This window comes from Cupressus sempervirens, chromosome 11 (genome assembly GCF_028749045.1).
Source record: "Cupressus sempervirens isolate cs-2001-9-10 chromosome 11, ASM2874904v1, whole genome shotgun sequence".
Classification (NCBI taxonomy): Eukaryota; Viridiplantae; Streptophyta; class Pinopsida; order Cupressales; family Cupressaceae; genus Cupressus; species Cupressus sempervirens.
Genome location: NC_143128.1, coordinates 540824292 through 540896380, shown reverse-complemented (window position 1 = coordinate 540896380; position 72089 = coordinate 540824292). Strand labels below are relative to the sequence as shown.

Here is a 72089-nt window from a genome sequence, read left to right as displayed (position 1 = left end):
AGTTAAATTAAACTTTAATACCAATAGCCGCTCACCAAAAAAAATTACTTTTACAACAAATGGATCAATCAACAACTAAGAAAGCTAAAAGCTATTAGTATATGTGTGATCCGCTATTAATACACTGTTATCATTTTTGGAAGCTTTTTAAAAGTGGTAATTAAAAATATCTATCACGAAACCCTCCAACCAAGCTTGGAATTTGATGGTCGTATTGGCCGTTTTTGCACTTTTTAATCGTACGTGACAGGCTATAAAATTATATGACTGTATGAATTGATAGGCTAAAATTTTAGAGAACTGTCACTATGACAAATAAAATTATTAGTAAACCGTCAATACTTGTTATAGGCAACTTAGTATTTTATTTAGTAATATACAAAAATGTGATTTTATAATATTTATAATAGATATCCATGATAAATATGTATTATTTTATTTTATAAATATTTCTATTTTTTGTTTGTTTCTATTTAGATATGTTTCTATTTTGATGATTATATATTTATATTAATTCAAAATCTTTGTTGAAATAAGAATATAATTAATTTTAAAAACTTATTTTTATGTATTTTAATATTACTAATTTAGAAACTTCTTCTTTTATTTGAGATTTTTGTATATATATTACTAATTTATAATTTCAAGTTATTCATTAAAAATTTTGCACATATTATTAATTAGCATTTATTATTGTTATTTATAAAATATTTAAATTTAAAATGATCTCTTAAATTATATCTTAAAACTAAAAAATTGACAATCAATTTTTTTGATAAAACGTAAAATGAAAGACAAGAAAACAATTTAGCCATCATTGAAAAGTCATATGACAGACAGACGGCCGTCAAATTCCAAGCCTGCCTCCAACCCATTGAACCCCTTGACGACTATTAGGTCTCTTCTCCTTTTCCTTTCCCTATTCAATAGACTTTAGTCATTTAAACCACGAGCGAAAAGGGTTGGATAGTAAATCATGGAAAGTTCGAAAGCTTAGAAAACAACGTTTTACTTTGGACATGACCTGCAGCTTTCAATTCCTCCTCAAGAACACGATGATCTCGTGTATAAATTTGGATTGACAAATTTGCAGAAGTTCTACCGAGTCAGAGATACATTGAACTAAGAGAAAACTGGGCGTCTGAGCGGCAGCTAAATATCAGCTATCAAATATGCCTCCATTCAATGTTTGCTTCTTTTTCTTGGTACATTGAAATGGTGTGAATGCAGGGGAAGACTTCGAAACATCAAACAGTTGACAGATTGTGAACACTACACCAAATTCACACTAAAAGAACATGCTTGCTGTTTCTTTCTAGGGTTTGAGTAGTTAAATCTGTCACATTTGCCTGTAGATGATGTAGAATTGCTAATGATGATGGCTGCTGTTTAGGTTAAGATTAATACGTGTTTAGGTTAATGGCGGCTGTTTTGTTTGGTTTTATTTAAGCAGATTGCTGTTCTGTGAGGAAAAGGCAACCTGCTGGCCTCATTTCACACAAAATTGTTGGCGAAATGACTTGTATGGATCTGCAAGTTCAAGGCTCTGCAAAGCGAATTCGTTACAGAGGAGTACGGCAACGGCCATGGGGTCGATTTGCAGCGGAAATTAGGGATCCGATGAAGAAACGGCGCGTCTGGCTTGGAACTTTTGATACGGAGGTGGAGGCGGCCCTTGCTTACGACAGAGCCGCTACATTTCTCAGAGGCGCCAAGGCTAAAACGAATTTTCCCGCTCTCTGCAATGGAAGAGAAAGCCAAGGCTCAAACTTGTTTGCTAGATCGATCGCCCGTGTTTGTCAGAGTAACAGGGCAAAGCTTCAGCCGAAACCGCCGCAATCGGCCGTTGCCGCAGGTAATGGTAGCGGTAACGAAGTTGAAACCCTAGAAACCGTAAAAACACTAGCTAGTAATTACGGTTCTTCTGTGTCATCTGTGCCTCGTAGGGTCGGCCTGGACCTGAATCTTCCTCCAGAGGACGATGAAGAAGAAAATTGTCATCTTGAAGCTCATCGCTCTCGCTCTACGCTCTGGCTTCTGCACTCCATTTGATTTCACGGCTTCAGTTTATATCTCATGCCGCGTCTTCTTCTGCTTGAATTTTTCTAATCTAGATTTTAGCTTTGGATTTTTTGATCGTATGCTGTGAAATGCAGATTGTATATTTTTTCCCGCTATTGATCCCAGTGCTCAACTCGCTTTTGATTCGATCGCTCAACTGTAACATTTTTAGATTTTAATGGAATTAAAAAAAATCATGTGAACAAATTAATAGTATTTTTGTTGTTTTGAGTGTTTGGGACAGGCTAATTTTCATCCAAAAAAGTACCAAAGACAAAACAAAATCTTCTCTTTTTTTTCCAGATTCAGGAGTAATTTTTTCCTAAATTTTGTGTTGTTTTTTACTACAAACTATGCAAATCAGGAAGAACAAACGCTGAAATTTTAAAAAAAAATCATAATGTTTTTGATCTTTTGAAAATTGGTTCAAGTGTATTCGATAGAGGATAGCTGCATCCTATGAATAATGCATGGATTGTGTTTCTAAAAGTTGAAAAAAAATAAATATTCTCAATCTATATCAGAAAGCAAATCTTAGGTAAGTAGTGAGAGTTTTTGAATTTATTCTTCAATCGTCCCTTGGTGTGTAATAAGTATGCCAAAGATATTCTGATGATAAATAAAAACTAAATTTGATCTACTTATGTATATATTTGTATAGTATGTGATAGCTTGAATTCAATTATGCATCCGCTTGAAAGGATCTAAGTGTTTCTTAAAACAAACCTCTACATAGAGAAGATAAGAATTAAGATCTTAACTCCATTAGAAATAGGTTCATGTTTGAGATCTCTCTCTCTCTCTCTCTCCCACTTCTTGTATTTCAACTTCCCTCTTCTCTTTTTATTTCTCTTTCTCCCCCTCCCTTCCTTTACTCACATACATACATCACTTACATATATGGCTCATTCATCTCTCCCTCTCTCAACCTACTCCCTCTTACCTCTATGTATCTCTCCCTCCCTCTTGTGTGTTTGTGCATGTGCATGCTCTCTCTCTCTCTCTCTCTCTCTCACACACACACACACACACACACACACACACACACACACACAACCTACCCCACTCTTCTCTGCCCGCGCTATGTATCTATCGCTCTTTCTATCAATAAATAATGAATTTATCAAGTTAAAGAATAATTCAACAAAAAGTGCAAATAAATTTTTACATGAAAATTAAGACATTTAAAGATAGGTTAACAAGAAGAATGAAAAATGATGATTGAGAAAAAAGTAAATATTTGAAATTGAGGAATTTTGGCCACAAATTTGACACTTAATTTGTTAAAAAGAAGGTTGTGTGTATAAATGTCTACCAAATTTTCAGACTTATCCATTCATTCAATCACACTTTAGCACATCTAATGTTCAAACCACTTTGGACGTTTTAAAATATTTGCATCACCATTGAGATCTTACATCATTCCCCATTAAAACAAGTTCCAACCTTGATCCATTCATTATAAATCATTAAAAACCATTAAATATCTAGATCGAATATAACTAAATATCAATGAATTGCACAATCTTTTCTTAAATAATTAAATATCAAAAGCTTGTTCACTTTTCTTTCAAAATGTTATGCACAGATAGACCTTACATCATTTCCCATTGAAACAAGTTCCAACCCTGGTCCATTCAATTTAATTATAAATCATTAACAACCATTAAATATCTATATCAAATATAACTAAATATCAATGAATTGTACAATCTTTTCTTAAATAATTAAATATCAAAAGCTTGTTCATTTTTTTTCAAAATGTTAAATTATTGTTAAAGGAAACTCTAATTTTAAAAAAAGATTCTAACAAAATAAATAGAAGCTTTTAAAATTATTTTAAGAAAGTATGGAACATATACTTCAATTTTTTCTTTGAGGGGGAAACTTCACTTTTTCCTTTGAGGTGGACATTCAATTTTTTTGAAAGTTTGCAATACCAACCAAAAAATTAAAGAAAGTTTTCACTTATAATAAATTTAGAGTGATTAGTCTTAAATGTTTTCACATTCTTATACATGTTATTGGTTGTACTTATAGGCTTCTCCAAGATCAGTTGCAGTATCAGAAAAATTCTATTTTGGATTACCCACTGATCGATGTCTAATAGGATATGCACACAATGGTTCTATTAAAAAAAGCCATAGAAATGAGAGTCATGAACCATGGCAATGATCTGTGCTTGAATTGAGAAAATCCACGGTGATGTGCACCATATCCATCTTTAGACTGGTAAGAATGATTTTTTTTCAATTTGGGTCTTGGCATGGCCATGTTCAGTCTAGGTAAACATACTCATGCAATTACGCTCGACCATACATTATTTGTATACAAATCCTATGTTTGTGTAACCTTTCTTGATTGGGTATGGCTCTACAACCCAAAATCATAGCATGTGGAAACTCAGTTGCAACATTTGCGATAATCATGAGGTTTAAGTGGGCCAGCTATAATGGCACTAGCATCCCTCACTATTGGACTGAATGGTGTGCTTCTCTAAGTATCCATAGTATAGGTACAAATTACAATTCCTTTCTATATCTCCTTATCTATCTATCAATCTATATCGTCATCTATATCTACTTTTATCTCTCCCTCTATATTCATCTCTATCTTTATTTTCTTCTTACCACTCCATCTCTAGACACATCTCCCACTCTCTTCTCTCTATCTTCCTCTCACCTCTCCATCTCTAGACACATCACTCTCTCTCAATCTCTCCCTTTCGTTATTTCCTTATGTCTCCTATGTGTGTGTGTGTGTGTGTGTGTACATATATGCATACATATACATATGTATGTACACACACACACTCACACTCACACACCATTCCTATCTACTTGTCGCTCTTTATCTGTCCATTTTCTTCTTTACTTATCCCTCTCCTCCATCTCCATCTTCGTCTTCATCTTTGTCTTCCTCTATATATATATATATATATATATATATATATATATGATCGGTTCAACATGTCCTTAGAAGAGCAAGATCAATCAAAGAAAAGTCAACATGCTTGTGTGTCTTCCATCTCCATCTTTGTTTTCATCTCTCTCTCTCTCTCTCTCTCTCTCTCTCTCTATATATATATATATATATATATATATATATATATATAGGCACACACACACACGCACACACACACACAAAAACACACCATTCCTATCTACCCGTCTCTCTTTATCTATCCATTTTCTTCTTTACTTATCCCTCTCCATCTCCATCTTCATTTTCATCCTTGTATTCCTCTATATTGTTGTTTGATTACCTCTTTGTCTCTCACTCTTCCCCCTTCTATATGTGCCTCTTTCTATTGTTAGATCTCCCCGTAGATCTCTCCCTTAGTCCATATTTGAAACATAACATGACCTTGTTGATAAATAGCTTGAAAAACAAATCACAAAATTATATAAATCAAAAAGTTATTTATGTAAAACTAAATTACTCATTCTTCATAAATAATAAGACATTTTAAAAAATATATAAGAAATTAAATTAATATTAGATTAATCTTACCTAAACAAATCATAACTTAGACAATTTTATTTGAGCCAAATTTAATCTTAAGCAAAATAAATAGAAAACCCCTTGTTAAATAATAATAAAATTATTAAAGATAATCTAAATTTACTCTTTAGAAATAATCCTATCTAAATATTTAAATTTTAGTTTTGGAAATTATTTAATAATCTTGTTCAAGATATTAACCATGACTAACTTTTGAAAAAACCTAATAAGAGTACTTAAGAAATCATTTCCTTATTCTAAGAACTATTAAGAATTAACTAATTAGTAGAATTAAATTCTTACGTATGAGAAGGAGCTTGAAAGTAAAGTCAAAGTAACAAGGAAGTAAAAGAAACAAATTAGGCAAATCTTCCTAATTGCTTTTACCAATTTACATGTCTAATGATAACATTTTTTAATTAAAAAAATGCGTAAGAGAAAAAAGTTCAAAATGTAATGTGAGAAGAGTGGGCCAAGATGCTTTGAATGGTTGTCTAAACCTTTTTAGATCTTTTGAACCACTGATGGCAATAATCAGCTGGCCCACTTCATATAGGGGAATGCCTTTAGCCTAATTATCTTTCTTTTATCTTTCTTGAAATCTTGTTTTCTTATTTATCAACAATTATGAATTAGGAGAAGAGGCTATTCAATGATTTGTCATAGATTTTTTGATTATTGCTTTAAAAAAGTTTCAAAAAATGATAACACATATATTAATATTTGATAACACATGTACTAATAGCTGATCACACATTTAATAATAGTTGATCATTTTCTAACTTTTTTGGTTGATGATTGGTCCATTTGCATACATAATACTTTGTTTTAGGTGAGCAACTATTGGGGGTGAACATGACGAGTCCAGGCAAAGATTTTAAAATGACATTTTCCAACCACTTCACGCTATGACTTCTACATAGAGCTCCGTAAATGTGAAAATGCTCAAATCTTAGTTTTAAGCTCTTCAATCACCTACTAAGGTTCATCAAAAAAATTGACAAATGTTGACATACAAATTAAGAGTTCTAGACGTGTGAAATTAGCCTGAGCAACCTCCACTATATTAAATTAATATTTTTAAATGTTTTGAGTTTTAAGTTCCTATTATTATATTCTTGAGATAAGTTTTAGAATATGATTTTAAATGATTATTTGACTTTACATGGCTTCTAATTAAAAAATAGTTTTGCCTTTTATTCTAGTGTATTAAATTGGATGAAATATAAAATACAACCCTACTCCAACACCTTTACTATGATGTTTATATTTATATGTAAATGAGCTAATAATCATGAAGAAGAGTTTCCATTCTTTAGAAACAAGGAGTCATTCAAGGACATTAAAATAAAGGAGATCATATAAATGAATATAAAAAATTGATTAATAAGAGTGGAAAATTACGATATTGTCATTGTGTGAGTACTTGAGAAGACATTAAGGAGATATAAGGTGATCTTAAGGAGTCAAGATATCAACATGAAACAAATCCATGATTCTAGTAAAAAAAAATGATTAATAAAAAATATTTATCATCATGTTCATTATTAATATTGTCTATTATTATTTATAAGTATTTTAAATTAATTAATTAAATATAACAATAATTACAATAACTAGTATCATATTTAATTATATTTATAATGATTGATCTATATTATAACAGGAGACATAATGCCTCATAATTCCTACCTAAACAAGGGACGCGATGCATCACAGTTCCTGCCATATGCTATAAAGCTAATGAACTAAAGAAATAGATATCATGGAAAATATTAGAAGTTAGTTGTTGTTACAAGAACAATTCAATTCAGAAATTTCGCAAAAGGTTTTTTAAAAATTAAGTAATTAATTTAGAGCCTTTTTATAAAGTGGCTCTTTCATGAAATGTTGTGTCTTCTGACCTATCACAAATAAATACCAAAAGCTAAATTCAATAGCTTTTAAGTACTAAGAAACAATTATAATAATACAACTCATTATCATTTATTAATGGAGCATATTTAATAACCCACAAAAAAATAGTCAAAAACTACAATACATTAACATTTCAAATATTTAAGATTTTAAACTTAGCCAAAACAAGTTTCATGTATTATAGCAAGAGAAACATGACATAACACAAACTGTATTTCTAAAATTGCCCAACATTCTCACAAAATCTTGTTTTTTAAAATTACATACATTGGTGTAACGCATGTTCCTTTTTGTGAACCAGGATTAGACTTATTGATTGTGTTGAAAGAGATATCAACTTTAGATTTGCAGAGCTCAACAGAAGAAATTAGAATAATCAAAAATATATATGTAGCTTATTATTGCATTCTCTACCTAGTGGTGCCATGGCACTTCGGCATTCTCTACTTAGAAGTGCCATCAGCCATGGCACTCTGGCTTGTATTTACAAAATTAGTAATGATTTCAAGCAATAAAGAGTTTGTGCATTATGACTTAACATGAATACATTTCAATACAAAGGCAAAAGCATTCATTTAGGTCAATGCCAGGATGAAGATAATTTGGCTTATAAAGGCCATCATTGTAGAAGCTTAAAAGGGGATTATAAATGCATGCAAAAGTAAAACCTCTGTGGCACACAACTTCAAGCTAGTATCATATTTATAAAACATACCCACACTATGCAGAGTCGAATAACAAAGTTGCTAGAAACAATAAATTTATTCATGCAATAAAAAGCCCATAACGGTCAAAAATTGTATTTCATTACTGTAACCAATCCACGGGTCATTCTTTAAAATCTTAACCAAACTGATGAGTGTGTGAGTCATTTATTTATATTTTTGATTGTCTGTCAAAACGTATGGGTTATATATTTTTGATTGTCTATCAAAACGTATGGGTTATTAGGCATCCATTGGTTGCAATGAGTCTAAAATTGGGGGATTGGCACCAGGACGGAGGAATCCAAGGGCTTGTAGATGAACGTAGCTGGCTAGGCTGAAAGCACCAAATTTTCAAGTCAACATTGGGAATTTGGTGGCCAAAATACTATTGAAAGAGGGTAAGAAGTGAGTAATTTGGAGCCACGGAGAGTCGAACACTCCACCATGGAAAACATAGAGGTTAAGACGTAAGAAAAGGATACAGAGACAGAAGGCTTGCCGAAAATTGTTTTTGTCTAGCAATGAGCTCCTCCAGGATAAAAGGAACCATACAAGAGATGGAAGCCCCAACAGAGCACAAAACGAAAAATTTCAAAACTATGTCTGAAATAACTTTAAACAAAACCCTTCATAAGTCCTTTAAATTATGATTGAATTTTCAAACCCCAAGTTTCAAAAAATTGGAAGCACTTGAAAAACCCAATAGAGAGTAAATATAATCAAAGCACACACCTCTTCTCTATGGCAGTCGTCCTCAAACAAAGAAACTATAAAAGCAATAGAAGCCCCAGCAGAGTGCAGAGAGAAAGCAATAGATGAAATACCATGAATAGAACTAGACAATGACCTAGTACCAACTTTTGAATGCCTATGCATAAAGTCTTAGATAAGCATCACATTAATGAACATTTATTGCATATAGATATATCCGAAAACCTTTTCAACCATCAAGCTTTTTCGCACAATCTTAGCTTTTAATTTTAACCTAATTTTGCTTGGGGACAAATATTTTTTCCCTTGGCTAAATTGCTGAGAGCCAATGATAGGGTAAAGAAATTGTATTTAAATAAATTTTAAATATATTTTAATTGACAAACTTCTAATAGAACTTAGAGTTAGCAAAAAAAATCAAATTTGATTGGTCCAACAAACAGAACTAATAGCATCTAAGTGAATGATTGTAGAAGCACTGCAAGCCACTGTCATATTTATAAAGCATACCCACATTGTGCAGAGTCACATAACAAAGTTGCTAGAAACAATAAATTTATTCATCCAATAAAAAGCCCATGATGGTCAAAAATTGTTTTCATTACTGTAACCAATCCACGGGCCATTCTTTAAAATCTTGACCAAACTGATGAGTGTGTGAGTCATTTATTTATATTTTTGATTGTCTATCAAAACATATGGGTTATATATTTTTGATTGTCTATCAAAACGTATGGGTTATTAGGCATCCACTAGCTGCAATGAGTCTAAAATTGGGGGATAGGCACCAAGACGAAGGAATCCAAGGGCTTGCAGATGAATGCGGCTGGCTGGGTTGAAAGCACCAAATTTTCAAGTTGACACTGGGAATTTGGTGGCCAAAATACTATTGAAAGAGGGTAAGAAGTGAGTAATTTGGAGCCGCGGAGAGTAGAACACTCCACCATGGAAAACACTGAGGTTAAGACACAAGAAAAGGATACAGAGATAAAAGGTTTGCCGAAAATTATTTTCGTCTAGCAGTGAGCGCCTCCAGGATGGAAGGAACCGTAGAAGCGATGGAAGCCCCAACAGAGCACATAATGAAAAATTTCAAAACCACATTTGAAATAACATTAAACAAAACCATTCATAAGTCCTTTAAATTATGATTGAATTTTCAAACCCCAAGTTTCAAAAAAATGGAAGCACTTGAAAAACCCAACAGAGAGTAAATATAATCAAACCACACACCTGTTCTCTATGACAGTCATCCTCAAACAAAGAAACTATAAAAGCAATGGAAGCCCCAACAGAGCATAGAGAGAAAGCAATAGATGAAATACCATGAACAGAACTGGACAATGAAGTAGTACTGCCTTCCGAATGCCTATGCATAAAGTCTTGGATAAGCATCACATTAATGAACATTTATTGCATATAGATATATCTGACAACCTTTTCAACCATCAAGCTTTTTGGCATTGCCTTAGCTTTTAATTTTAACCTAATTTTGCTTGGGGACAAATATTTTTTTCCTTGGCTAAATTGCTGAGAGCCAATGATAGGGTAAAGAAATTGTATTTAAACATGTGTTAACTATATTTTAATTGAAAAACTTCTAATAGAACTTAGAGTTAGCAAAAAATAATCAAAGTTGATTGGTCCAACAAACAAACTCATAACATCTTTAGTGAAAGCATAAATATTCCTGCCTAAAGACAGGAACTAATAATAATTGTATCATTTTGATGGAGTGAAAAAAATATGAAGTGAAAAGTGATATCATTGTCCTCATATAAATAAAATGTATCTTAGATTATAAAATAATAAACATCTACAAATTTAGCTTATTCAGAGTTAATTTTAGAAGAGTTGTAATTACATGAAGGCAACCTCATAAAAATAATGAAAATCTTCTAGTAAATTAAGGTTTAGGAAATACATAATTGTCAAGATTTCTATTAAAAAATATTAGAGAATCCATTTCTTAACTTAATACAACTTACCATGATTTTTCAATGTTATTTATATTATAAACATCATCATTTAATAAGATAAAATATTTTTCTTATCATGAAATTAAAATTAAATATATCCAATTCAAAAAAGATGTTCAATATTTATTAAAGTTTATACAAATATATTGTAATGCTTTTTTCGTTACAAATAAGAATTCTCATAAAAAACTCAAATGCACTAATATAGTTTATTATATTGTAATACTTAATAGTTTGCATCATTAAGGTACGAGACTAGAGTTTTCAGTTGTCATTCTAATATTAGTTCTCCTCAAAATTTGTGCAATATATATATATATAATAAGTCAGCAATATTTCTATTAAATCATTTTTCTACAATTAATTAATTAATTTTTTTGATCGGTAAATGACCGAAGCCTAGATTTATTATTATTATTTGTTGGAATTAATTATTATTATATGTTAATGAAGGTAGATTCAAACCCAAGACTTCCCACATGAGAGGCTCGCAAGTTACCGTTGTGTTGTAGGCTTTTGCCTTTTCTACAATTAATTCTTATTTCTTGACTGGCCATTTCAATTTATTATGGTAGTCTTTTCTATTTTTTGAAGAAAAATTATCTATAATTTTTGACATTCTAATTGTCAATGTGTGTCTTCTAACTGTCAATGTGTCTTTTGCATGCAACAACATAGTTTACAAAGGTAACAACTGACATGAAAGTTGCTTCTATTGATATTAGGATTTTCTCTTTTTCGTTATGCTTAACTTCCATATTCATTTGTAAATGTTCTCTACCCCTACCTCCATTGACGTGGGGCATTCCAAATTTTTTTAACCATCATATTCATGCTATAAGTATTATGCTCCTCCACTTTTTGTTTTTCCATTTTAGCTCTTCATTGATATATTCACTATACTTATGACTAACCATATAAAAATTTGCAGATTATCATCTAATAGTATTGACTGTGATAGATTGGTTGGTGGGTGAAACCTGCTCCTCAATGCTTCCTGCCTTATTTTACAATTTTGTGTTAAATATGGTATTGTATTTTAATGTGAAATGTTTTTTTGTTGGTAGTTTGGAATATTAAGATGGGTGAATGGGAGGTTCTACCATGGTTGAAGGAAATGTCAATGGCACCTGAATTTCATCCTGCAAAGGCTGAATTTGTAGACCACATTTCTTACATTTTGAAAATTGAGGAGGAGGCTTCTTAGTATGGTATTTGTAAAGTCATTCCTCCCATACCAAAATCATCTAAGAATTCTATCATTGCAAATCTAAATCTCTACTTAGGCCAACTGAGCAATAACAACAACAACAACAACAACAACAACAACATAATTGCTATAGGCTTGCACTTTAGGCCCTTTGTTAACAATTTTTTTTTGGTGAGGGAGAATAGTGTTGCAAAACTGTCATCTCAGCAACAAAAAATAGGATGGAGTTTAAAGAGATCTAGGGGAATGGGTCCTGTTCAAACTATTGTATAGAAATTAGTACAAAAAAGTGGGGAGAGATACACTTTGGAGCAATTTGAAGCCAAAGCAAAGCAGTGTTCCTTAATGGTGGAAACATTATTCTGGAATGCAACTAATTATAAACCTGTCACCTTTGTGTATGCAAATGATATCCCTGATATAGCTTTTGGGTATCTTGATAAGAAATCACCACCTCCATCATCACCCCCATGTAGCAAAAGGAGAAGACATAAATACCTTCAATGGAAACTGAAAAAAGAAGAAGAGGGTTCTCATGATGCATGTGACATATCTAAGAGTGCATAGAACAAGAGGATTATTTCTAGGCCATCCCTCGATCATTGCTTCGTTACATGCATGTTAATGTGACTAGTATTACTTCCCCAATGATTTACTTTGTCATATTATTCAACTCATTTTCTTGGCATGTTGAGGATCATGACTTGCACAATTTGAACTATTTGCATATGGGTTCTTTGAAAACTCATTATATTGTGCAAGGAAAAGCACCTTCAACTTTTGAGGAAGTAGTGAGATGAGAAGGATATGGTGCTTAGGTTAATCCACTAAGTATGTTAACCAATCTAGTCCTATTTACTTATACAATGTTTTCTTACTACATTTTTAATGCATGGTATCATCTTGTTCTCAATGCAAACATCATGCTTTAGGCCCTACAAAATTATAGGTGAGATTCTCTATGCTTGTTAATTTTAAGATAATGCCCTGCATTTCAACTATAAGCTTATCTTATGCACCAATGGGTGATGATTAGTGTAGTGGTTTACCTACATTATAAAAATAATATATGATGGAATTATGTTTTATGTTTTTTCACATAAGTGTCACAAGAAGTACTAATAGTTGCATCTGTTCCCTGTTGCAGGTGCTAAGACATTTTAATTTTTACTATTTCTATCTTAACTTAGGGTACTCATTTTGCTATCATTTTTTGTAACTAGGGTTGGACATTTGACTTGCAACAACTCATAGTTCTAAATTAAATGTCCTAAAAATATGTCAAGTGAGTTGTTCTTGTTAAATATTGTGTCTTAATGTAATTCTCAATCTTATCATCATGGTATTACAAATGCAGGGGAGTTTGTTATCACTTTTCCTAGGGCATATCAATTAGGGTTCATCCATTGTAATTTTTTTCTTAAGTATTGTCTTATGTTATTATTTGAATAATATAATTACTAATATAGTCAAATGAGGGTAGTTTGGAAACACATTTGAATTAGTGATAGTCAGATCAAGATTTTACAATTTGAAATTCAAATGATATTTAATCTAACAATATGTAAATTGCTACTATTTATCTTATTTGGAAAACCTATGGTTTGAGATAAGTAGTCTATGAGCTTTGCCCATACTTAATGTTAAGTTCAATAAAGTGTGAGATTGGGAATTAGGGAATGATGGTGTGGCTTTATTGTCATTAATTGATTGTAGAGTTGTTTGCAGAAACCTTTATTGATTTTTTAAAATCAAAGTTGTGGGATCAACTCCATAAAATCTATGGAGTAAGGATAAGGAAGGCAATGGTAGAGATTGCAAACTATCTAGTCCACTTGTTGCTTCAATGGATGGACAATTTGATTCAATTTTTGATTATTTTGTCTATGGAAATCAATTTTTTTTTTTCCCCATTTTTGGGACTTATCTTTGACTATTTTCCTTTATATGCAAGTATTCTTCCATATAAATCCAACCTGTAGTACATATAATTTGAGCACAAAAATAGACCTAGATTGTGAACTGCTTCATGTTTTAGATTGAGTCAATTTAAAACATTTAATACATTTTAATCTTCTAAATCATTCTCTTAGCACTATATTAGAGCAACTGAAATTACCATTTGTAATTTTTTGTCTAGTCCACATACCTAGGAACCATGGGAAGGTGTCTAGCATGTGGTTCCACATTTTTCATCCATGCATGCTAGTCTATGGTGTCATTTCTACTAAAAAATATAGCAAAAGTCTAGGTCCTACAAACTTTACCTCAGTGAAAAAAGAAACCAGGCATGAAATTGTTGGGCCATTATAGGATTTTTTTCCTTGCAATTTTGTTATTAATACATTTATTAAGTGCATCAGTTGTTGTTGCAGCTTCAATAGTTTTTAGATTTCAACCATCTCTCTGGTTATAACAAAATTTTTTGAAAGCGAAGAGAGGTCTATCTCAATATGGGGAAAGTTAGGCAGAAACTACCAATATGATGGAATTTTGTTTGATATTTAGTATTTTATTAAGTGAATCATTTCTCCTTGCAGCTTCAAGAATTTTTAGATTTCATTGTCATTTAGACTATAATATAAAATTAAAAAAGTTAATAAAGTTCTAATGCATTATAGAGAAAATTAAGTACAAGCTCATTGTGAATCATTTCTCTTCTTTCTTTTCAAACATTCATGTCAGGATTTTTCATTCTTTCTTTCTCTACTATAATTGCAGAGCAATGCATTAGCAATCATAAACAATAAGAAAATATGATGAAGAATTTATTTTCACTTCATTTTTTTAAGTTCATACTTTTATTTTGTCACTATAATTGGTAAATCACATTAACGATATTTTCTGCAAGGCAAGGACTCTATCTCTATAGAGCTATTGTTTGCAAATAAAATTTATCATAAAAAATCTCAAAATGACTTATATTATAAATTAAATTATCATTTATTATATTTATTTTTAATGAAATATGATTTGTTGTTTTTCAAAATAAATACCAAAATGTTGTTGTAATTATCAAAGTACAAAATAGTGCAAGGTTGATGTAAAAACTGAGAAAGCATGATTTGAGGATATTAATGTCTTATCTATATATTTCAACTTTATAGAATAAAAAAAATGCAACAAGGAAATCCAAAAAATCAATTTGAGTGTTCTTATTGATTTCAATGTTTGAAGGAATTTTTAATTTAAAAAAATGATAAAATGGCTAAGATTGAATGTTTGAAATTATTTTTAATGCTTGCAATTCTTTTTTTCTGGTTTCACAAGATTTCAAAAATTATGTAGATATTATGAAGTATTGCTACATAGAGGTATGGACAACTTGAAATAAAATTTATAGGAAGTGAGATAAATTATAAGGATAAGAAAGAGAAAAGAATATCGGTGATTTCCATTAACAAAATGGAGATGGTGAATGATAAAATTTCTATTTCCAATGCTTTGGTTCTAGACAACAAGTAACAATTATTGGTGCAAATATACAATATATTTATTGTCTTATTCAAAATAGAGCATCTTCATAGAGCAATATAGGTTAGATGAGGATATTCATTCTTTATCCAACTATCAAAATGAAGCCACTAGACAATTTATGAATAGTGAAGGAACACTTCTATTTTTTTTTTTTTTTAAATGTGGAGAAAGCTTAGTAACAGGAATGTGAAACACTTGGACAATTACAATAGAACTAGTTGTAGGATTGCTACAAACAACATGTAGAGATGAAATAATGATTTATTTTTCCCTTTGTTCAAGTACATGGTAGTTTGTGACAAGCGTCCATCCTAACATGTCAAATACATTTGGGTGTGTTGCTACATTGACAAGAGATGGAAACTTTATGTTTAATTACCAGAAATATATTGTATGCTCCCATTCGATTCATTACTACCATGTTCGACAAAAAGGATTAGAAATCATTTCTCACCAAGTTTTTATTTGAAGTTGTCTCAGCTTAGATTTTTGTCCGCTTCTTCAAAATGAATTTTGATGATGGAGATTGCATTGGTAATCACATAGATGTATAGAAGGTAATGCCACAAAATTTTTTTATGTTCTTCTCTTTTGGTCTAATAACTAGTTGTCACCAAGGTTGGAGGTAGTCAATGCTAGAACTAGACTAATCGGTGAAAGCCTTGAGAAAGTGTGATGTTTGAGAAGAGCATTTGTGAAGGGGAATTCTCCTCCAAATTAACTTCAAGAAATATTAATGTAAAGATAAATCAAAATCAATGATCTCCTACAAGGGTTGAGATCAAGAACAAAATTGAAAAAATTGGGAGATTTGTACAAGTTACTTTGAGGAAAAATCCTAAATGAAGTACCATGGGGAGAAGGAAAAAATTCAAGAAGCATTAACTCTGATCCAAATAAGAACATAATCAACATCACCAATATGCATTCTCTATTGATATAGGCATTTTAGTTGTTTTTTTCTATGCAATATGATGGTAAAAAACTAACAACTTATCTTATGGTAGTTCAAAATATGTTATTTTCTTCTTGAGAGCTAATGATGTCAGCAAGGTTCTAATTCTTTGTGTATTGATGGTTGCATTTTCCATTTTTTAGTTGATTTATGCAAATTTATTCCTAATTATAAATCAACCAAACAACACTAATGGAAACATAATATTAGGTAGATCAAATAGGATGATCTCAAGTGGTAAATCATGTTGTAATCCTAAAGAGACATGTTATGCATAGAAAATAAGGAATGCAAATTGAATGTTAAAATTGGGTGAACTATGAAATCTAATTGTGGGTGTATATACCACAATGAGTTAGATCAAGGAGGCCATTGCAAAAAAAATTCATGTGTAAATTTTAAACATTTGCCAAAATTATCTATAAACTTGTTCAGATATGTAAATTATGCTATGAATTATACTGTAATTTGGGCATTGTGGAAAAAATTGAAAATTGGGCATTATAGAAAATTTGCAATGTATTTTCATGCATTGTTCTTTAAGTAGATTCTCATCTTAGTGTTATGTAGAAGAGGATTCTTCAAGCTTGTGTCTACATGTAAAGTAGCATTGTTAATTTTTCTTCCCAAATAAGATGTGAACACATGAGATTTCCATGCTATTTAAGGATACTCTCTTGATGCTAAATTAGAATGGGGAGAAAATTCTATTTTTGATTTAATTCAAACAATACATAAATTCCTTAGGATGTATAAAGGGTTGAGAGATTAGAAATAATCATTTGTTTGAGGATGCATAAAGGATAATGGAGAGCTACAAATCTTGATGTACATTTGACAAGTGTACACTGAATTAGTTTTTGGATTTTGGGTTGGTGAGAATCAAAGTTCATTCAAATCAAAATCACTACATTTATTGGTATGGGCGAGTTAAAATCTTGAATGAAAAAATAGGGAAAACTCCCTAATTCTAGAGGTTATGTCTATTGAGAATTGTGCCTCAACCTTGCAAGCTTTTCTTGGAAAATTCTAGAATTTGTTTTATGGTAGTTTTCCACATGTTTATGAGTTGGAAAAAGGTGTATGAGTTGTTAAAATTGTGTCTTTTCCCTAGTACAATATAGGTGGGATATTTTTAGAGTATAAACAACTCATCATATGACTTTTATGGGGGTTCTAAACTAGAGGACAAAATTATGGAGGGAAATGCTATTCTTGGAGTTACAAATGACAAGTGGGTAACATGTGGCATGGTTGGTTTGCCCATGGTTTTGGCCCATGGTTTTGTAAGACCACAAATGGTTTCAAATTTGTAAATCACTATAAAAGGAGGGCTTGGGGAGGTGTTTGTATCTTTGAGTTTAGTTCGCAAGAATGGGTGCTACAAGGAGTCTCTCTAAGTCTGAGTCCGAGTTTGAGTTGTGGTGATGCACTCCTGTAAGAACTTGCATTGCAAGTGTATTGTAATCTTCTTGATTTGAGAATACATTGTGTAGGTTTTGGAGGGTGGGGTTTTTCTCCTAGAAGGGTTTCCCCATGGTAAACATTGTGCTATGTGTTTATTATTATCTTGATTATATTATTATGAATTTCTTGAGATCTCTACAGTAGTTAGTTGAATGTGCATAATCATCCTCTCAAGATTAGTGTGGGAAGTGATTCCGTGCACCTTTGCTTCCTTACAAGTGGTATAAGAGCTTGACCAGTTTTGGTTCTATTTGTTGGGTATATGGTTTTTTGAGCTAATCAAGGTTTAAGTGGGAGCTTGTGCAGAGGTTTTCATTTTTATGTTACAAGATTGCAAAGATGGCAAGAATATCAGGGAGGATTGATGTAGAGAGGTTTTCTGGCACAAATTTTTAGATGTGGAAGCTAGAGATGGAAGATGTATTGATTGATTGAGATCTATGGGATGCAATTGATGAGAATAAGCTGTGGCTTGTAGATCTGGCTTTAGCCACATAGTATGATGTGACAGATAGAAAAGCTAAAGGTCTCATTAGATTATGTATTACAGACTCGATTCTGATTAATGTCCATGAAGAACATACTACAAAGAAGCTTTGGAAGAAGCTAAGTGAGATCTATCAAGAAAAATCATTTGTGAACAATATTTTCTCGAGGAAGAAGTTGTATTCTTTGAGAATGGAAGAAGGTGGATGAATTTCTAAGCATCTTGAAATTTTTAATATGTATGTGACTCAGTTGACTTGAGTTAGGTGTCAATGGATGAAGAAGAAAGGTGCCAAATCTTTCTATGTTTGTTTCCAAACTCATGTGATAGCCTTGTCATGGCCATAGGGAGAACTTTAGTTGTCTTAAAGATGGAGGATGTTGTTGGTTCTCTAATTTCTAAGGAGATGAGATGGAAGGTCTCTCTAAATACCAAAGAGGCTTTGAGTGTTGAAGGAAGACCAACGAAAGAGGCAAGAACAAAAAGAAGCATGGTTGTTCTAAGTCCAAGAATAAAGGGAGATCTAAATCTCTTGGTAAGTCCAAGGTGATTTGGTGGAATTGTGGAAAATTTGGACACTTCCAAAAGGACTACAAGGAGGAGAAGAAGAAGCAAAATTCTAATTCTGAGTTCAAGAAAGAAGATGGAGATGTTTTCATCATATCCATGGCCACTCATGCAGGTGACAATGCATGGTTAATAGAATCAGGTGCATCTTTCCACATGACTCCTAATAGAAACTTGTTTAGTAAGAATGAAAGGTTTGATGGTGGTAAGGTGTATTTGGGTGATAACTCGATTCTTGATATTGTTGTTTGTGGAAGTATTCATGTGAAATTTTTTGATGGTAGAATTAAAAGATTTGAAGGTGTCTTGCATATCTTGAGACTAGCAAGGAATTTGTTATCTGTTAGCAAACTAATAGATGTAGGTGTGCATGTACAGTTTTCTAAAGTGGGTGTAAAAGTGGTGAGAGGTTTTATGGTAATAGCAAGAGGAAGAAGATTTGGTACATTGTACCAGCTTGATGCATGCACAATTGGGTGCATAGTACTTCTGATAAGATTGTGAAGAGGACTACTTTGTTAGAGAATGAGAGAGTTTCTCTTTCAATAGATGGTCATGGTTTTTGGGTACCTAAGGGTGCTCTATCTATTGAATCAAAGTTTCCTATAGAGAAGAATATATTATCACACCAGAGACTCATCCACATAGGTGAGAATGGTCTAAAAGCCATAAAAGTTTAAAATTTTGTTGATGGGTTGAATGACTACAATCTTGAGTTTGATTTTTGTGAGCATTGTATCTATGGTAAAAAAAAATGCATTCAATTTTACTCAAGTTCTCATAAGTCCTCATGTATTTTGGATCTAATCCATTCAGATGTATTTGGTCTAGTTGATGTTCCTCCTATTGGTAGATCGGTTTATTATGTTTCTTTCTTTAATTATTTCAGTAGAAGAACATGGGTTTTCAGTCGTTTCAAAGAATTTAAAGCAATGGTTGAGTTGCAGACTGGAAAGAAGATAAAGTGTTTAAGAACTGATAATGATGGTGAATTTTGCTCCAATGATTTCAACACATTTTGTAAAGATTATGGTATTAAGAGAGAGAAGACAATTATGTATTCCCCATAGCAGAATGGAGTTGCAGAAAGAATGAACATGACCTTGATAGAGAAGGCTAGCAGTATGCTAAGTGGAGTTGGACTGGAGAAAAAGTTCTAGGTTGAAGTTGTAGCCACTACCTACTTCTTGATAAATAGGTCTCCTACATTAGCTCTTGTTGATAAGACACCAATGGAAGCATGGTCGGGCCACACAACCTTCACTTAGACATCTAAGAGTTGTTGGTTGTGAGGCATATGCTCATGTGCCGAAGGAGAAGCAAAAAAAATTGGACAACAAAGCTGTCAAATGTGTCTTCATTGGATATAGGTATGGTATGAAAGGGTACAAGCTTTGGAATCCTATTGCACAAAAGCTATTTTATTCTAGAAGTGTTATATTTAGAGAAACTAAGCCTTCAAAACAACCATAATTGATGGAAGAAAAGAAAGATGTGATTCAACTTCTTGCTACATCTGAGAAAGTTGAATCAAGGCCCTTAGAAAGATGAGATGTTGAAGAAAGCTCTATGAGTTCTGAATCACCAGAGGAAGAAGGAGAACCTGATCATGAACTTGAACATGAATGTGAACTAGATCTTATTCGAAGGTCTAGTAGATAGAGGAAAGTACCAAAAAGGTATGGATATTCTCCTAATGATTGGAGGTGTAGATTTTCTTTCAATTCTAATATTGATGAACCAAAATCTATAGAAGAGGCTCTTGGTATGAATGATTTAGAGTCCTGGAAAATAGCCATGGAAGAAGAGATGGAAACTCTTAAGAGGAATGACACATGGGACCTTGTACCATTTCCTAAAGGACGAAAGTGTGTTGGTTGTAAATGGGTGTTCAAAAGGGAGATGGGTTCATATGGAAGCATTGAGAAGTATAAAACACGATTGGCTACAAAAGGTTACTCCTAGGTTGTAGGAATTGATTATGGTCAAGTTTTTTCTCTTGTAGCAAAAATAACATCCATTCAATTTTACTTTTGATTGCAACAACTTATGATCTATAAGTTGAGTTGATGGATGTGAAGATAACTTTCCTTCATGGAGATTTGGAGGAAGAAATTTATATGACACAACCAAAGAACTTTGTGGTGAAAGGTAAAAGTCATTTGGTCTGTAAATTGAAAAATCCTTGTATGGTTTAAAACCAAGTCCTAGGATGAGGTACTAGAAGTTTGATACATATGTATTGAGTTTGGGATTTGTGCGATCCAAATCTAATCACTGCATATATAATACAAGTCTAATGGTGATTATTTCTTGGTTATTTCCTTATATGTTGATGACATGTTTTTTATTGGCAAAGGAAAAGGTTGATTGCAGAATTAAAATCTTAGTTCTCAAGAAAGTTCAAAATGAAAGATCTTGGTGTAGCAAGGAAAATTCTAGGAATGGATATTATAAGAGATAGACAAAACAAAAAGCTTTGGCTAGGTCAGAGTAAGTATGTTGGTACTATTCTAAAAAGGTTCAATATGTAGGATTCCAGACCATTGAGTGTTCTTCTTACTATGGGAAAAAATCTTTCTAGCTCACAGTGCCCTACATCCCCATTGGAGATGGAATAAATGAGTTGAGTACCATATCAAAGTGCTATTGGAAGTTTGATGTATGCTATGGTCTGTACAAGACCGGAGATTTCCCAAGCAATGGGAGTACTTTCCTATTACATGTCTAATCTAGGAAGAGCACATTGGGATGTAGTATAAAGAGTTTTTAGATACTTGCAGGGTACCTCAGAGAACTCTATATGTCTCCATGGAACAAGAGATGAGCATTCCTTGGATACTCAAGGCTATGTGGATTTAGACTAGGTTGGCAATATTGATAAAAGACGATCCACCAATGCATATGTGTTTACATTATTTGGTGGTGCAATCAGTTGGATGAGCAAGCAAAAAGTGGCAATCACTTTTTCCACTATAGAGGTAGAGTATATAGTAGCTACCCATGCTTGCAAGGAAGCTATCTGGCTAAAGAGATTGTGTTTATATATAGAGTTCACATAGGGTGTAGTGACAATTTAGAGTGATAGTCAGAGTGCAATCTTCTTAGCAAAGATGATGTTATTTGATTTAGTAGTATATCTATTGCTTACTATTTTTTAGCATGTGATAGGTGATGTTATCTACCGTAGAACTATCTTATGCATTATCACTAGCATGTTAGATTTCCTTATGCTAATATTGCGCATTCATACTTGTAAAAATAATAATTCTTGGCTTGTATTTCATCCTCATTTCCAAGGATCTCCGGGCGGGGCATTACATCTAGTATCAGAGCCCATGTTCAAACATTGGGATCTCTATGTTTATGTTTCCCTTGTAGTTGTTGCTGCATTGGTTGAGTGCGAGTGTCTTGGTGAGAACTCGTGATCTTTGTTGCTTTGATATCTACTCGTGATGGACTTGCTTGTCCAGTAGATGCAACTAGATCTGTGTGAGGAGAAGGAAGTGAGTCTTCCTTGTTTTGTTGTTAGTGTCAATGTGCCTTGTTGGTTGGTTTCTTGTGTGACCCTTTTTGGATGGAGCCACTGATTGGTGTCCATGTGTTGGCCTTGTGTGCCTCTTCTTGTTTCTCCTCGTGGAGAAAGGTGCATTGTTACCCCTATTTTTTTCTCCTAATTGCAAGTAAATAGATGAATCTTATTTGTGATTCTTTATTTTGTTGATTATAAGAATAAAATGCTTCCTTTCATTGAAAATGAGTGTTTATTGTGAATCATTGCAAAGTAGTAGTTTTGCATTATATCCTTGGGTTAATGACTTAAGTCCCCAATCTGATTGCCTCTTAAGCTTATGTAAAATTGTATTAATTTGATGGATATTTAAATGTTGCATTGCATGGAAAATAATTAAGGAAATTATTGTTGTCTGTATATGCATGAGGTTACTGATGGTATACTACTTGATGTGTGTGAGTGTGTTCTCTAACATTTCTAGGATGATGTATTCCTTAGCATTGTGTGGTGGCTTATCCCTCTTGTGTGACTATACTCAGTCATCACCTGTAATGTGATTTGTTTGATGCCTTATTTCTTATTGGCTGGAGGAACTTTCCTCATGCTATTGGGCTAGCATTGGTTTTCAGTATTTTCCTCTCTTGGAGTAGTCATCAATTTTATCTATTGCTCTCTTTGTGACAGTTGTCACATTTGACTTATTGTTGAAGTGATCTCTTTTTGGTACTTACTGTTGGAATTGATAATTCTCCCATTTGGGCTTTTTGATTATGTTTCTTGATGATTATTCTGGATGTGTTTTACTACTACCCAGTTGTGTGTTGTGACTCTATCATGTTCATTTTAAACCTCTGGTAGTACGTACAAGGGATAATATCATGGAGAACATGCTATTGTGTCTTTGATAGATTCAAAGTTGTTAATGTTATTTTTGAAAGAAATTGAAGGGTATGTACTTGTTTTATGGTAAGTGACTCTTGGACCCTTGCTTGAAAATCTTTCAGTTCATTATGCATTAGTGCTTATGTTATGCTTAATTAACGAAATTATGGGGGATAAGTACTGATGGTTTCAATGTGCGAACTACCTTCCATTCCATGTCTAATGTTGTTTGGGCATGTGTGCTTTTGGGTGGATTTGGATGTTTTGTCCTTTGCTTGTATTGGTGGCCAAGACTATTGTTTTTTCCTTTGTGGTTTTGTTTTAAGTGGTGACTCAGATCGTAGGTCTTAGGTCTCTTTTAGCTCCATCTTATGGTAGCCCTCATCGATATCTTTTCGATGGTTTTCAAATGGATTCAATCCAAGTTTGGACGTGAAAGCTATGGCTTATGGAGTTGCTGATCGATGTTCTATGTACCTTTTCGAGTAGAGGCCAATTCAATCATGACATATCCTATTTATGGCCATTGGAGAAGTTTAACTCTTCATGTTATTCATAATAGAAGAGTTATCTTGTCTTCATAATCTACTAGGTACTTGTTGGAGTTCATGCTGAGGTTTGTGTGTTTCTTGTAGCACAAAACGACCCTTGTGAGGTGTAGTGTGGTTTGTGAGCATTCCTTGCTTAGGGTTGATGTTGCCTTGTTGTTTGGGAGTGACTTAGTTCTTTGATGAGTCTAGATTATCCTTCTTGGATGTTGCCTTGGGTGCATCTCCATATCCTTTTCTCTCTTGTGAGAGTAGGCTAGTGTGGTTATGCCACTAGCTTAGTAGTGTTCTCTTGTGAGTACGTTGATGGTTGGGGAAATTGTGTGTTCCCTAATGCATCTTGGGCTGATTTTGTGAAGATGTTGAGAATTACTCCCTCTCAGTCCTATACTCTATAGTATCCTTCTCCCTAAGCTTATATCTTCATGTGGATTGTCTCAATCAAGTTTTCTCATTAACCATTGACTTGAGGCTAGAGACTGAGTTTAGTGGTAGTTTGGGTGTAGCTTTCCTAGCATGGTGCTAGAGGGACATGGTATCGTTGGACACATGTTACCATCTCGTGAGTTGGTATGCAAACATTACATGATTGTGTCCACTGACGAAAGTCTTTGAACTTTGTGAGAAGGTGATATCTTTTCTAGTTGGGTTGTGTTACCCTAGTTCCTAGTGATAGTTGAGCTTTTGTACCTTGGAGAGGTGTTGTGCTCCTATGCTTGGTGGTGAGTAGTCTTTTAGAGTGTGTCCTTTTGTTGGTAAACTTTCATCTTATTTCTTCTAAGGGTGAGTTTACGTGGATTCCAGAATGATCATGTGTGACATGATAGTATTCTTGGAAATTTTGGGATGGTTTTTCCCCATGATTCCAAATTTTGTTGGAAGTGCTTGTTGTTTTGACCTGGTTTTGTGGTCATGTGGTTGGTGCATGTCTTAGTTGGGCACCTATTGACAAGGTAGAGAGGGTTGTTCCTTACCTTGTATTGTTGGCTTTTGACTAGATGGGTTTTTCCTAGTGCATAAAAGGTTCCTTGTTGGAGGACCTTGTGTCTGTGGGACACCTATTCTCTTGTGGTTAACCTATTTGGGGGTTAACATGATGGTTTGAGTATGTGAGAGTGATTTGGTTTGACTTGTGGAGAGTTTCTTGAGTCATTCCTATTGCTCGCTTTGGATTTTGGTTCTTGTGTGTTTTGGTTTCTATTCTTGGATTGCAGGCTTCTAGGAGTAAGCCTAGTCTTTAGGGGGGATGATGTAGTGCCTCTCCCATTTTACTTTTGTAAGTCATCCTGATAGATGCAAACTTGTTGATCTTTTTTTGTGATGGGATCATGATTTTGACCCTGAGTGGTCTACACTGTCGAGGCGTTTGGATTTATGTTTCTGTATCAATTGCTTTGTTTATGCTTTTGACTGATCTATGAGATTATGTTGTGATTTTTGGTTCATTAAGGTTTGTGCCAGTGGTTTCCAAGATCGATGTGGTATCATGAGGTTGTTTCGTGATTACCCTGAGATGTGTGCAGAGATTGCACTATGTTCTATTACCATGCTACACTGGACTAGGTTCCTATAGTAGTGGTTAGTCATGTTTATGACTATGTTTTATTATGTGTTTTAAGTGTCTTTTTTTTGATTTTTTAATCAATCATTATTAAATGCTTAAGTAATTAGAAATGGATTGTTCATGTGGGATTATTTGGTTATGTGCTGCAGACATTTACCTTGTTATATTTTGATTTGAGAGATATATGTTCTTATGTGATGTTTTATATTTGAGAGGACCTGAGGGTTAGATGTTACACCTTGATTCCAGTACCATAGATTTTAGACTACTATGCTGTTCAATTAGTCATATTGCATGACGATGCCATTTTGAGATGATAGTGTGTTTAATGATGATATCTGATTATCTAGTTTTTGGACATACCTCTGATTATGTTATGTGATGGATTTAATTCTATGGTTATTTACTTCATTCCTGCATTGTTATGCTTTATGAGAACGTGAGTAATGTAAATAGATTATTTTAATATAATTAATTAAATGGTTAAATTAGGTGATTTAATGCATTTATTGCTTCAGCTATGTTATTATATGCAATTGCACTTGATCGTGTTGTTTAGTGTGCAGGATTTATATCCCTGGCAGTGGCACATGGAGTTAGTGATTCAACCATTCATATTTTACCAATGTCATCCTTATATGGTCAACGTATCCTTTATTAAAATGTTTAAATTAAACCTTTCAGTGATTATTAAATCCAAACTCATTTGCATTATGTGATTAGACCAGTAAGCGTGTCTGTGCATTTAGAGGTTCGCATTGTCGCGAAAGTTATTAAGGAGATTTATGTGTTTTTGGGTTTTCAAGCTTATTTTAATTTTTGGTAGCTTTGCCATAGATGAATTCCTATTTATAAGAATAGCCTATTTTCGTTTAGGTCGATTCGGGGTTTAACTAGATTGGCTGGTTAAATGCCCTAATCGATTATTCACCCGAAAAGTGAATAAGTATCCAAAAAAAATTTAATTCCTCACTTCTCAATTTCGAATGGGAAAGTTGGAGAGTAAAACCCAAAATCCTCTTCATGAGGATTTACTGTTTTGTTCGTTGTGGAAGCTACGAGCATGGGATCATTGCGAGGTTGAGCTCGTTGGATCTAGCTCGAGGAAACTTTGGATTGCTGTGATTTTCAGCTACTTCTATGGGATATTTATTTTATGGTTCAGATTCCCGTTTTGCCCTTTTGGCTGTGAGGTAGGGCTTTCTCGTTTTATTGTTTTTGCTCTGTTTCTGCTTCTATTTTTGGTAGCCGTTTGTTTGGAGGCTGAGAACTAGTGTTCCCCTCTGTTTCTGTATGTTAGTTCTACCCAGTTGGGCGGGTACGAACATTTCCATAGTTTTAGGGATTAGGGTTTGGGTTTTTGGGCCATTATGCTGGCCATTTTTTCATACGGTGTCCGATTCCTTTTATTTTTTGATTTTTGGGGTTTTTGAACCCAAAGGCCAAATGGGTTTTAATTTTGGAATTTTTCTAAAATATGGGGTTTTTACCTCATTTTGTGTGCCGCCCTGTTTTCTTGAGTTTTCTTGGCACAATGTGGGTCGTGGACTTGATTGATCCATTTGGATATCAGTTAGATCACTTCTACACTTTTATGTTGCATTAGGATGAGTGTTGCATTCGTACTCCTGACGTGTTCGGTTGAGTGATTTTATACCTATTGTTATGGTTTCTTTTGGACCTTTACTTTATTTCATGGACACTAGGATTCATGTAGAATCCACACTCTCGGATTGAGGCCGGTTGAGTAAGTTCATGAATTTTGGTCTTGTTACATCATTAGAATTTGTGTAGAATCCATACTCTCGAATTGAGGCCGGTTGAGTGATTTTATGATGTATGGTTTTATTGGCTTTGGGATTTGTGTAGAATCTGTCCTCTTGAGTTGCTTTCGATTGGGTGTTTTATTTTGCATTGTGTTCTCATTCTTGTCCTTATGTTGTGATCTTCATGATGGTGGTGCACCACACACGAGTACGTGCATGCACATTTGTTGGATGACTTGCAAGGCCCGATCTTTTGTGGATTTGCTAGAAGTTATGATCATTGGGGTTGGGATGAGAGTATGCATGCCCACGGGCACTTGTTGTAGGATGAGCATGGGTAGGGTAGGGTAGCATTTGGAGAGGGCTTCTATCTCATAGCTCGACATTTATGGCATCAGAGGTTGATGGAGGATAAGAAGTTTTAAGTAAGTGATAACTAAATAAAATGTGTGATTGGTAATAAAACTTAAGATAATAAAATGTGTGAGCACCCGATTAAGTTCGAGGATATAATGTGTGAGCACCTGTTTAAGTTTGAGGACACACGATCTGAGCTGGGGCTTGTTCATGCCAAGTGACTCTCCATGATGTCAGCCCCTACTTAGTAGCCTTTTGAGTGTCTGACCAGGACCTGTACTCCTTGCATTGTCGTAGGTTCTTGCTTCAGCCATCATACTGTTTGGCGTGAGTGTTAGCCATGGATGTTGTTTTTGTGTGTTTGTGGTTGGATCATTATCTCCATCAACATGGCAGGTGTGGACCTATGGGTGCCACATGGTTGGGAGGCATAGCTACCTTCACCACTACTAGGGATTAGTGTACAAAGATGATCTTTTGTCCTAGTGCGACCATTGCTGGATGTTTTCACTTGATACTTCGGGTTTTGGAGTATGCTTTCTTATGATTTATGATTTCATTGGGATGCTTGTATATCATGTTTAGATGATGTTAGTTTATTTGATGCATTCCCTTATCATGACGTTTAGCATATGATTAGATGATGTTATTTGATTTAGTAGTATATCTGTTGCTTACTGTTGTTTAGCATGTGATAGGTGATGTTATCTACTGTAGGACTATCTTATGCATTATCACTAGCATGTTGGATTTCCTTTGCTGATATTGTGCATTCATACTTGTAAAAAAAAAATTCTTGGCTTGTATTTCATCCTTGTTTCCAAGGATCTCCGGGCGAGGCATCATAGTGTGAATTTTGGAGGGTGGGGTTTTTCTCCCGAAAGGGTTTCACATGTAATCATTATGTTATGTGTTCATTGTTATCTTGATTATATTATTATGAATTTCTTGAGATCTCTGCAATAGTTAGTTGAATTTGCATAATCATCCTCTCAAGATTAGTGTAGGAAGCAATTCTATGCACCTTTGTTTCCTTACAATGCTACCGCTCCATTGTTAAATGCAGTGGACATTTTGATTTCCAATTTCCTTATCATTCAATAGACAATCCTATCAAGCTTGCTGGTGTGAAGACAATTTGACTTGCGATTGAGAGGAATTTCGCTTTCACTTATCGGTATAATTTCACTTGCCAGTATAATATCCTGATAGCAATATCACAATTTGATTAGCTGTGGAAATTATCTTCTACTTATCAATAATAAACCATGTCATGCCTCCTACTTCCTTTTGTTTTGTCATGGTCTATTCATCTTTGTATTTTTTGAATTATCAGACGCTTCTAGAAATATTCTAAGGTATTATTATAAATCAGACTACTTTGTCCAAGAGTTTATAATATTTATGAACTTATTTGTGATAAAAATTATTTTTCCTTCTTATATTTTTAGTCTTAACCAATAGAAGTAAAGATAAATAGCTTTTTTAATGTGTTAAAAATATACATTAATCCTATAAACATAGGAGATATCTATATGCTAAAAAAATCTTTGAACTCTTGCAATGTTCCCACTATTTTGGATTAGTTCAGGATACACATAATAATTGTAAATAAATAATAAGATCACAATAATTCTAACTAAATATTTCACATTTTTAATAACTTGACTAAATTGAAATAATTAACATTTATAATGAATATTCTCCAACAAGTTATACTTGGATTGTTCCATGACAATCACAATGAATGCCCTCCACCAAGTTGTACTTGGATCATTCCATGACATATAAAATGAATTCCCTCCACCAAGTTATACTTGGATCATTCTCCAACAAGTGCACTTGGATCACAATACGACATTCATAATGAATGTCCTCTACCAAGTTATAATTGGATCATTTTATGACATTTAAAATGAATGCCCTCTAACAAGATGTGCTTGGATCATATTCTTATTGATTGTATTATTTTATTCTATTATGACTTAAATTCATAAATAATTATTTAGAAAATATATTACTTATACATTCATATACAATCACCATATATTTAGCATTAGATTATATTTCCATATATATGGAGTTTATATATGTAAATTCATTGAGTTAATAATGCTGGAAACCCCCAAATAATACACCATACAAAATGTACACATATAATTCAATAATATCCAAAGAAACTTAACATACCACCCAACTTACCTTGGTGGGATTAAGGACCCACATCTTTAACGAGACAAGCTAATCTCTTGACAAATCATGCATGTTACACATGTATCTACTAGTATAAGACATGTTACCATATTCATACCCATATCATGTGTGATGACACAAGAGACAGAACAGACTTAACAAAAAAAACCTTTTAGCCAGTATTAATTTTTTAAAAAGCTAATCTCTCATCCAAAAATTGAAATAAATTTCCCCCTATATAGTTTTAAATCCTAATTTTTTTGCTCTCATTTGTTCATTTGCACACCATTCCTTCTAGAGCTTTTGAGAGTTCATTTTGAGTTTAGATAATTTTTATGTTTTTGTATATCTGAAGTAATTTATTCATGTTCTTTCTTATACTATATGTTTCATTGGAAAAAATATGATTTTGTCAATGATTTATGAAGGATTATTTTCTAGATATATTCTAAATTTTAAAAATGTTTACAGAAAAGTTAGTAATGGAAGAAGCATTCTGCTAAGTAGTGAAAGCAATCAATAATTGGTATATTTTTTAGTGTGGTTATTGTAGAGGATGTAAAACTAGGCTTAAGAGAGGAAATCACCACATCTTTATATGTGATTCAAATTCATGAAGATGATCAATATTTATGTACTCTTTATTTAGATTTGAGTATAGGTAATAGATGTTGTTTGAATGCTAGAAATCACAAAGGGCTCTTAATGCTCATATTATGAATTTTTGGAGGGCATGGAAGAGAAAATTAACTTTCAAGTAGAAGTTTTAGTAGGTTGATGCAACACATGCCATCATTGGAAAATCTATTGAAGAAATTGTGGTGGGAAAGAAGTGCAGAGACAAAGGAAGAAGGAGAAATACACGTTTCAGATGGAGATGAATTTAGAGTTCCTCTTTATTATCCAAGCTATACAAAGGAAGAGTACAATTCAATGGAGGAGTGGAGGCTTGATTATCTATTTCATTAGTATTTCTTGGATGTCACCAACAATTTGGTATACAAGTGGAACTATGCAATTTTTGCCTTTCTTGGGCTTGATTAAAACCTCTGTAATACATTCTTGGTACAATTTTTAAATCCAATGCTTTTAGTTCATATTTAAGGAAATTGGGATATATAAAATCTAAGGTCTTTGAAATCATTCACTTAATAATAGAAATAAACTGCATCTATTTTGTTATCCTTGAGTTTCAATATGTCTTTCTTAATGTGCAATTTATATAAGTAACCTTTAGATGTATTGTATGTGAAGAGATATTTGTTTAAGTCGTGAAAAATAATTTTACCAATTTTTTCAAAATCAATCAATAATTTATCTTATTCATATTTTGTAACATCACACCAAGAAATAGTTCTCATAAACCTTGTGATGTTACAATAAATACAAAATACACTACAATTTTGGCCTGCGTAACATCACAACATGAAATACCTTCCTACAAAAATGACTTGGGATGTCGCACGAGAATGAAAATACACTGGCGTAACATCACAACATGATTTCCTTTTTCACACAAAAGACCCATAATGTCGAGTTTCAATATATCATTTTTAATGGGTGATTCATATAAGTAATCTCTCCATATACAACACATCTAAAGATTACTTATATAAATTGCCCATTAAAAAAACATATTGAAACTCAACATCACAAGTCTTTTGTGAGAAAAGGGAATCTTGTTGCAATTTTATGCTAGTGTATTTTTATACTTTTCATAATATTGCAAGTCATTACTGAGGAAAATTAAATCATATTGCAATGTTATGCAAGTGCATTTTCTTTCTTTGTGCAACATCGCAAGTCTTTTGTGTAGGAAGGGATTTCATGTTGTGATGTTACATAGGTTGAAACTACAATGTATTTGCATATTTTTTGTAACATTATAAGGTTTGTGATAAAGAAGGGATTTCTTGGCGTGACATCACAAAATCCAAATAATAGAAAAAAATATTGATTGATTCCACAAAAATTGATAAAAATATTCTTCACAACTCATGTTGGAAACTTACAATTGGAAAAATTGTTGTTTTCTCATTGATGTCAAATATTTTGATGAGACATATTTCTACCTAATCTAAATGTCATATCTATTTGATTGATGAAGATGATTTGAGAAGTTGATCATGACTATAACACATAGAGGAAAGGTTGAAGTTATGAAAAGGGAGTTACAATGGACATTTGATTAGATAGACTTTGATAAAGAAAAGTAATTGTTTATATCAAGAAAGCTAAGCCAAGCCGAGAAAGAGATAAAAATACAAAGGAGTGTTGAGTAATGCTAGTGTTAACTGAGCTACAATTAGTGTCGAGAAGATCTAGTGTTGATTGAGCATTAGCATCAACTGAGAAAGTTAGTTGATACTGAGCCAGAAAGCTTTACAACAACCAAATATTTTAGTGATGATTGAGTATAGAATTTAGATATTTCCAAGTGACATTAAGAGAATAAATTCAAAGAAATTGTAAGATCAAGTTGATTCAGTTGATTTCTTGGGAGATGTAAAATGTGTTGAAGATAAAATTGATGAGTTGGATCATTAAATTCAAGGAAAAAATTATGTAAGGATGTAACAAACAAATTGTAGAGAAGTTTCTAGAGTTGAATGATCAAGAAGATGGACAAATACATCAAATCAAGTTGAACTTGATCATAAAACCTAAGATCTATGGTGAATATAGAATATGGTAAAGCACAACTTCCTATTTAAAGAGATACATACTTGAACAATTGGAGCTAGGTGTTGTGTTGGTGTTGTATGTGTATGTGCGAACTTGCATGTGAAGAGAGACATATAGAGTATGGTTAATCAGAAATGCATAGGAGTGTGAGTGAATATGAAGCTAAAGGAGAGAGCTTGCAGATATAATGTTGTTATTGATAAGTGCATTAGGGTAGAAGGGTTAAGTGTTGATGAGAAGAGTGGACTGATTACTTGTCGGGTGTCCAAGAAAATCAAGATTAGAGATGACAATGGAAGGCTTATCATTAAACCAACATAAAGATCAAATAGAGAAATGAACCTACACAAGTGAGTTGTAATGACACAGATCAAAACCAACTATTTTCTTTCTTATCATTGTAAATAGTTTGTATTGAAATCCTTTTAACTAAGGTTGACCTAATAGTCACTTTGAAGACTTTTCAGTCTGTGTAAATCATTTAACAAGGTGACATTCTAAATGGAATGATCAAAGTCCTCTTACATGGCCACTCCTACCAAGGTGATTAAATCCTCTCACCAGGTTACATTTAATAGTGTATTTTATAACCTTTAACAGGGTTGGCTTCTAACAAGGCTCACTTCAAAAGAGTGAAAAAAAGTGACATGTTGCTGGTGGCTTTTCCCAAATTATGTTTCCACGTAAAATCTTAGTGTCAAACTATGATGAATTGTTTATGTATATTTATATTTAATAGTGTTTGCATTATGCAATGCAAGTTATGTTTATGACAGTTTTACAATAATGACCAAGAAACAACAGGATAAGAAAAATAATGAAGTGTTTATTGTTTGATTTTTCATGTGGTACATATTGACCTTGAGTAACTAATTCACCCCCCCTTCTTAGTTATTCTAAACATTCTAACAATTGGTATCAGAGCTGAATTCTTACAAATTTTTTTTTGAATGTACTTAAAGATAGAGATCATGACTAATAAGAGAGATGTACCCAAGCTGAACAAGGAGAACTTTTTTCCTTGGAAAACCTTGATGAAGTTACACATATCCAATATCAGTGAAGTTGCTGTCAATTTTTTGGATAGTGAATATGTAAAGATAACAACTAGTCCTCTAATTGCTAAACAATTGACATAGAAGCTATAACACAACCAAGCAATGTTGGAGATTTCCTTAGCCCTAAGCTATGCCAAGTTTGATGACCTAAAAAATTGTGATAGTATAAAGAAGATGTAGGATAAATTAAAGACCATATATGAAAGTAATGACAATGTTCTAAGAGAAAAATTAGAAAGCTTGAGTGGTAATTTTGATGACATGAGAATATCAAAAGGTGAGAACATAGTACAATACTGCACAAGAGTTAAAGAGGTAGTTAATGCTATTCAAGGTGCAAATGGAGAAATCAAAGATGAAACAATAATAAGTAAGGTATTAAAGACCCTACTCCCCATCTATGCCATAAGAGGTTCTACAATCCAAGAACTCAGATGCACACTTGGTAACAGTTTGAACTTAGAAGGTGCAATTGGTAGACTTAATAATTTTGAGATGTCTAACTTTGATAACTACACATTTTCTACTATTGAATCTACTTTCAAACCACAACTAGTTCTTAGCAAAAAGAAAGGAAAACACATGAAGAGTGAAAGTGATAGTTTTGATGATTAGATTGATGAACTTGAAGCTCTCATTGAAAAAATATTTGGAAGAGGAAGAGGTAAATACAAAGGTAAATTACCTATCATTTATTTTTTATGCAACAAAATTGGTCATATTGCTGCTAGATGTCTTGACAAAGAAGATAAGGATGAAAGGAAGGAAAGAAAGTACAAAGGAAGAAGAGATGAAAATGACTACAAGAGAAGAAAGGATGACAAAGGTAAGACATCTTGTTATATTGCTGAAGAAAGGACTAATAATGAATTTGAGACTAATGATGATGACGTTGTCTATATTTCTATGAAAGAAGACTCTGATGAAGATGAGAAAAATGCATTAATTTCTTATGCCAAAAAAGTTAATAGCTGGATGATTGATAGTGGATGTTCCAATCATATGACTGGTGCTAAAGATAAATTTGAAGATATTGGTCCATATAATGGTGGATGTATTAAATTTGGTAATGATATCCCATGTGCTATAAAAGGTAAAGGTACTATTCAACTAATTGACAAGATAACATGTGACAATGTTTACTGGGTTAAAGGATCTGACTACAAATTTTTGAGTGTTTCACAGTTGAACAAATTAGGTTATTGAGTTGAATTTCATAATAGAAAGGACAAGATACATGATGGTGATGGTAAGCTAATTGGAACTAGTGAGAATACAAGAAGTAACTTAATTTATATAGACTTATCAAGTGAGACATGTTTGTTTGCACACCCAGAAGATGTTTGGTTATGGCACAAAAAATTATGTCAATTGAATTTTGACAATTTGGTAAATATCATTAAGATGAAGAAAGTAAGAGGGTTGCCTAAACTAAAGAAGCTTGAAAATGTTATGTGTAAACAATATCAATTAGGAAAGATGACAAAGTCTAATTTCAAGAGCAAAGCATATACTGCTAGTGATATTTTGGAATTGGTTCATATTGACCTATGTGGACCCGTTGGTGTTAAAATTTAATGTGGAGATCAACTTTTCCTTCTATTTGAGGATGACTACTCTAGAATGATGATTGGGATGTTTATTAAAGCTAAATCTAATGTTTTTAAATTATTTAACTAATATTTAGCCAGAGTTGAAAAAGAAATAAGGAAGAGTCTAAAGTGTTTGAGATTTGATAGAGGTGGTGAATTCATTTCACATGAGTTCAATACAATCTGTAATGAAAGAGGAATCAAAAGACATATGCCAACACGAACCCTCCTCAGAATGGAATATATGAAAGAAAGAAGAAATCAATAATGGAGTGTGCAAGAACATTAATGATAGAGAAGAACGTATCACATAAATATTGGAGAGAAGCAGTTAGTACTATTGTCTATACCCTGAATATAGTACAAATCAAGAAAGGTACAAATGCTACACCTTTTGAACTATGGAATGGCTATTCTCCTAATGTTAAATATTTCAAAATATTTAGTAATAGATTCTATATACGAAAAATGCAGTAGGAGTGGAAAACTTGATGCAAAAATTGTTAGGATTAACCACAAACAGAAATAACAATTACATGCAGATATAACCAATAAAAAAAAAATAGATCACACAGAAGAGAACATAAGACACAAAGATTTAACATGGTTCACCCAATCCTTGGGCTACGTCCACATACAATAGGTCCAATATTATTATTATCTAGTGATTACAATTTGTAATCCCTTACAGCTCAATACCGCCACAAGATGCTACAATATCACCATACATTATGAAATCCCCAACCCTAAGCCATTTTATACAAGCTTTTTTTCCTTAAAAAGTTAGGGCTAGAATAAGTCATCCAATAGAAAAATAGTAGTCAACACCTTTTACAATATAAGGTCATTTTTTGATTTCGGGGCGTTGCCCTCGAAAACCCCCATTAGGGCATTGCCACTCAACCCCACCTTGTACCATCATAGGGAACACACCTTGGACACTGCCCCTTCACCTTGTCTTGAGGGTGATGCCCCCAAACCCTTGTAGAAATAATCTACAAAGAAACTGCACCAAATAAACATCTGAGTTTGATCAGGTTCCACATCACAAAAAAAATTGATGAAGACATATTCTTAGGTTATTCCACTAAAAGAAAAGCTTACAAGTGTTTAAATTCTAACACTAACAAAGTTGTGAAAAGTGCAAATATGAGAGTTGATGAGTTTTTAGAAAGAGGTGACATTTCATGTAATCAAGAACCTAAAGACTAAAGTACATTCATCTATGTGGATGATGATGCTCCCAACACTCAAAGTGAACAAACATGTCAAGCTACAAATATCCATCAGTCAAGAAATGATCAAATGAAAATAGAAATTGCCAAGCAACAGAGAGTGGGTGTCAAGCAACATATTGAAGATGCCGAGTCATAGACATGAAATGTCTACCATTCAATCGAAAATGTTGAGCATGCAAAACCTAAACTAGAACAAGAGAAAGGAAGAGGAAATGAGCCTAAGATTATTTTTCTAGATGAACTTAAAGAAGATCCAAGAAAAAAACTAACCGTGTTGGAAAAATATGTGAGAAGACATCATAAATCTAAATAAATCATAAGAGATGATGAATTAAGTATTATGACAAGAAGGAAACTCAAAGAAGAATCAAGTATTATGTGAGTTTGAGCCCAAGCCAATAAAAGATGCTTTAGACAATAAATATTGGATCCGAGCAATGGACAAATAAATTGACTAGATTGAGAAGAACAATACTTGGACCTTAGTACCAAGACCTAAAGACAAAAATGTCATCGGGACAAAGTGTATTTTTGGGAACAAACTGAATGAGAATGGAGAAGTAACAAGAAACAAGGAAAGATTGGTATGCAAAGGGTTATGCATAAGAAGAAGGAGTTGATTTTGGAGAAAATTTTTCTCCTATAGCAAGAATTGAAGGAGTCATAACTCTGCTTGCATAGTCAACCTACAAGAATTACAAGGTATATCAGATGGATGTCAAATCCACATTTTTAAAAGGTATACTAGAGGAAGAATTATAAATTGAATAGCCTAAAGGATTTGTAGATCCAAACAAGAAGAACATGGTACATGTAAATTGGAAAAAAATATTTATGGATTGAAGCAAGCCCCAAGAGCATGGTATGAAAGAATACATAACTATTTAGTGAAAATTAGTTTTGAAAGGGCAAATGATAATAGTAACCTATATTTGAAGAATGGTAAGAACAATGAAGTATTGTTATCTAAAATATTTGTTGATGATATTATATTTGGAGGAAGAGAAGCATTATGAACATTATTTGCTGATGATATGAAAAAAAGAATTTGAGATGTCTATGTTGGGTAAAATCAAATTCTTTATTGGATTGTAAGTATGTCAAATGAAGTTTGTTATTTTCATTACATAATCCAAATACATCAAGAAAATATTAAGGACTTTTGGTATGGATGATTCAAGATCAGTGAGTACACCTATGTCTACATGAAATAAGCTATCTAAGAATGATGATTCTACTTATGTGAACTAGACCCTATATAGATCCATGATTGGAAAATTGTAATATGTTATTCATAGTAGACCAGATATTGCTTTAGTAGTTGGGATAGTTGCTAGATTTTCAAAAAATCCTAAAGAGAATCATACAATGACTATAAAAATGATATTGAGATATCTGAAAAGCGTAGAAGACTATGGATTATATTACAAGAGAAGTGATAGATTTGAACTAAAGGTTTTCACTGACTCAGATTGGGAAAGAAATATTGATGACAAAAAAGCACCAATGGAGGTACATTTTTTCTAGGAATAGATTTGTGTCATGGACAAGCAAGAAGTAGAATTGTATTTCCCAATCAATAGCTAAAGCTGAGTATATGGTAGCTACAATGAATTGTTCAAACATAATGTGGATTAAGCTCTAGTAATACACAATAAGATAAAGAACATTGCTACCAAGTATCACTACTTGAGAGAATTAGTTCAAGACAAAGAAGTGAAGCTAGATTATGTGAATACCAAGGAACAAATTGTTGACATATTCACAAAACCCTTACTCAAATATGCTCATGAATATCTTTGAGGTAAACTAGGGGTGATTCCCCTAACCAAAGCTACTTAAGAGGACAAGGTGCATTGAATCACATGTGCTAATTAGAATATTCTACACAGTGGTGCAATACAACTCTACTTTGGGACATGCCCAAGGTAGAATACTTCAGTAAAACATAAATAGATTAGTCATAAATAGATGACAAGTGTTAGCGAGACATGCAAAATCTACATAACTCAGATGTATGAAGAGTTTGAAGTTGAGAGAGCTACACATCTTTTGCATTGTTGTCAATGAGGGAGAGATTACTTAAGAGGGATAAATATTAAGGAGGAGAGATTAATCAAGAGAAATATTATCATAGAGGGAGAAATTGAAGTGATTTAGATGAGGGAATCAAAATGAAATCAATTGGATGGTATGGTAACTTAGCTATTAGATTGTGGTGATTGACTAGGTAAGTACTGTACACACTCCATAATTCTTTGAAATTATATGGTTGACATGTTGTAACCAATTTTTAACCCTAAAGAAACAAAAATACTTCTATAAAAGAGCTTAGGGTTAGGGATTGTTTCATAAGGTGTGATGTAAAAATTGCTTCTTGTGACAGTATTGAGCTGTAAGGGATTACAAATTGTAATCAGGTTGTAATCACTGGATCATAATAATATTGAACTTTCTTTTTGGTGGACATAGCCTAGGGATTGGGTGAACCGCGTTAAATCTTGTGTCTTATGTTCTCTTCTATATGATCTATTATTTTTTGATAGTGGTTATATTTTCTTGTAATTGTTATTTCTGTCTAAGGTTTAATCCTAACAAGTAGTATCATAGCAAGGTTGTTATTTTAGTTATCCTCTGTAGGAAAGTCTCACAGTTGAGTGGGATTCTCATGGTTAAGTGGGAGCGATGACAGGCGAAGGTAAGTTGAGGGTTGACAAGTTTAATGGGAAAAACCTTTAGTTATGGAAAATATAAATGAAGGACTATCTTTATCAAAAGGATTTATGGAAGTCGTTGGAAGGAAAAACTAAGAACCATTGAACAATGACAAATGAGGATTATGAGATTTTAGATAGAAAAGAACTTGGAAGCATTTGATTATGCCTGGCACCATTGATGGCATTTAACATTGCAAAAGTGAAGACAATGGAAGAGTTGATGGAAACCCTAGCGAAATTGTATGAAAAGCCCTTTGCTTCGAACAAGGTATTTCTCATGAAGCATTTATTTAATATAAAAATGATAGAAGGTGGATTTCTTGTAGATCATTTAAATGAGTTTAATTTTGTTACTAGTCAGTTATCTTCTATGAGTATTAATTTTGATGAAGAAATTAGGGCTCTCTTGATTTTGTGTTCTTTGCCTGAAAGTTGGAATGGCTTGGTAATGAGTGTGAATAATTCTATTTTTGGATCTAATACCCTAATATATGATGATGTGATTGGTATTATTTTGAGTAAGAAAAATCATAGGAAATCCTTAGGTGGATCTACATCAAGAAGTGCTTTGAATACACAAAGCAAAAGCAAAACATCTAATAGAAGAAATAATTTCAGAAATCATGGGAAATCAAGAGAAAAATCAAAAGGGAAAAGGTCTCATTCAAGAGGACCAAACAACTATTGGTATTGTGGGAAACCAGGGCATAAGAAGAAAGATTGTTGGACTTGAAAGAAAAATGAAAGAGATAAATCGAAAGGAAAAAAAGAGGTAAATATGGTAAGTAAAAAATTCGAAGAGGATGCTTTGCTTCTGTCTTTAGAAAGTGTTGATGATTCATGCATTTTAGATTTTGGTACTTTGTTTCATGCTACACCTCATAGAGGTTATTTCATTGATTATGTCCAAGGGAATTTTGGACTTGTTTATTTGGGGGATAATGAACCTTGTCAGATTGTTAGAAAGGGAAAAATTAAAATTAAGTTGTAGAATGGGAATCATTGGCTACTACATGAGATAAGACATGTTCCAAGGCTGAGTAGGAATTTAATTTCAATAGGGCAACTCGGTGATGAGGGTTGTGTAGTTACTTTTAATGATAAAAATTGGAAGGTTTCAAAGGGTTCCCTTGTAGCAGCAAAAGGTGTGAAAGTAGGAACCTTATATCTTTGTATAGGTCATATTGTTCCTTCTACTTTGATTGTTTCAAAGAAAAGTGAATGTTCAAGAACAATTGTTGTAGTTGAGCAGGGAGAATAAAATATTGATAGTAGATTTTGATACAGTGTTGTGGCACAATAGACTTGGGCACATGAGTGAGAAAGGTATGAAAGTACTTCACTCAAAGAAAGTTTTACTAGGTCTGAAATGTGTTACTATGGATTTCTATGAAAGTTGTGTGTATGGAAAATAAAAGAGAGTGAGTTTTGTGAAGACTGGGAAGGAAAATAAAAGTGAGAAATTAGAGCTTGTGCATACAGATGTACGGGAACCAGCTTAGGTGTCTTCTCTTGGTGACTTTCATTATTATGTTACATTTATTGATGATGCAACTAGAAAAATATGGGTTTATTTCCTTAGATAAAATCTAATTTATTTCAAACTTTTAAGAAATGGAAATGCTTGGTTAAAAATGAGACTGGTAAGAAACTAAAATGTCTCAGATTTGACAATGGTGGGGAATATTGCAATCATGAATTTGAAGATTATTGCTACACTAATGGTATTTATAGATAGAAAACTATTCCAAGGACTCCATAAGAAAATGAAGTGGCTAAATGCATGAATAAGACTATAATGGAGTGTGCAAGGAGCATGAGGTTGCATGTTGGGTTTCCTTTAAACCTGTGGGTAGAGGCTATCAATACTACTGTATATTTGATTAATAGAGGTTGCTTTACTCCTTTGGGCTATGGTATTCTAGAGGAAGCATGGATTGGTAACAAGGTGAGTTATTCTTTTCTTAGAACCTTTGGTTGTGAAGCATTTTCTCATATAGATTGTGAAAATAAAATCAAGCTGGAAGCTAAGTCAAAGAAATGTGTATTTTTTGGATATGGCATTGATAAATTTGGTTACAGGCTTTGGGATTTTGAAAATTGTAAAATTGTAAGAAGCAGGGATGTCATATTCTATGAGAAAGTGTTGTACAAAGATTTGTTGCAGCAACATGGGAAGAAAGAAGATGATTATGTAGTGTTGGATGATACTCCAAAAAATGATGTTCTAACAATTCCAAATGATGTGCAACAACTACAACAAAAAATACCACATACACCAGTGAATGTTAGATGGTCAGCAAGGCTAAGTAGACCTCTAGAAAGATTTTTTGCTTCTTTATAATCCATTTTACTAAAAAATGTTGGTGAACTTGAATGTTATGATGAAGCTGTGCAAGTGGATACTAAGATTTAGTGGGAGTCTACAATGAAAGACAAAATGGACTCTTTGCTGAAAAATAAGAGTTGAGATTTATGCAAGTTGCTTGCAAGTAAAATGACTTTACAATATAAATGGGTTTACAACTTGAAAGAAGAGGATGGAGGTAAGAAAATATTTAAAGCTAGGTTAGTTGTAAAAGGATTTGCATAGAAATAAGGCATTGATTTTCATGAGATATTCTCTCTTGTTGTTAAGATGACTTCTATTTGTACTATTTTAAGTATTGTGGCTATTGAAGATTTATATTTGGAGTAACTTGATGACAACTTTCCTTCATGGTAATTTGGATGAAGAGATATATATGACTTAACCACACATATTTAAGGTCAAAGGTAAGGAGAACCTACTGTTCAGATTAAAGAAAAGTTTATATGGCTTGAAGTAAGCACCTCGATAATGGTATCTGAAATTTGGCAATTTTATGCATGAACATGGATATAGTAGGTGTCATTTAGATCATTGTGTTTATTTCAAGAGGTTGGATGATGCAAGCTACATTATTTTATGTTTATATGTTGATGATATGCTTGTAGTTGAGTCTAACATTGATCACATTAAGAGGATGAAATGCTAGTTAGCACATGCATTTGTTGTGAATGATTTGGGGGCAGTAAAATAAATCCTTGGTATGAAGATTTGTAAAGATAGAAAAAATAAGAAATTGTCATTATCTTAGGCTGATTATATTGTGAAGGTGTTGCGATATTTCTCTATGGAGAATTTTAAAGATGTTAGCACACCTTTACCTATTCATTTAAAGTTGACTAAGGAGATGTGTCCAAAGACACAAGAAGAGAAGGGACAAGATGTCCAAGGTACCTTATGTTTCAACTGTAAGAAGCTTAATGTATGCTATGGTATGTAATAGGCCAAATATTTCTAATGTAGTGGGAGTCGTTAGCAGACATACAAGTCATCTAGGAATCAAGCATTGGAATGCAATTAAATGGATCCTCCAATATTTGAGAGGAACATCCAGTAAGTGTTTACACTTTGGGGGCTCTACTACTTATTTACAGGGATATGTTGACTCTAATTTGGTAGGGGATATTGATTCCAGGTGGAGTACTAAAGGTTATGTATTTACTATTGGTGGGGTAGCCACAAGCTGGGTTTCTAGGTTATAGAGGGTTAATGCTTAATCCACTACAGAGGTAGAGTATGTTACTGTTAGAGTAATTAGTTATTTTCACTTATTAATTAAGCCACTGTAATTTAATTAAATAAGTTTCCTATTACTCGAGTTTGCTTAAGCTATCTTGTAGGTGCATATAATTAATATTTTATTAATTATATTGTGCAACCTAGCTTTTTTAGGCTTTTAGGTTACCCTTTTTGGGTTTCGATCTCCTTTTATAAGGATTGATCTCTTTGTATTTTTGATCAAGAATCTATTGAATAATATTTTTTTTCTTTGTCTAAGTTTTTTAGATCAAACCCTTGCCTCTTCTTGTCTTTTTCTTCTCCATGACAGGTTTTCTGCATGTAGGTTTTCTTGAGCTTCATGGATTTTTTATGCGCTTTTGCTCAAATTCTACATGGTATTAGAGCCAGATCTATTGTAGCTTGTTCGACGTTTCAAGAAAAAGGGAGAACAAGGGTTTGGTGGATCTAATCTGGTGTTTTTTCAAGTTTTTTCTGAAAAAATAGGGGCATCACTAATTTTTGAAGCAGTTTGAGGCCAAACGGACATCATGAATGGATTCAAAAGGCATCAAAACCCTCGTTTCCATATAAAATTTGTCCGATTTAGATAATGTTGATCTGGGAGGCAATTTTTTTGTCGTACGAAGCCGTATGACCTCTGCACACAATCTGAGGCACAAAAAAACAAAAAAATGCAAAAAAAATTGTACAAAGGTTTATTTTGACCCATGGAGATTAATTAGCTATAGCAAAACCACTAGCAGTTATCGTTGGCGATCTGCCAGTGGCCCGTAGTGGCTTCGTTGGCAGCACCTGCCATGGCCCCACCATCGCTCCACCCCATAATGGCCCTCTGCCCTCCTGCAACCCCAGCCACCACTCCACCGATGGTGTGGGGGTGGCGCTTTTTAAAAAAAAAATTATTTGTTAATTTAAAAAAATAATTTTTCTTGCATTTCAGAGTGCCTAGTGGTTTTTTCTCCGTAACTTGAGCATACAGACATATTTTTTCAATCCAAAAAATGCACCAGAAAGCTGGTTCTAAGATGGAGATATTTGTGTAGGCTTTTTTGAGTTTTGGTGCAGTTTGGTTGCCTATTTTGGCAGTCAAAGCTAGATATTCTATTTTGCACTTCGGGAGTTGTATCTTGAGCATCCGATCTCCGATTTTGGACTTCTTTATATCATTGGAAAGATCTTTCTGTGCTCTTTTCAGTGATGTTGGTTGTTGTTCTAGATTTTGATCTAAGAAAATTTTATTCAACCTTCTACATTTTTGCATGCTGGTGGATATCTTGGCTGTTTTAGGTCCGAGGATTGATTTCGTTACTTCAGATGCTTTGTTTTGGGCTATACCTTCTGTTGTATTAGCCTTATGCTTTTTCTGATCATTTTTGATATTCATTGTAAGCATCTTTATGCAAACACACTGAGATAAAGTGCCACTTCTTGCATTTTGGGATCCTTTTCATTATTGTGATTTTTTGTACTCGCACTACTTTATAATGTGCTATGGGGGGATAGTTGATTGCCATTTAGGCCCTCTTCCTTTGTCAAGTGAGTGTCCCTTCCATGACATTAGCCCCATGATGTGTCGATGACACATGCCTTTATAGGTGTCTGTACCTCACTCTTGATGTGTTTGGTTCTTGTGTTGTAGGAGATTTTTGGCCCATCTTTTCAATTGCATGTCACCTCACCCCATTTGCATTAAGGTGGGGTTATATTGTTGTTATATGCTTCCTTGGTTCAATGGTTCATTAGTGTGAGCTATGTATTTAGTACCTAATCCTACATACTAGGCGATTACAGTGGCTGACTACTTATGCATTTTGGTGAGATGGATCATCTACCATATAGACATGCTTGGTTCATGCCTTCTATTTCCATGGAGGTTCTACAGATCAACACCTTTTGACAGAGTTTTGTGGCTTTTCATACTTCAGTGGTTCTCTTCATGATCTCTCTTTGTTCCTTCTTCAGGAACATTCTTTGCTATCTCTTTTTGGAGTAGGGTTTTTCCCATGTGGTTTTCTCTATTTCTCCAGTTTACAAAGATTTCCTTGTATTGGGTACCTAATCAAGCCTTGTTGCCGAGACCCACTTTTCTACTTTCATAGCTGTGCTAGGTTAGCACACCTCCTAAGCTTCGCTTAAGGGGGGGTGTTAGAGTAATTAGTTATTTTCACTTATTAATTTAATCACTTTGATTTAATTAAATAAGTTGCCTACTACTCTAGTTTGCTTACGCTATGTTGTAGGTGCATATAATTAATATTTTATTAATTATATTGTGCAACCTAGCTTTTTTAGGCTTTTAGGTTACCCTTTTTTGGTTTCGATCTCCTTTTATAAGGATTGATCTCTCTTTATTTTTGATCAAGAATCCGTTGAATAATATTTTTCTTCTTTGTCTGAGTTTTTCAGATCAAACCCTTGCCTCTTCTTGTCTTTTTTTTTTCTCCATGACAGGTTTTCTGCATGTAGGTTTTCTTGGGATTCATGGATTTGTTATGTACTTTTGCTCAAATCCTACAGTTACTACTAGAGAGGCAACCAAGGAGATGATATGGCTTTAGTTCTTCTTGGAAGAATTGGGACAACCTTAGAAGGATAATTATTTGTTTACAGATTGAATGTCATTCAGCTATGCATTCAAAGGCAAAACACATTCAGTTGCAGTACCATTTCATTTTGTCAATTTTGGATGATGGACAGTTAAAGCTAGACAAGATACATACAAATGACAATCCAATAGATATATTTACAAAGGTAGTAAAAGGGAGAAGCTAAACTCCTCTTCAACTTCGGTTGGTCTTCTAGAGTGAACAAGAATAAAAGAACAACAGAGTCCAGAGTGGTTTGATCTAGTGGGAGCCTCATGTAGTAGTGGCATATCTATAGGATTAGTCTCCAAGTGGAAGATTATTTTTTAGTGTGGAGCTTGATCAGTCCCCAAGTGGGAGATTGTTAGATTATGGTGAATGATTAGGAAAGTATTGTACATACTCCATAATTCCTTGGCAAGGTTTGGGGGTAGAGCCCCCAATGAATTTTTTTTGGGCTACTATATTAGCATTTTATGCCCAACATGTTGTAACTAATTTTTAACCCTAAAGAGAAAAAAATACTTGTATAAAAGGGCTTAAGATTAGGTACTGTTTCATAATGTGTGATGCAAAAATTGCTTCTTATGAGAGTATTGAGCTATAAGGGATTACAAATTATAATTAGGTTGTAATCACTGGATTGTAATAACATTGGACTTGTTGTTTAGTGGACATAGCCCAGGGTTTGGATGAACCATGTTAAATACTGGTGTCTTATGTTCTCCTTTGTGTGAATCCATTATTTTTTGATATTGTTTATATTTGCATGTAATTATTATTTCTATCTGAGGTTAATCCTAACAAGTGGTATCAGAGTGAGGTTGTTTTTCAGTTATCCTCTATAGGAAAGTTTCACGGTTGAGTGGGAGAAATGGCTAACAAGGGTGAGCTAAAGGTTGACAAGTTTAATGGGTAGAACTTTTAGTTTTGGAAAATGTAAATGGAAGACTATCTTTATCAAAAGGATTTATGGAAGTCGTTGGAAGGAAAAACAAAGAAACAATGAACTATGACAGATGAGGACATGGAGATTTTAGACAAAAAGGTATGTTTCAGCCTCCATAGGGATGGGATGTGTGGATTTAACTCGGGACCAATCCGAGTACAAGAGAAAAATACTAAGGAGTGTTGAGTAATGCTTGTGTCAAACAAGCTACAGTTAGTGTCAAGAAAATCTAGTGTTGACTAAGTGTTAGCATCGACCAAGAAAGTTAGTTGATGTCGAGCTAGAAATCTTTACATTGACTGAGTATTTCAATGATGACCAAGTATAGAATTTAGAGACTTCCAAGTGATATTAAGAGAATAAATTCAAAGAAATTGTAAGATCAAGTTGACTCAGTTTATTTCTTGGGAGATGTAAAATGTGTTAAAGATAAGATTGATGAGTTGGATCATTAAATTCAAGGAGAAGATTAGGTAAAGACCTAACAGATAGATTCTAGAGAATTTTCTAGAGCTGAATGATCAAGACGATGGATAGATACATTGAATCAAGTTGAACCTAGTCATAAAACATAAGAAATATGGTGGATGTAGAAAATGGTAAAGCACAAGTTTCCTATTTAAAGAGATACAAAGCCAAATAATTCGAGTTAGGAGTTGTGTTGGTGTTGTGTGTTTATGTGCAAGCTTGTATGTGAAAAGAGACATACAAAGAAGGGTTGATAAAAAATGCATAAGAGTGTAAGTGAATGACAAGCTAAAGGAGAGGGCTTGTAGATATGATGTTGTTATTGATAAGTGCATTAGAGAAGAAGGCTTAAGTGTTGATGAGAAGAGTGGACTGATTGCTTGTAAGGTGTCCAAGCAAATCAAGATAAGAGATGACAATGGAACATTTATTAGTAAACCAACATAAGGACCAAAAAAAGATATAAACCTATAAAACCGAGTTGTAATCACATATATCAAAACCTATTACTTTCTTTCTTATCATTATAAATAGTTTGTATTGAAATTCTTTTAACATAGGTTGACTTAACAGTAATTTTGAAGACTTAACAATCTATGTAAATTCTTTAACAAGATGACATTCTAAATGGAATGATCAAAATCTTCTTACAAAGTCACTCCTAAAAGGGTGATTGAATCCTCTAACTAGGACACATTTAACAATGTGTTTTGTAACATTTAATAGGATTGTCTCCTAACAAGTCTCACTTTGAAAGAGTGTAAAAGAGTGACATGTTGCTAGTGGTTTTTCCCAAATTGGATTTCCATGAAAAATCCTAGTGTCAAAATATGATGAATGATTTATGTATGTTTACATTCGATAATGTTTTCATTATGCAATGCAAGTTATGTTTATGATAATTTTATATTGGTGATCAAGCAACAACAAGATAAGAAAAATGGTGAAGTGTTTATTGTTTAATTGTTCATGTGGTACATATTGACCTTAAGTAATTGATTCACCCCCCTCTCATTTTTTCTAAACATTTATAACAACTCAAACAAAGATCTCTTCATTTACAAAACATGTAAAGATTACTAATATAAATCACCCATTAAAAAAGATGTATTGAAACTCAAAAAGAGACACCAAAATTGTATAGTTATTACTTTTTTGCATGGTCAGAAGTGGGTCTGAAGAGAGAAAAATCTTAGTGCAATCTTGCAAAATCTGAATAAGAGGATAAATTATCAATTAATTCCAAAAAAATGATAATAATATTCTTCACAACGTAAACAAAGATCTCTTCACACATCTAAAGATTATTTATATAAATCACCCATTAAGAAAGATATATTGAAACTTGAAGATAACAAAATAGATGCAGTTTATTTCTATTAATAAGAAAACAATTATAGAGACCTTACAATTTATATCTCCCAATTCACTTAATATATAAACCAAAAGCACTAAACTTAAAAGCTGTACTAAAAATGTATTGCAAAGGTTCTAATCAAGCCTAAGAAAGGCAATAATTGCATAGTTATGCTTGTGTTCCACATTATTGGTGACATCCATGATATACCAATGAAATAGATAATCAAGCCTCCACTCCTTCATTGATTCATACTCTGTTTTTGCAGGGCTTGGATAATAAAGAGGAACCTTGGCTCCATTTCCATTTGACACATGTATTTCTCCTTCTTCCTTCACCTCTATAATTAGTATCACCCGCATGCAAGGAACAGAATGGGGCTTGACTAATTTTTGCATGCTCCTTCTTTCTATTATTCCTATGTGATACTAATTTCAATTTAATAATGTTTCTTCATATTATTATAATTTTTGTTGTGCATGCATATAATCTTAGTTGGATCACTTAGTCAAACTAGTATGAATATTGGAGAAAGGTGGTACCTAATACTTAGCATCACAAAATATTTTCATTAATTAGCAACTAAGAGAGAAAGAGGAAGAAGACAAAAAGTTAGTATGATCGCCATTGGGATCTCTCATTGGTTAGGACATGGACAATGATCATGTTGAGTCACAAAATGCAAACATGTCAAATGAGTAGTCAAGCAAAGAATAAGCATGATGAGTCACCAGTGTTGTGATATGACATAAGGAAAATAAAGAAATGTGACATGATTAGAATTCATCTATGAAAGTTTATAGGGTTAAAGGACAGAAGCTACACATAGGATCACAAGGACAGTGGGAGGTCTACTAGTCTAGAGCCCTATTCATATGCAGTCATGGGGCTTATGTGACTAGCTCATGCATGATACTGAAATTTTGAGTACATCAATTTTGAGAAAGAATTTTTTAATTGGATTTTTGTGCCCAGATGATGGGAAGTGTAAATATCTTTTTACACTTCATTTTGGGAGTTTTTTTTCATAATACAAGAATGTAAAGAAAAGAGATCAGAGGTGAAGAGAATAGAGCTAAACATTTAACATGTTGGTTTGAGATAGGGATGAACCGACAAGTGTAGAAGGTGATATAAGGTTTTTATAGGGAAAGCCAAGACAGAAAGGGAAGATCAATGGATCTTCAAGGTATACAAAACAAATTTACAAGGCAGGTTGTGCTACTTATTGAATCAACCATTATAGTTTACTTTATTACCTTTGCATCTATTTTGTAAGCTCTTAATTGGGCATACTTTATTAGAAAACATTTGTAAACCCTCTTACAAGGTACCTCCTAGATGGAGTGTTGTAAATCCACTCACAAGGTATCTTTGATAGGATTTTTTAATCCTAGTAGTTTATGAACATTCATAACTAGTAGATGTGTTCCAATTGTAGCCTTTAACTAGACACCCTTTTATCTATAGTAAAAGGCTAGTGGGTATATTATTCCCATCATGATTTTCATCCTCGAACTAAGAATTTCCATGTACAAAATCCATGTGTCATTGATGTATTCTTTCTTATGCAAAGTTACATGATTTTATTGTGTTTCTTTTATTATTGGTTTACTGCTTAAGTAACTAGTAGTTATAGTATTTGTGAAAGTAGCTTAACTAATTGGTTTGAAAGCTAGTACTGATTTATCCCTATCTCAATACTAGTTTGGCACATCAATTGGTATTGGATATTAGGCCCTAACACCAATTAGCTTGAAAAATTGAGGGAATATCTAATGAAAGATTTTGGACTTCAAAAGAAACTTGATGAAGCATTCACCACCATTAATGGTTTGAAGGAAAAGCTGAGGGTTTTCTTGACTAAGAGAAAGAAAATTTTGAAGAAACTTAGTGATAGTCAAGAAATCATTGAAAAAATTGAAGAATAGATTGGTTTAGATGAATTTGAAGAAGCCATAATAGATCTCATGGCTGATAATGAGAATCTGACAAAAGCTATTGCAATATTGAAGAAAGAGTGAGAAAACATGACAACAAGAATGAACCAAGCAAATAGCTGAAGAATCAAAAAGAAAAAATGATGCATAAATGATGTAAATGGAAGAATAGTGTCTCTAAATAGAGAGAAAAATAATGTATTACATGAACAAGATCATGACCACAAAGAGAAGATTGAACAACCAATTTAAGAGAAAAAGAAACTGACCGAACTAGTTTACAAGCTAACTAAAGAGTCAAAAATTACAAATGAGATAAATAAAAAATTGAATAAGTTCAATTAAAGCACTAAAAAGATAGATAAGCAACTAAAGTCCATAGGAGAAACAAGAGCACCATAAGTCTGGGAAATGGTGACGACAACAAGACTGAAAAGGGTGAGTCTTCTGGAAAAAAAGAGATGGATGTCAAGAAGTAAGGAATGACATCACCAAAAGGTATGAAACCCAAAAAACCCATGTGTTCTTTTTATCGTAAAGTAGGACATATTTCAAATGAATATTGACACAAGCAAGTATTACCTAGTATCCAATATACCTTTGATGGATGCTGCCACTAGTATGGTCATACAACACAAGAGTGTAGATCTCATTTTAATGAGGAAAAAATAGATGAATATTGTTACTACTATAACAAGTATGGACATAACCCTAAGGAATTTAAATCAAAGGCATGATCAAACTAATCATCCTCAAAGTCAACAAGTCCCACTAGGAGGGACACGTTTACCATGTAGGTATGCTACACCTATGGAATCATGGACACCTTGCAATATATAGCAAGTTAAGACAAGTTAGAGGAATAACACTAGATCTTGTAGAGGAACATGTATGACCTATTACAATTGCAACACGATTGGACATCTTGCTAGAGAGTGTAGGTCAAAAAATAGGTCCAATGATCATTACCTTGCTAGGAAAGGGAAGAAAAAGGCAATTAATACAAAAGAAGTCACGAAGGACTTTAATAAAATTTGTAGAAAGAAAAATGATGAAGCAGAGGAAGCTAAAATTGTTGAGGTTGTTAGCTCACTGGTCAACAATGAGACTTTTGAGTTAAAATAAGCAATTATAGACTAAGGGGTTCATATACAAAATATTACACCAATCTCCATATGTAAACCGGCAAGTCACTTTTTGTAATGCCAAAGTTGATAAAGCACTCATTACATTGGCAAATGTAGTATACCTACAGTAAGACAAGTGAATGATAAGATTATGATTATTTATCTATGGGCCATAAAAATTAATTGGATAGATTAAGTGGTACATGAACTCTTTGTTTTCTATTTTACTCTCAATGTTAGTACCCTAACATTAATATTTTTAACTATAAATAGGATATCAAAGAGCTATTTACCACTTTGTGAATTCAAAATCTTTTGAGCTTTCTAATTTGCAAAACCTTATCTTGAAGTGTGATCATCCTGTGAATTATGTGTTGATTTTAGTAAGCAAAAAAAAAGGGGTAACTTGAACAATGGATTTGTGAGCCCAATTGAACTATTTGAAGATTATATACTACTAGTCAATATTTAAGATGGAAGATCAATTCAACAAAGTCATGTTGGTTAATGGAAAGGTCACTAAATGACTAGAGTGTGAAGTTCTCTAGTTGAAGGAAGATGAAAGAGATATGGAAGGAGTATTATCATCACTCCTAATTGAAATATTACTTACTGAAGATGTAAGTGCTTTCCTAAAGGCTTGACTATAAGAAATTTGTGATAAAAACATTGATGACCTAAATGGTGAATTATGTGAACATGAAGTTTCAAGGAACAAGCACAAGAATTTGGAGAAGATGACATTACTACATGTCGCAAGAATTCCTAACTTCTTCCACAAAGTTTGGATCAAGTTCATGATAGGAAGACTACATGACCAATACACGTGCCTCGAAAAACCCTATAAGATTATGAAGGATGTGATTCAAAGGTTTACTTGTTTTAGTGGCACTCAGATGGAACTAACTACAAAAATAATTTTAACCAAAAAGGCTACAAAAATGATTGGAGGTCATATTGACAGGTGAGCTTGCATAGTACATCACTTCCCCAACCATTAGATGGGATTCATAGCAATGGTAATTTCCTACTAGATCTACAACTCGAGTCAAGACAATACTATACAGAGTAGTATGGTATGTGATGCATATCAAATTATTCATGACCACACTACTCTTGAGCTAAGTGCGTGGCTTCATGGGTAGATAATGGAAAATATAGGTAAGATTAAGGACTATAGCAAACATATTTTGAATTTTGGATATTCTTGTGAAGAACTAAAAGCTATTTGAAATACATGCATATTTTGAAGAACTAGAAGTAATTCAAAATGCCTACATGTTTTAAAGAACTAAAAGTTCCTCAAAATGCATATGTTGTTTGAAAAAATAAAATTTAAAGTTCTAAAAAATGTATGCATATGTCAAAGAACTAAAAGTTTTCCAAAATGTGTGTGTGTTTTGAAAAACTAAATGTTCTTTAAAAGGAGTTTTCATTTTGAAGAGATAAAGGTATTTTTTTAGTTCTTCACAAATGTACATGTTATGAAGAAATACTATTTAAAAAAAAAAATTAATTTAATTTTATGTCAAACCACATCTATAGTTTTATAGAATCTATAAATGTTTTTCTTATCTAAAAATAAAAATTCTCCCTAATACATATTCTAAATAATGCTTACATTTTTTCTTATTATTGAGAGAAAGAAAGCGATAGACGTATTGTATAAGTATATACATATGTGTTGTGTATGTTAAGATTTTAAGCTTACACTTTTATTTCTTCATAATGTATACACATTATGTAGAACTAAAAATGTATGCTTATTAATTTCTACATAACATTTATTTGGTATAGCTTGGTAAGTGGCTTTGGAAATGATCCTAAGGCTTCCAAGCCCATTTTCCATTTATTTTTTTCCATTTACATGAATTTTTAATTTCAAGATGATTTTTCAACTTCATCATTATCAGGTTAATAAATGATCAAGTGGGTATCTTTGAAATTACTACCATAAGCTCTCACATCTTCTCATCTTTCTAACCATATAACCTTTTCTATATTTGGATTACATTAGAATAGTGAGCCATAATTTTCCTTACCAGTGTCTTGACAATCCTCAAAGATGTATATATGTACCATATGTTTAGTTAACTTCTGATCTACTTGATCAAATGCAAAGAACAAATTGCATATTACAATTCTACACTTGATTCTTTACACTTTGATTTTTTTCTTTCTTTCATTTTTTACTATTTTGATGCAAATAATGCCCAACACATGAATAGGTACCATATTTAAGATGTAGTCACTTCAAAAAATCATAAAAAATATTAGTTAACAAAGAATTAAAAAATAATACATAGCTTCTAGATCTCACTCTTACCTATCATTCTATTAAAGGGTTTTGAAAAATAATAAATCCAGCCACATCTTTTGTGAAACACATATAACTAATTATGTTATATTTTTCTCAAAAAAAGGAATAATTTTTTGTGTGTTGCAGGTTTGACCCTCTTAATCTTATCAAATTCTTAAAAACATAATTAGTAATTTACAAACTATATTTAGAATGCTACAATTATTATTGTTGACACATATTCTAATTTTGAGTACATGACCCTCAAATTTCTATTTGAAGTTCAAGTTTATCTCATTTCAGGAAAATAGTAATCACTTATACCCCCTTTTTCACACAATCTTGGTGCCCTTAACCATAAAGAAAAAATAGATTTGAATTAGTGCTCTTAAAGATTATATAAATATTGAAAAGAAACAAGCATTAATGAAATGGGAAAACATTTGCAAACTCAAAGAATATGGAGGTTTAGGAATCAAGAATCTCAGTTGGCAAAATAAAGCCCTAGGAGCCAAATTGGTATGGAGAATGTTCTAGGAGAAGGACAAAAAATGGGCAAAAATTATTCACAATAAGTATTTAGGCAACTTCGAACCCTCATCCATCTTCACAACTAGAAACTCCCTAGAGGATCCCAAACCTAGAACTTGCTAATGCAAATCCAACCAATCATTTCCAACAACCTTACTTCAAACATAGGTGAAGGGAAAGATCCCCTCTTTTGGGAAGACTCTTGAGCTAAACTTCTTTCTTTCGATAGTTAAAAATTTCCTTTGAACATCAAAAAAAACTCCAACACCTATGAGGAAGACATGTTTATGATTATAAACAAGTTAGAATTGAAAAGGGAAAGAAAAATTGGGAATAGAAATCAGCAGAGGCAACCAACCTCTTAGAACATGAAAATAAGTTATTTAAGGAAACCTTGGACCAACAACAAACTAACCACAAAAATAGAAATGATAGAATAATCCAGGGGGCTACAAAAAATGGTCAATACAGTGTCAAACAAGGATACAACATGATAATAAACTCACAACATGGGAAAAGGCTACCATTCCATTTAACCTCTATTGGGACAGAGCATGTCTACCAAAAACAAGCATTTTCTTGTGGACAACATCACAAAATAGAATACTAACAATAGATAAATTCACCAAAATGAGATTTGAAGGACCATCAAGCTGTCCATTGTTCAAAAAAACTCAGGAATGGTGGAACATATTTTATATCAATGCCCCTTTACATAAGCTTGTTGGAAATGGCTATGCCAAAGGTTAAGCTGGTCAACTACTCTTCCACCTAGATTAGGATAACTCCTTAGAAGTTGGCCATAATTTAGCATCAAGAAAGCCTATAACAAGCTATGAAATATCTCTCCTTCAATTATGCTATGGGAAATTTGGAAAGAAAGAAACCGTATAATCTTCCAAAATGAGGAGTACTCTATTCCAACTCTCCTTAACAAAATTGAAGCAAGCATTATAGAAGTCATGAATAATCACCTAAGGAACTTCATAGTAGAAGAAGGATCCTTCTCAAATTGGGATGTGAATATGAGGAAAAATTAAAAACAGTTAATCAATCCACCAACAACATGCTTAAAAAGTAGCAAAGAAGCAAGAAAGAATTGTAGGTGGGAACTAAATTTCATTGGAGCATCTCAGGGAAACCCATGGAAAGTAGGAATATGATACACAATAAAATCACAACATGAGAATGGATAATAAAATGAGCAAAACCATTAGGATAATCCTTGAATAACCTTGCAAAACTTGAAGAACTTATGGAGGGTTTAAAACTCTACTTACAACTACACATAAAAAAGTTATAAATAGAAGCAGACTCTCAAATCATCCTAAATGACATAAGAAAGTGGGAAACACCTAACTAGAAACTAAATTCCAAACTGGAATATGTTCTCCCCTATTTGGACAAGTTTGAAGAACTAAGGATACAACACATATATAGAGAGGGAAAAAAGAAGCAAACACTTTAGAAAACCAAGGAGCAGATGACGATGAATTTATTATAAAAGCATTTCAAAAAGCCTAAAGTTATATACAACACTCAAAATTATAATCACCTTGACTATATCCTCTCATCTAGACCATCAAACTATATCCCCCTTAGACTAATAACTAATATAAAATGTAGATTGTTACATGCAGCAGGAACACCTAGTAAAATCCTTTTGTCATTCAAACCCCCATCTCAAAGAACTTCCCTCTTAAACCTTTTTACTTTTACATTTTGAAATCATTCTAAAAGTTATCTTAGTTCAATCCAATATTTATTTTAACTAAAAATGAGTCTAACATTAGAAGTGAGTATAAAGTATCTAGAAGAAATGTAGATTTGAAGAAAAGCAAAGGACCTCGAACAAAATACATAGTGACAAGAAAATGAATGCATCCATATTTGACTAAGGACAAAAAAATGATTGAATAAAAAATTGAATATGTAAAGAAGATTCAAGTTGTTAGGATTAAACCTCAGATAGAAATAATAATTATATGCAAATATAACCAATATCAGAAAATAATAGATCACACAGAAAAGAACACAAGACACCAAGATTTAACATGGTTCACCTATCCCTGGGCTACATCCACCAAATAACAAGTCTGATATTATTACAATCCAATAATTATAGCTTGATTACAATCCGTAATCCCTTACAACTCAATACCACTAAAAGAACCAATTTTTGCATCACAACACTAAAACAATCCCTAACCCTAAGCCCTTTTATACAATTATTTTTATCGCTTTAGGGTTATAATTAATAATTACATGTTGGCCCAAAATCCCAATAAAATAGGGACCCAAATTTTTTTGGGGTGATGCCCCAAGCCCCAAAGAATTTATGAATATGTACATTACTTTCCTAATCAGTCACCACATACTAACAATCTTCAACTTGGGGACTGATTGGGCTCCACACTAAACAAAAATCTCTCACTTGGAGACTAATCCTGTAACAATATTGCAACCACATGGGGCTCCCATTGGATCAAACCACCCTAGACTTTGTTGTTCTTTTATTCCTGTTTAGTCTAGAAGACCAACTAAACTTGAAGAGGAGTTCAATTTCTCCCTTGTCACTACCTTTGTAAACATATCCGCTAGATTGTCATCTATATGTATCTTGTCCAACTTTAACTGTCCATCATCCAAAAGTAACTGAATGAAATGATACTACAACTATATGTGTTTGGTCTTTGAATGCAGAGCTAAATTTTTTGCAAGATGAATGGCATTCTAACTATTTGTAAACAAATAATTATCCTTTTGAGGGTGTCCCAATTCTTCCAAGAAGAACTAAAGCCATATCATCTCCTTTGTGCCTCTATAGCAGCAACATACTCTGCCTCTGTAGTGGATAAAACATTAACCTTCTGTAACCTAGAAACCCAGCTCATGGTTGCCCTACCAATAGTAAAGACATAACTTGTAGTACTCTGCCTGGTATCAATATCCCCTATCAAATCTGAGTCAACATAGCCCTGTAAATTAGTAGTAGAGCCCAAAAAGTGTAGACACTTATGGGATGTTCCTCTCAAATATCTAAGAATCTATTTGACTGCATTTCAATGCTCAATTCCAGGATGACTCATATACCTGCTAACGACTCCCACTGCATGTGCAATATCTAGCCTTGTACATGCCATAACATACATAAAACTTCCTATAGTTGAAACATAGGGTACCTTTGACATCTTCTCCTCCTCTTATGGTGTCTTGGGACACATCTCCTTAGTCAACTTCAAATGACTAGGTAAAGGTGTGCTGACAACTTTAGCATTCTCTATAGAGAAATGTTGCAACACCTTCTAAACATAATTAGCCTAAGATAGCATTAATTTCTTGTTCTTCCTATCTCTTCAAATCTTCATACCAAGGATTTGTTTTTCTATCTCCAAATCCTTCATAGAAAATGCATGTGCTAACTAGCATTTCAACTCCTTAATGTGATCCATGTTAGACCCAGCTACAAGCATATCATCAACATATAAACATAAAATAATGTAGCTATCATCATACAACCTCTTAAAGTAAACATAATGATCTAAATGACACCTACTATATCCATGCTCGTGCATAAAACTATCAAATTTCAAATACCATTGCCAAGGTGCTTGCTTCAATTCATATAAACTTTTCTTCAATTTGCACACTAAGTTCTCCTTAGCTTTGACCTCAAATCCATGTGGCTAAGCCATATATATCTCTTCATCCAAATCACCATGAAGGAAGACTATTTTAACATCAATCTACTCTAAATGCAAATCTTCAATAGCCACAATACTTAAAATAGTATAGGTAGAAGTCACCTTAACAACAGGAGAAAATATCTCATCAAAATCAATGCCTTTTTTTTGTGCAAATCCAGTTACAACTAACTTAACTTTAAATCTTTTCTTACCTCCAGCCTTTTCTTTTAACTTGTAAACCCACTTATTCTGTAAAGCCCTTTTACTTGCAGGCAACTTACTTAAATCTCATGTCTTATTTTTCAGCAAAGAGTCCATTTCATCTTTCATTGTAGACTCCCACTAAATCTTAGTGTCCACCTGCACAACTTCATCATAACATTCAGGTTCACCAGCATCTATTAGTAAAATAGAATACAAAGAGGGAGAAAATCTTTCTAGAGCTCTAATTTTCCTTGTTGACCATCTAACATTCACTGGTGTGTGTGGTATTTTTTATTTCAGTTGTTGCACATCATGAGGAATGGCTGGAACGTCATCTTTGGGAGTATCATCTAGCACTACATAATCATCTTCTTTCTTCTTATGTTGCTACAATAGATCTTTGTACAACACTATCTCATTGAATATGACATCCCTACCTCTTACAATTTTATGATTTTCAAAATTCTAAAGCTTATAACCAAATTCATTAATGTGATATCTAACAAATACACATTTTTTTAACTTAGCTTCTAGCTTGGTTCTATTTTCAGAATCTATATAAGCAAATGCTTACAATCGAACATTTTGAGAAAAGAATAACTCACTTTCTTACCAGTCCATGCTTCCTTTAGAATACCACGACCCAAATAAGTAGAGGGACCTCTATTAATCAAATATACACTAGTATTGATAGCCTCCACCCACATTTGTAGGGGCAACCCAACATGCAACCTCATGCTCCTTGCATGCTCTATTATAGTCTTGTTCATGCATTCAGCTACTCCATTTTCCTGTGGAGTCTTTGGAATGGTTTTCTGTCTACGAATACCATTAATGGAGCAATAATCTTCAAATTCATACTGCAATATTCACCACCATTATTAGATTTGAGACATTTTAAGTTCTTACCCGTCTCATTTTCAACCAAGTATTTCCATTTCTTAAAAAGTTTGAAATACATCATATTTCTATTTAAGAAAATAAACCCATACTTTTCTAGTTGCATCATCAATGAATGTAACATAATAATGAGAGCCACCAAGGGAAGATACCTAAGTTGGTCCCCATACATCAATATGCACAAGCTCTAATTTCTTCTTTTTATTTTCCTTCATAGTCTTCACAAAACTCACTCTATTTTGTTTTCCATACACACAACTTTCATAGAAATCCATATTAACACATTCCAAACCTGGTAAAACTTTCTTTGAATGAAGTACTTTCATACCTTTCTCACTCATGTGCCCAAGTCTATTATGCCACAATAGTGTATCAGAATTTACATCAGCTATTTGTTCTTCCTACTTAACTCCAACAACTATTTCTGAACATTCAGTTTTCTTTGAGACAATTAAAGTAGAAGGAACAAAATGACTTGCACAAAGATATAAGGTGCCTACTTTCACACCTTTTTCTACTACAAGGGAACCTTTTGAAACCTTCCAATTTTTATCATTAAAAGTAAGTACATAACCCTCACCATTGAGTTGCCTTGCTGAAATTAAATTCCTACTCAGCCTTGGAACATGTCTTACCTCATGTAGTAGCCAATGATTCCCATTTTGCAACTTAATCTTAACTTTTCCCTTTTCAACGATCTGATAAGGTTCATTATTCCTCAAATAAACAAGTCCAAAATCCCCTTGGACATAATCAATGAAATAACCTCTATGAGGTTTAGCATGTAATTAAGCAACAAAATCTAAAACCCACAAATTGTCAACACTTTCTAAAGAAAAAAGCAAAGCACCCTCTTTGGATTTGTTACTTACCACATTTGCCTCCTTGTCTCCATCTAGTTTATCTCCTTCATTTTTCTTTTGAGACCAACAATCTTTCTTTTTATGCCTTGGTTTCCCATAGTACTAGCAATCATTTGGTCCTCTCGATTGAGACCTCCTCCCCTTTGACTTTCCTCTTGATTTCCCATGATTTCTAGAATTACTTCCTCTCTCAATCGTTCTGCCTCTGCTTTGTGCATTCAAAACACTTCCTGATGTAGATCCACCTGAGGATTTTTTACGAGTTTCCTCACTCAAAATAACACCAATCACATCATCATATTTTAGATTACTAGATCCAAGAACAAAATTACTCACAATCATTACCAAGCCATTCCATCTTTCAGACAAAGAACACAAAATCAAGAGAGTCCTAATTTATTCATCAAAATTGATACCCACAGAGGATAATTGACTAGTAATAGTATCAAACTCATTTAGATGATCCACAACAAATCCACCTTCTATCATTTTCATATTAAATAAACACTTCATGAGAAATACCTTGTTTGAAGCGGAGGCCTTTTCATACAATTTTGCTAGGGTTTGCATCGACTCTTCTGTTGTATTTGCTTTTGTAATATTAAATGCCACTGATGGTGCCAGGCATAATCGAATGCTTCCAAATGCCTTTCTACCCAAAAGATCCCAGTCGTCATTTGACATAGATCCCTAATTCTTGGTTTTGCCTTCTAATGACTTCCATAAATCCTTCTGATAAAGATAGGCTTCCATTTGCATCTTCCATAATTGAAAGTTCTACCCATTAAACTTGCCAACCCTCAGCTTACCCTCATCTGCCATCACTCCCACTCAATTGTGAGACTTTCCTACTAAGGATAACCAAAAAGAAAACCTCACTTTGATACCACTTATTAGGATTAAACCTCAAGCATAAATAACAATTACATGCAAATATAATCAATATTAGAAAATAATAGATCACACAAAAAAGAACACAAGATACTAATATTTAACGTGGTTCACCATATCCTCGGGCTACATCCACCAAACAACAAGTTTGATATTATTAAGATCCAGTGATTACAACCTAATTACAATCTGTAATCTCTTATAGCTCAATACTGCCACAAGAACCAATTTTTGCATCACAACACTGAAACAATCCCTAACCCTAAGCCCTTTTATACAAGTATTTATACCGCTTTAGGGTTATAATTAATAATTACATGTTGGTCCAAAATCTCAATAAAATAGGGCCCAATTTTTTTTGTAGGGCGATGCCTTGAGCCCCAAAGAATTTATGAAGTATGTACAATACTTTCCTAATCAGTCACCACAAACTAACACAAGTCCCTAAGAAAAATAGGGGCAACTGTGTAAATTATCTCTAAATTTAAGCACTCAGGTATGCCACTTTTAAATATGTAAATTGTATAGGACTATTTTCCTGTGAAGTATTGGAGGTTTTCTTCTCCATTCATTCCTACCAATGCCATTTTGAGCAGTGCTTTATAATTATTTTTAATTATTAATACAATTTATGGCTTCGACTTTTTACCGATAAAAAAAGAGATTATATAAATATTAATAAGTATTGATGATTATTCTATCCTAGTGTTTATAAATGTAGTAAAAGAAATTTCCCTCAATTTTTTTATTGATATTTTTACATTATGTAATATCTTTTAATTAGGTAACATGCTTTTCCTACGAGGTGGCTTGCAATCGAAATTTGACTTATGCTAGAAAATGACTGTCAGTTACAAATGGTTTTTGATTCATCCATAAATGGTTTGAGGCTATGTAATCTTAATTGTGTTTATTAATTATAAGTAGATTTTTTACCACAATCTGTCATCATGATTGTTATCGTGTTTAACTAGAATTCTAATGCCCCTATAATGATTTAAATAAATATTTAAAATTACTAAATATTTCATTATTTATGGTAAAACTTGTTATTGTGTTCAAATTCAAATTCTAATGCCCCTACAATGATTTGAATCAACATTTAGTTTTAACGAAATCTGTCATCATTTATGTTTAATCTTTAATTCAGAGATTGTGTTTGATCTCCAATAAGATTTCACTTGACCATTTTTTTCTACAGTCTTCTATTTGAAGAAGTAGTAATGACAAGTAGTAGTGATACCCATATATGCTCTTAATGAATCGATCCATGATTTGACAACTTTGCATTTAGATAACTATCAAGGACTGCATAGTGGATCTTTAAATATTGATTAGTTTCTATCTATATTTCTGTCTAAATAAAGATTAATTTTATACTATCAAATTTGAAATCCCTCTTTCACTTATACATCTCTTCAAAATTAATTTTTTTGTTAAAACCTATTAGTGTATCCCTTACACCCTCTTCTTGTGCAAGTGCTAATTATATTTACATTCTTCATTACATACATGAGTAGTCTCTTAGATCTCACAAGTTTGTGATACTAGTATACATGTTGACCATATTAACTACATCACTGTAGTTGTTGTCGATTGTAGATACAATCTATTCTAATTAATATCATCATGTTTGTTATAAATGGAGATTTTGGAATGTCTACATTTCTAATATGTTAATAGCTATTTATAATGAATTCAACTAAGTATAACTAGATTCAAAATAGCACTCTTAAGAGATGATATCAAAAGTTAACAATAATTCATCAATTATCCTATTCATGCATCTCCATCTCAACTGTATCAACTTAGAGAAGACCAGGTTTTAAGCATAAAATAGACCAATTATAGAATTGATTAGTTCAAAAAATATATATTAAGATAATTAGAACTTCTAAAATGTCTATTATAAATAAATGAGGAAAAAAAATCAACAATGTCAAATTGAATTTAGATCAATATTCTTAAAAATAAAGATATAATCATTATAAGAGTTCAATACTACATACTTATTACTAATAATAAAAATTATAATCACAAAATCATCTTCTTAAGCTAAATTCAGAAATTGACATTAGATAAATTCAATTATACTCCACATAAATGGATAACTCAGATTTTGCATAGAAAATCAAATATTTCAGTTTAAATTTTATTTTATTAATTTTTTATTTTTTGATTCAAAATTATTTAATATGATAACTGCTATATGTTTAGGATATAAGAAGCATAATTAATTCTAACTTAGGTGTCACTTTTATATTTCACATCTTATTTAGTTTATTGTTATTAATCTAATTAAATGCAAGAGTTTAAAAATGTTAGTAAAATAAGGTTATGATATCTATTAGTCAATTTAAAACATTTTATATGATTTTTTTCATCTTGATATTTGAATGAATTTATTATATGCATATAAGCACATGTCTAATAAGTATTCTACCAAACAAAGCTATAAGAAAAAATATGCTACAAATATTTCTTTTTTGGAGCACTAAAAGAAATTGTTGCACCAAAATTTTCATATAGACCATTTACGTGCTTAGAATATTGTCTATAAACACATTCAAGGCCATAAAGGGGTCGAAGTCAAACAAGTTTTGAAAGCCCCAATTATGCCAAATCACTTCCATGATTTATATGAAAAATTTATGCATGACTTTATTTTCCCTAGATCTAGGATTTGACTACGAAGGGCACATTTGTATTTGGAGAAGATTTTGATCTATGTACAATTGAAAATGGTGAAAATGATGAGCATACTAATTGTATCAACTTATAAACTTTTACATTACTAAATACTTTGTTGCATCAACACTATTCTTTACTGTTGTTCCATATACTAAATGTCTTGTATATATTCTCATTTATCTTTCTAAAATAATCTATCAAAATTTTAACTCTCTTCCATTTGTAAATATAATGAACGTATTATATAACTATAACATGTTCGATAAATTAAGCACATATTTCAGCATACGTATTAATTAAAGTTCAAAACTTAAATATACATTGATCTTATACACCACTTAATTGAAAATGAATATAAATTTTCAAATTTTACCAAGCCAAGTTTATTGGACAGTGCTTATGATTTTGATATGTTCATTTTATGAGCGGGTAATGGCAAATGGGACATAGTATAATAAGATTATCAGTACTCCTAAAGATGATATGAAATATTAATAATTATTTATGATTTTTCTATTATAGTAATTCTAAATATAAAAAAAAATTTGCCTTTTATTTCCATTAACATTTTTACGTTTATCTTATCTCTTTTATTTTATCTTTGTACATTCTTCGTTATATACATGAATAGTCTCATAGATCTCAGAAAATTTGTGCTCCTAGTATAAATGTTGACCATATTAACTACATCACACTTGATTGGTATAGAATCTAGATACAATGTGTTCTAATCAATATAACCACACATAGAAGATATCATCATGTTTGTCACATACATAGAAGATTTTAATATGTTAATAACTATTTATAATAAATTCAACAAAATAAAATAAAATTCAAATTTGTAGTCTTATAAATAATATCAAACCTTACCAACAATTTATGATTATTCTATATTGATATTTCTATTCAACTACAAAAATTAGAAAATAAGAATACATAATAAGACACGAGCTTTGCTAAGCTTAAGTCCATGACTTATGTAGAAAATAAGACAATATTTGTGTTTTTAGGTTCCTCTGGAGGTAAATAAACTAATGGATTTGTTTGGTGCAATTTTTTTCTAATTTGATTTGTCAATCTACCAATCAAATTGGAGAATTAAATTTTATTCTACAAAATTACAATTGCTAAATATTCATAATTTAAAAATATGTCTTTTCTTATTTTTAATTCGCTGTAGCCATTAGAAAAACAATTCTTGGTTGGAAAACAATTAATTTTTTAAAATTAGAACGACCGCCTTCATTTTGGAAGTTTCTAAAAGTTTAAGCTAGAAGTTCCTAAAAGTTTCTTACTTTCTTGGTTGGAAGCTTGTAACATGCCCAAAGAATGTGAAACTGAAAATATAAAATGAAAGAGCAAAAATATAAAATGTTGAAACTATTGATTCGATTTTTCTAGATACATTCATAAACATACAGAATTGAAACTAACAATGATATTGAAATGATATTGAATATTATATTGGAATGATATGAATATTTACATTGATGTCTGAGCATCTTTATATAGTCTTATTTTCCCTTACAACAACTACTTACGGGAACAACTTCCCACAACTATATATTGAACTAATTTTACTTATCTAATCTAAACATAGAAACTAACCTAATTAATGTAATAAATCTAACATTCTCCCCCTTATTATATTAATTCAACAATCTAACATTCTTGCTTATTATAAACTAACCTAACCTATTTAATGTAATAAGTCCAACATTTCCCCCTTATTACATTAATCCAATAAAAGTGAAAAGCCTTCACCAATATTATTTCTTTGGAAACTTTGATGAAGCTCCTTCACCAATCTTTGAAAGTAGTCTGCAACTTCAGATTGCAAATCCTAATCCTGAAGTTGAGCTCACAATAACATTGTTTCCACCTCCCTTACACAACGAGACATAGTTCCTCCACAATTTCACATCTTCATGGAGTGTGCCTGATGCCTCCTCTGTGCTACACATGAGATGCCTTTCCTCTGAAAGTCCACATCTCCTCCGAGTGTGTCTAATGCCTCCTCAAGTGTCGTAGAAACAATCACCACTAACATATGGACATCTTTCCTCCGAAAGTCAACATCTCCTCCAAGTGTCTCTAACGCAAATTTTGAAATCCTGCCCACCCCCCACTCAATAGAAGGACAATCACATAGCCAAGCCCCCTCTTTTCTTTAGGGACACAAATCCAACAAGTCACCTCTTATCTCCAGGGATGAATTTGCCAAGCCCCAACTTTACAAGGACACAAATTGGTGCTTCCCATGCAATAATCATTTTTGAGCGAGAAGCTAGCTAGAGATGATAAGAATCCTCCAACCTCCATTTCCTTCAGCCTCCTATTTTATTCACAACAAATAGGGTCTGGTCATCCAAAATCTATTAAAAGCACTCTTCTCCCCATTGATTAACCTGCTTTGATACCACTGTAACATGCCCAAAGAATGTGAAACTGAAAATATAAAATGAAAGAGCAAAAATATGAAATATTGAAACTATTGTTTCAGTTTTTCTAGATACATTCGGAAACATACATAATTGAAACTAACAATGATATTGAAATGATATTGAATATTATACTGGAATGATATGGATATTTACATTTATGTCTGAGCATCTTTATATAGTGTTATTTTTCTTTACAACAACTACTTACGGGAATAACTTCCCACAACTATATATTGAACTAATTTTATTTAGCTAATCTAAACATAGAAACTAACTTAATTAATGTAATAAAATCTAACATTTCCCCCTTATTACATTAACTCAACAATCTAACATTCTCGCTTATTATAAAATAACCTAACCTAATTAATGTAATAAGTCCAACCTCCAACCTAGCGAGAAGCTAGCTAGAGATGATAAGAATCCCCCAACCTCCATTTCCTTTAGCCTCCTATTTTATTCACAACAAATAGGGTCTAGTAATCCAAAATCTATTAAAAGAACTCTTCTCCCCATTGATTAACCTGCTCTGATACCACTGTAACAGACCCAAAGAATGTGAAACTGAAAATATAAAAGGAAAGAGCAAAAATATAAAATGCTGAAACTATTGATTCAGTTTTTCTAGATACATTTGGAAACATACAGAATTGAAACTAATAATGATATTGAAATGATACTGAATATTATACTGGAATGATATGAATATTTACATTGATGTCTGAGTATCTTTATATAGTCTTATTTTCCCTTACAGCAACTACTTATGGGAATAACTGCTCACAATTATATATTGAACTAATTTTATTTATCTAATCTAAACATAGAAACTAACCTAATTAATGTAATAAATTTAACAAAGCTGACTGTCTGCTGACTGTCTCCCCAAAATACTTTTTTTTGGCTCAGCAGTTTGTAGAACCCTTTGTTTACTGGTAGATTCTTTCAATCCCAGTTAATAATGCTAATGCTAATTTGATACTTAACACCATTCATACTGGGTGCAGAGGACGTTTTCCCTGTGCTTGAGTGGGCAATATGAAGGAAGATTCGGTTGCAGGATTAACAATTCTAGTCTCTTTATTCCTTGCGTATGGACTACTACCTCCTCATATTTTCAAGATTTTACTAGCTTTACAAAAGAAACTTAAAATTTTCAATGCACTGACAACCCCATTATAACAAGCTTGGTGTCAGTGTATCCTTGAATGCAGTCATTGCATGATTTAGTTATGAAGAGCCCTACGTGTTATTGTATTAATCTAAGTGTCTCCTCCTTTTTGAACTAGATAGGATATTGGATATGCACAATTGGCAAACTTAAGATCCTCAGTATGGCCTTTGTATGCTTGGTTGGATATCCATACCCTGTCCCAAAGCTCTCTTTTTCCCACTGCTGCAAAGAAGCAGGGGCAGACAGCCACAACACTAATAGGCCAAGAACAATAATGCAATTACACAAAGAAACATACCTCTAAATACATGTGAAAACAATTCCAAAATCAATAAATTCCAAAACCAGATTCAAATCAGTGCTCTTTCCTCTTTGAAATAACACCAAAATGTTAACAATACCATAAAACTGGATCATAAATATATGCTTACTAAAGTAACCAGACAGAAGAAGATCATTAATAGTACAATTCCAAAATCAATAAATTCAAACAAGAGACATTTAACTAATCAAAACTAAATGCTATAATACTTTTGAAAAAATAGTAAATATGGAAGATCTCTATGCATGATTGACTGAAGTTTGCATTGTGGGGAAATGCTTCTACATTGAAATTTGAAACACAATTTTCCACCCACAGATTGTCATACGTTGCTACAGTGATCCAATAAATCTATCTAGTTCCTCTTGTATGGCAGAAATTTCACAGAAAACAGGACAGAAATAATAATCATGGCTTCTTGCTCACACAGATTCTTACATCATTTCTTGAAATAACAGCATTTCTATCACGTTTTCACATTCTTTCTGTTGTCTTCTCTTGTGAAATAACCTCATCACATTCTTTCTGATCATCTTGGGGAGATGAAGACGAAGATGAAAGAAGGCGAGGCACAGGATTAAGCCAGGCATGATCAATAGCTACCATTGCAGTGGGTCTCTGTCTCGGCAAAAAATTTAAGAGAGAAAAAAGAAAATCCTTGAAATCATATGCATCCTTTTTAGCAAACCCATATTTATCCTGAAGCTCACTGATCAATAACCTAAATTTCAATTTCCTATACCCTCTCAGGCAACGACTATCGTCGAAATAATCTTGTGAAAGCTTGCCACCCATAGATATTCCTCCGGGCATTGGACCGAGGAGTTCCATCATTAAGCCCAAGTGATTCACAGCCTTCTCTTTCCTGTTCTTCCCCTGAGGATCAAACAAGAACTCCCCTGTTGCAAGTTCATAGGCAATGCATGCAACGGACCACAAATCTGCCGGAGCATCGTATGGAGATCTCAAAATGGTCTCCGGGCACTTGTAACGAAGTGTTTGAATTGGAGCCATTAAATAATTTGGGAAGCTCACTGCATTGCCCAAATCAGCTATCTTGCACTTGTGATGATCAAGGGATTCTATCAGTTCCTTAGAAGGGCTGTTGATCTTGAGTTCTTTGAATCTCTGCCATGGATTTACCTCTTTTCTCCCACCCAATTCCTTTTTCTCCCCACCCAATTCCTTTTCTTCATCATCTTGAGCCACTGATTTGCCATTCTGATTTCCTGCCATTGATGCAGAGGAAGAGCTTGTAACAATGGCGGATTCAGCATTGCTACAAGAAGGCATTAAAATTGGAGCACCAATTATCTTGTGATCTTTTTCTGGATCAGTGGTGCACGTCAGAAGAATGTTTTCTGGCTTGAGATCGGTATGCATCAATGAAAGTTTGCCATGCAAGAAACATAGTCCACTCAAGATGTGAAAGCAGATTTTCTTGACCATGTGCAATGGAATGCCATTAGGATGATGCTTGAGAAGAGTCCTCAAATTGTCTCCTAAATGCTCAAGAACCAAGCAGACATGATTCCCGTTTGGGCCAGTGTGTATGAAATCATCAAGCAATTTAACCACGCATTGTTTGTCCTCTGGATCCTTCTGTGCTATATACTTGAGGATTCCAACCTCACGTTGGGCTACATCTCTAAGACAATCTTTGCTCCTTGTTATCTTGAGGGCCACATATTTGTTGAGTTGGGTGTCCCGTGCGCGCCAAACAGTGGAGAAAGCCCCCCAACCAAGCTTGGATTGCACCACGTAGCGACCTCCATTGAAGAGATCGCCAATGTCCACAGGGTGATATCCTCCATTAACATAATTTGCAGAGCCCTCCTCTCCTCTACCCCTCTCCATTCCTCCACACAAAGATCCTTCCACTTTGGAGTACTTCTTCCTCTCTGCCTATGTACAAGATTTGGCTATGTAGTATGGTTAAAGAACAACAATATAATGCATTGTATTTTCAGGCAATTGAATCAAATTTTACCGTTGTGGGGTTATGACAATAGTTTTGGTTTTTGGCTTCGAGTTTCTCATCAAGATTCAAGATCAAGCCCACTGGCCATTTCATGAAAGATCAAACCCAATCCCTAACCCTTATTCTTTGAAATATGAGTAATGAAGTGAGGGAATTTGAAATCAGCTATGGACTTGCGGTGTTATCTATGGTGGGATATACTGGGAAGGAAATAATTAAACAAATAAAAAGGTTCACAGTATAAAGGTAGATTTTCTATAGGTCTATAAACAAGCAATTTCTACTAATAGACGTGGATTAAGCTTTCCACATAATGTACTATAAAATATAAATATATATATTTTTTTCTTAGATATACTATTAGCTTATATATATATATATATAAGTCGAGAGATATCTTTGTCGAGGCACCTATTTTCATATTCTCATAATTTTCATCATCGCATATTTATGTGTCTAAGAGGCATGAGGAAATGATTCGATACTCTTGATTTGCCTCATTTTTACTTCCACTTCCTCTTCTGTAATTTTCACGGTTTTAATTATATTTAGTCTATTTTTATTTTGTTTTCCTGACATGTAAATGAACGTCAATTTTTTTCAAAATGAAAAATGTTTACATTGAAGATTGCTGCCACTGTAGAAAGCCTCTCGGCTTAAAAATGCAGTGATAATATTTTAAAAATTTTCTTGTTGTTTTCTATCATAAATCATGTTGATCATCAAGAATTTATGCTGAAATTTTGGAAACTAATCAACTGTGCAGTATGTGGTGAGCGTCCATAATAATATAGGAGTACTCTATATTTCTTGCAAAAGTCATCTAATTGTGCCACACACAATGTATATATCTTATCCCCTATGAGATTTGAGTCTTTTGACCTCTCTTCCAAAAGCACAAATTCTCCATCACAAGAAAATCACAATATTTTCATTTATTATTGTTTTTGAACACGAGCGAGTCTTATATAAAGAAGTTGAAGCAAACCAAATATTAGTGGCATAGACTCTTCAATTGTCAAGTAACTTTTGACCTCCTTTTGATCACCTATAAATCCATTCACACCTTGATTAAATATTTTTCCATTAGAAGACTATGAATATGAATTTATAGAGATAATTTAGTGTGGTAAAAAACCTTATTGTCAAAGAATTTACATGTTGAAATAAGCATAAGTTAATAGAATAGTTAAATGAGTTTGACTCAAAAATCAAACAGTTAAATCCTGAAAGCAATATCACAATTTGACTTGCTATGGAAATGATCTCCTACTTATCAAGTTAACATCATTCAATAATCAGTTACGTATAGTCCACGTGGTTGTGTTAACATTGGAGTAAGAGTAGACTGACTAATAGTTTATCATTATTGTACTATTCTGCAACAAATAGTCTCCAAGGAAGCTCTAAGACTCATCTTTGTAATCATAGAAGGAAACATTCAAAGTTTATAATAGTTTTCGATGATTTTTGAAAATATAATTAATCACCCTTTTATAAAGCATGGATTATTGTTTGGGGCTTTTAGGAAATCAATTACTTAGTCCTTGGAAAATAGTGTAAAAAAATTGTCTTAGTTGGCATTGGTTTATAAATCAATTGAGTTGTTTTTTTTTTTTTTAATAAATAATTACTAATATATATTTTTGTAAGATTTTTATTTTTGTCCTTTTAAAAAAAATGTTACAATTTTTTTAAATATTAATGAACTATCTTTAATAAACACTAATAGACACATATAAAATATGGAATTATACATTTAATAATTTTTTAAATTCTTTATATTATTACAATTAATTCTATGTTTTAATTTTAATTAACTATTTAATATTATAATAATAATAAAATATATTCTATTGATATTAAATATAATATAAATTATATTATCTCTATCATATTTATAGATGATAAGAAATTTATAAGTATTTTAATGATAATAAACAAATAAATATTTTAATTTATGTAAAAGATGTAGTGCCTGCCCCTAGTTCGCATTTTGTTATCATTGTTGAACTCTTTTAAAGCTAGTTTTATATTGTTGGTTAGCAGCATTCTTTTGACATTATCAGATATTGTGCTATGGATTCAGTTTATTATGTGATGAGATTACTTAGATTTTGCATTTCATGTATGTATGATGGTTATTTTTAGTGTTCGCAATTGTTGATGATGATTACTACATTGCTTTCAGTTATTAATGATGATTAGTTAGACGATTTATTATCATATGTGTTTTATTATGGATACTTACCCCATACTTGCATGTGTATGGTGTGTGTATTTGCTTTGCGTGTTTTCTTTTGTATGGCGTGTCTGATGTGGTTAAGGAAGGGAGTCGTAGTCACCTGCTAGTCGGGATCTACACGATGCACCACTTCCTGCCATTGCCTATTTAGTTTAGTATATATTGTGCTTGTACATGCATGGTTTTTATGCAGGTTGCAGGTACCGGGTATCGACTTCCCTGAATTGCCAGGATGAGCGTACCCTATCACACTATCTCAATGATAAGAGAGGGGAGATAAATTCTCAAGTCCAAATCCCAACCCCTTAAGCCATTTGTTCTAATTGAAAAATTAGGACAAGTATATGAATTGAGTACCCTCCGAATACATTGGATAACGTAATTCATGATATAAACCCTTGGTTTGATTTTGTATGTATTTTGGCTATGATAGATTTTCATATTTTTACCTTGTGAGTCTTTGATGTATTTTCTATTAATTAAGCCTAATTAAAAGATTTAATTAATGGTTTAATTAAATGGAAAATTAATATGATATTTTAATATTTAATTTATTTAATTAATTAGAAAATTAATTAAATAAAATAATTAAATTTGAAGATAAAAAGTTAAAAGTTTAAATTTGGAATGTGACAATATTTATTTTAATAATAATATATTTGG

The 72089-nt window shown here is 32.7% G+C and overlaps 2 protein-coding genes across 2 annotated transcripts; one reads left to right on the top strand and one right to left on the bottom strand.

Annotated features, from left to right (window-relative positions):
- Window positions 1–829: 829 nt before the first annotated feature.
- On the top strand, window positions 830–2052 carry LOC149530770 (ethylene-responsive transcription factor ERF112-like). The gene is made up of 3 exons (XM_089808241.1): window positions 830–897; window positions 1231–1307; window positions 1454–2052. Exons 1-3 carry the CDS (start codon window positions 830–832, stop codon window positions 2050–2052), a joined length of 744 nt encoding a protein of 247 aa, XP_089664367.1.
- Window positions 2053–43502: 41450 nt separating this feature from the next.
- LOC149530769 (uncharacterized) lies at window positions 43503–69057 on the bottom strand. The gene is made up of 2 exons (XM_089808240.1): window positions 67711–69057; window positions 43503–43649 (listed from the first exon to the last, which is right to left on the bottom strand). The coding sequence occupies exons 1-2, from the start codon at window positions 69055–69057 to the stop codon at window positions 43503–43505; spliced, it is 1494 nt and encodes a 497-aa protein (XP_089664366.1).
- Between the last annotated feature and the right edge of the window lie 3032 nt (window positions 69058–72089).

Coding starts and splice junctions, on each gene's coding strand:
- LOC149530770 (XM_089808241.1), top strand. CDS start 830: ATGACAGACAGACGGCCGTCAAATTCCAAGCCTGCCTCCAACCCATTG. Junction 898..1,230: donor AACCCCTTGACGACTATTAG/GTCTCTTCTCCT, acceptor GTGTGAATGCAG/GGGAAGACTTCGAAACATCA. Junction 1,308..1,453: donor ACTAAAAGAACATGCTTGCT/GTTTCTTTCTAG, acceptor TTATTTAAGCAG/ATTGCTGTTCTGTGAGGAAA.
- LOC149530769 (XM_089808240.1), bottom strand. CDS start 69,057: ATGGAGAGGGGTAGAGGAGAGGAGGGCTCTGCAAATTATGTTAATGGA. Junction 43,650..67,710: donor ATCAGAAAGAATGTGATGAG/GTTATTTCACAA, acceptor TTTTTTAAAAAG/CGCCACCCCCACACCATCGG.